The sequence below is a fragment of the Musca autumnalis genome, unplaced genomic scaffold, assembly GCF_047663935.1.
Source record: "Musca autumnalis isolate F117 unplaced genomic scaffold, ASM4766393v1 scaffold_1, whole genome shotgun sequence".
NCBI lineage: Eukaryota > Metazoa > Arthropoda > Insecta > Diptera > Muscidae > Musca > Musca autumnalis.
The window spans coordinates 116,762,988-116,835,076 of record NW_027411644.1 but is presented as its reverse complement, the minus strand read 5'-3'; the positions used below and the strand labels follow the sequence as shown (position 1 = coordinate 116,835,076).

Sequence of the window (72,089 nt, the reverse complement as noted above, 5' to 3'; positions counted from 1 at the left end):
TTAAATGGCGCCCAACTAATGAATTGCTACTGCCATAATACGATAATTATTCATTGATTAAGTGATTAATTTCACAATTAACATAGTGGTAAATAGCAGACTAAGGTTTACACGGTCGTAAGGTGGTGTTATCAGTCAGGATTACAATTCGCATATGTGTCGCTTGAGGTGCATGCATGGCAATAAACGTTGACAACTTGTAGACAGTTTGCCATAAATTAGCAATTATCAGCGACAAGTGGTGGGAGTGGTGGGGGTAGAATTTTCCACCACAAATCGGAGCAAATTATAAATTAAATTAAACAAACGCCATTTATTGCTAAATGAATTCAAGAAAGTTCCTTATATGTGTCGCGCCTATCCCATTTAAGATTGAACAAAAGCCGATCGCTACGTTTAGTCCGTTTAATGTAAACAAATATTTGTCGCTTTTGCGTATGAATGGCTGTCCACTCGCCTCGGGATGTAAGAGGTAAGCTAATTATAATCAATACTAATTAATTAACAACTTATCATAATTGAATAACAACGATACGACGACTAAGTGGCAAAATAGCTTAACCACTATTACCGTCACCCAGGCCACTACTGGCGGCAGTAACTGCATCGCCGCCATTATCACCACCCTGTACGCAGTTAACTAATTACACTAAACCCCGCAATTCGATCACAGCAAGTGAACTCAATCTGGCCGATAAGACGAACAACATGTTGCCCACTTCATTAATCATTTTTTTCTGTTTTGCAATTCTCTGTCAATTGGGGTGGTGGTGGTTGGGAGAAAGAGAGCAATTGGGGACGATCTATTGCAGTGTCCATTTAAAATACCAGTGACTTGAACATGATCTTGTTGGCTGCCTGTGACATTTCGATCACATCTATTGAGGGTCGTCACAGTGATTCGAAAGTGGACATTTCGTAGGGAACGAATTTTAGGCTAACCTATACAAATCCCTATTTATGATTTATCTTAGTACCGTCTTTAATAATGGTCCATAGATCTACAACTGTAAGTTCAGATCAGTTGTTATACATAACCTGGTTTGAAGATTCATAGAGTATTTCCAGATAGTTTAAAATCTTTCAAAAGAAGAAAGTTTAATTCCTAATGAGAACATCATAATTTCGGTCATGGAAAATGCACTCAGCGAAATGCCAGTTATTGGTGCGGACCATGTAGTCATTCGGACTTGCGATAGAAAAGTGTTTGTATATCTATGAGCAGAAAATTGAATCGGACTGCACTCATCGATATGAGAGAAATCTTCCCGTGGGAAGGACTGGCTCAATATAGTCCATATTCGAACAGGATCTACGTCTAGGCACATATCGTCGGTGTCATGCTTAAGTGTTCCATACGCCATTTTCCCGTTTTGAGATAATCGCATTTAAATGTTTTCGTCACAACTGCTTGGAGTTGACTGAAGAAAATATTTATATTTCTGACTAGATTTATTAGTAATAGTATATAGAACATCTTTGGCAAAAGTTAAAGGAACATCTCTTGGAACAAAATAGTTATATAGAATTTTTTAAAAATAGAACTTTTGTCGAGTTTTTCCATATCCACACTTATGACACAAATGCAAAATATTGTAAATCACATGGAACAAAGTTACAGAAATATTTTCCCATCTTTGCCTCAAAAAATTCAAACCTTCTAAATCGAAAATTAAAGTTCTGATTTTTGGAACGTGTTTTTAAATTCGTAGGTTATTAAAATATTAATTTCATACCTGAAGAGAACCTAAGATTTCGGGCCGAAACGTGGATATCTCTAAAGCTAGAGCAGATAGGAAAACCCGATCAAAAATTCAGATAGAGCATACGCGAAAACCTTAGAAACCACCTATATCTCAAAAAGTCAAAAATGGCGTGTGGAACACTTGAGCAGGACACCAACGATATTACGATGTGCAAAATTTGGACCAAATCGGTTACTCTCTTTGAGAGTTATGCGAGAGCATCATTTTAGCGAAAAAAGTAGAACTTTCGTGGGTGAGGTGCCTGAAGAAGTAAAACTACATATCGTCAAATGAAATGCCCTAAGACGTAACCCTCAACGTAACCCTTTGAGGGTTACGTCTTTGGGCATTTCAGGTGACGATATGTATGTATGTATATGGCCCATCCGTCTGTTGAAATCAAGATACAGCTGACAATTTTTAAGATGGAGCTTAACAATTTGGTATAGAAGCTTCTATAACTCCTTGGATCTTTGGTATTGAAAATGGGCTATATCGGTCAATGTCTTCATATAGTTCCCATACAACGGTACCTCCCAATTTTCGGTATTTTGAAGGTTCTAGCCTCAATATCCCCTCGAAATGGCTAAAATTTGGTATTTAGTTTTCGTTGGGAGTATAAACCTTTCGTATAGTCCCCATAGAAGGGTACCTTCCGATTTTCGGTATTTTGAAGGTTTTAGCCTTAATATGCCATCGAAATGGCTGAAATTTAGTATTTAGTCTTCGTTGGGGGTATAAAACTTTCCACATGAAATTTGTCGATATAGGTCAACGTCTTTATATTGCCCCCAGAGAACGGTACCTCCGGATTTTCGGTATTTTGAAGGTTTTAGCCTCAATATCCCACAGAAATTGCTAAAATTTTGGAATTAAGTCTTCGTGGGGGTATGAAACTTTCCACCTGAAATTTGTTGGTATAGGTCCACGTTGAGAATGTTGCTACATTTTTTTTTCTGAAGTAAATGGTATTTTGGAATCTGAATGGGTAGAAAACCTTCACACAGAAAATTACGATATCATTCTCCTCCAAGGAATTATACTTAACACAGAGAAAGAGCTTAGTACGAGTAGTTACTAATTGTTCATATTTACTTCAATACAGTGGTGGTGCTTGTTATACCCTCAGCCTTTAGGCTAAAGAGGGTATTTACACTTTGATACGACCAAAAATGTGCCTCATCGAAATAATGGTTTTAGACCCCAAGTATGTGTGTACGATATCCGTTTCAGACAATTTTAAGTAGATCTAGCAATGTCCGTCCGTCTGTCTGTCTGTCTGGCAGGCTGGTGCGCACGATAACTCTCGAACGGATCAATCGATTCGGTTTAAATTTTGGGTATCGAAATATTTTGTCCAGATTTGATTTAAGTTTGAAGATGGGCCATATAGGTCCACTCCTTCAGGTACCTCCCCCACAAATGTTCAAAACTTGTCGCAAAACTTGTGCGCATGATAACTCTCGCAGGGAGTAACCGATTTGATCCATACGTTGCACGTCATAAAATTTCTACCAGACTAAGATGTGGTTCCAATATGGACTCAATCGGTCCACTCCATCGGGTACCTCCCACACAAAATTTCGGATAAGTTCAGATTAGGACCTGCTCTCGAATCACTTTGATTTTTTTTTGCAGCAACTTGTATTTACTGCCCCCTATACGACAGTACAAGTTTCATCAGGGGCAAGTCCATACTTCCTGAGAAAATAGCCTGAAAGTTGCAAAAGGCCCCTATGACACCGTGTGTAGAGGTTGGAGTGCAAGATAACTCTCGAACGGATCTGCCGATTCGGTCCAAAATTTTGCCTTCGTAATATTTTGTCCAAACATAGTCATAGTTTAAATTCGAACATAAGCCATATCGGTCCACTCCTTCAGGTACCTCCCCCACAAAAGTTCAAAAATGTTCGGAAAAATTGTGCGCACGATAACTCATGAAGGGAGTGACGGATGTAATCCATACTTTGCACATCCTAATATATCTACCAGATATAGATCAGGTTCGAATATGGACTATATTTGCCTACTCCTTCTAGTACCTCTCACACAAAATTTCGGATAAGTTCTCTTTAAGACCTGCTCTCGAATCAATTTGATTTTTGTTGAAGCGATTTGCATTCGCTAACTCCATTACGACGGTAAAAGTTTTTTCAGGGGCAAGTCCATATTTCTTGGGAAAACAGCCCGAAAAGTGTAAAAAACCCCTATGTCACCATATGGGGCAATACCGGTCCACAACTTCCGGTACTTCTCCCCTATATTTAAAAAATGTCACTAAAATGCTAGGACTTGAATGTGGCAACCAGTTTGGTCCAAACTTTGGATCTCCAAATATTTTGTCAAAATTTATTTTAACTTTTAAAATGGCCCATATCGTTCCTCCCTAAGGGTACCTCCCCGACAAAGGTTCAACATTTGTGTCAGTTAATTCCTAATCCACATTTTTGTCGGCAAGTTAAAATGTCCAAAAAGGGCCACAAATTCTGAAGAGACCTTAAATACATTCGATCTGTCCGTAGGTGAAAATTTCACTTCACATTGGCTGAGGGTATATATCGGTCGGCAAAGCCGGCTGACACTTTTTACTTGTTTTTCTGTAACTTCTGACTGAAGTTGAACCACTGTGCACTTATTTAGCTGCTGTGCAATAAGCCAATGAAAACCCTGACTTAGACATTGACACTGCTGTGTTTATTTAATATGAACGACAAAGAACGCCAACAACAACAGCAATATTTACACCCCACCGACAACAACATCAACAGATACAGACAACAAATGCGACAGCAACATCGACCAAAAACAAGAGCGACAGCGACGCCGAACAATGACATTTTGACATTTGAAATTGCACCAGTCAGTGCAAACTCTTGTTGTCTGTCCGTTAAGCAATGCTACAGCTACCGCCTTCGCCGACTAGACAGAATCTCACGGCAAGTGGTCCTCCCTCCTACTTTAAATATATACGAACACACATACATACATTGCTGATGCTGACATACACTTAATGACGATGATTATAAATCTGTGGCGAAACGCTAATGAAAAATCTCCGCATGGGTATATTATTCTGTTGGATCTGTTGGACCGACCAACCGCTTTCGTGCACACTCGTAACTAAAGTGTCATTTTTATTTAGTTTCAACAACTCAAATCAAGTTGGATTAACTTACTATTGGCGCCAATTCAAATGTTTATCCCTTTGTCTGTCCATCCGGACGGTAAGTCCGCACGCTTGTTTTTGTTTGAGATACTAATGCGCCGCAATCGCCACCTTTCTTCATATTTTAGTTATAGTCATTTAGGCGATGCATAATCGAAATGGCATTGGCGATTTAAATAATTACTGAGCTTTTTCGCATTACAATGGGAATTAATTTCTCTTAATCAGGGGGCTTTGTCAGAATGTCATAGATGTGGAAGTAGCTTGTTTCATTTATGGGAAAATAGTCAGTGCAAGTGTAGGAATGTGTGACTGATATATGAATGGGATGAAGCCGTAATAGAATTTTTGGGAAGTATCAGCAGTGGATAGGGACATATGCCTGGTAATCTTTGGATGCGACGCGAATGTTCACCAATTGCACGAGGGGATCAGTGACACAAACGTCAGACTTGAGATAACACTCAAATTTATTCTAAAGTATAACTGTAGGCGTAACATACCAACTTTCGAAAGGGAAGGGAAGTAATTGATCTCTCACCAACATGTATGTTCCGTGAGGAAAACTGTCAACCGAGGTACACCACAGGTTGGTGGGATTGTCTCACATCTACTTTGGCTTCTGGTGATAAATTAAATTCTTGTTTGGTATGACAATGGGCTGGTAGTGAAGCCAGAGCATCGCCTGACATGTAAAATGAATATCGAAGTGGGGACGAAGAATGTTCCTATTTCAATCTACTCCCTCCTGGAAGAACTCCACTGGGAAATGTTGGAGACTCAAACCACAAGTCATACACCGGATGCCGGATGTATGTAACTGAAGGTAACTCTCCTCTGGGAGTCTGGCAATATACACAGACGGATCCAAGATGGAGGAAATCACTGACTCCGTCATCTTTTGCGAAAGTCCACTAATGAAACACTCGTTTAGCTTAATGATAGCTGTAGCGTTTTTTAAGTAGAAATTCTTGTTATTAGGAAAACGGCCAGTAAAGCTCTCAAATCATGGACAACAAAATCCTGATCTATCCTTGATTGCAGAAAGACTCTGTATCACTGACGATGCCAGGATGCAGATCGGGGGCCCCGTAGTGGCAATTTTTTAGACTGGTGAACTAGCTCATAGTGGTTCTAAGTCGTTCGATTTACCAATTGGTGGATCCGTTAGGCCACCGATGTGCTACTACATCGATAAACTAAGTGAGATCTACATAGAGATGATGGCTTATGGAACCTGGATGCAAGACATCCAAAACACTCTGGCCTGCGATCTCTCAACATAGAAAGTCTTGTTTCACTCGATACGGGTCATTATATTAAGTTTTTCGTGGCAAGTCCATGTTTCCTCACATAGTGACCAACTGAAATGACTGGAGGGTATATATCGAGAGGAATGAATCTCAATATAAGACCCACTTCCAAAATGGACTATGTCGGTCAATTCCTTTAAATACCTCCCTCGCAAAACTTTTGAGCTTTAATCCAAATCCATATTTATTCGGCAAGTTCATAGTCAAAAAATCTGAAAACCCCTTAAATACACAAGTTTTTGGGAAAAGGTGTATCAATTCAAACAGGCTGAGGGTGTATCTCTGTCGGCGAAGCCGACTGAAACTTTTTTAATTGTTTTTCTTTTTCGTTGCTTTTTCATAGTACGATGTTTGTTGTAGGGGTACGCTACTAGCCAAACGCCCGAACTAATTTGTTTGTTGTTCTTATGGGACATGACACATGTTAGCTCACTACCATTAACGGAGCTGCACATCTGATACCACGGGTAGGTTGTTGATAAGTCCTTAGCTTTGCCATTTTAATGCTGGTCAGGGCAGTTGCTTCATATCTTTCATCCTCTACATCACCCATACCCACCGAATAAGAACACAAATAATGAGAATTCGCTCTGAGCGGGAAAAATCAAATCTTCGACGCAAAGGCCAATTGAAAAGCAAATTTTCCCACCCATAATAATTTAATGAAAAATTCTCGTAATATACAAGGGAGCAAATGGATCACAGGATTTTTACAGTCGTATTTATGTGTGCAGCAGCTGAGAGCTCTTAAACAGGAGTGCAATAAATGTCTTAAAATTTAAATATTCCTAATAAGAAAATTATTGTCGTCTGTCATGAACCCTTTTCAAATTTACCAATGGCAAGAAGAGCGATTTGTTGTGTTTCATAAGGACACTGATGATTTGTTAAACTAATTAGTTATTGCCACATGGTCGTGGCAACTCAAGTCACAGCTCACAAACTGACACTTAAACTCCAACTCTTGCAACTGTTGCATACTAATGACTATATTCTGTCTGTCAACTAGGGAGGGCGATCATGAACTTGAACTTGAGATTTGGAGTAAAATCAAAATCCTCTTAGTGCGATTGCACACACATACATATGCATCGTTCGTTCTGACTTCATGACTGGGTGTAATTCAATATCATCAGTTCACTTAAGTGATCAAAGTGATAGCGATGTGTTGGCGATCATTAACATCATATAATACAACGAAAGAGTCCTAATTTGGAAATTATGAATTTTGTAAGACACTGGGGTCATTTCCTTTTTTGGTGGCACTTTGACTTAACTCATTTGTATTTGTTGCCTACCATGGGGGGTGAATTCAAAAGGGGGGAAATATCCATCACTCACTGCTGCTGATTGCTTTGGAACAGCTATTTTACTTTCCATTAACTTCAGCGAAATGATTCTAACCCCATTACTAACAAATGGAAACAGGGTTCCATTTATGTATTTCGTCATTGTCATGTCAATTTCAATTGGACTCAGTGTCAGTCTTAAATGTTCTTGTCTTGGGTGTAGCATGAAATTTGATCCTCCCTTGTCTCTTGAAAATGTATTCTTCAATACAAATTAAAACTAAAATTAGCTCTTAATAATCTGGAAAATGATAATTTGTTTTTAATTATGAGAACAAAAACGAATGATGAATAAATAATCTGATTAAAAAGATGGAACACGAAAGAACATTGAATATGTGTCTGAAGACTGATTTGTGAGAAATTAATAAAAGAATTGAATTTTACAAGGAACGAAGAGGAATTGTTATCGAAAAAGGGGATTTCAATTTTCCCCTTTTGCTGGCCTTTCCTTTTTGTTGGTTTTCTTGACGTAACTTATTATTTAGTTTCCAATATCTCAATACTTCTAATCAATATGCCCAGTATTTTTTACGACCAACAGTTTATTAGAAATTATTGTGATTTTTATATATATCGGGGTACAAATGATTTTGCGATTCTTCAGTTGTTTTAAACAGCGTACAGATCATCTGAATATTATTGTTTTCAAACAAATGTTGGTAGACGGTCAATTTAAGGGATGATCTTGTTCATGTACGTCAAATTATTGTCCAAAATGTTATCGTAATTTTTGGGCAAAACATAGATACAGTCTGAAAATGAAGTTCAATGACTGGTCTTAAAGAAAGTTAGAAAAGAAATAGAAAAATATCTATTAGATATTAAAACAAGATTACATCACTACCCCTGTGAATACGCATTTCACTGGTAAACATTTTTTAGATAGCTTTTATACCAAATGACTTAGGACTAACTGAACCAAAATAATTAATAATTTTATATTTGACTACTGTCGACAATGTCCTTGGTACTGATTGAAAGCTTTGCAGAAGAGAAAAAGGACAGAAGCAGAGTATTTGTCATTAAAAAAATACTTCAAAATATAACAATTGAGATAGCCCATGGGATAGCTTAGACCATTTTGCTACAACTCTGATATTTTACCATCAATGTCAACACAGATATCCGCATTGAAAATAAAATTCCACAAATTAGAAATAGGGATATCAGAGCGTCTTTGTCTATATCTCAAGTCTTTGACTACATTGGTAACACAATTGGGATCAATGAAACCTTAGAATGACGTGATTGTTCTTTTGTTGAGCTGCACCTAACCAAAGCTGGGATATTCGTCTTCACAATTCAGGTAAAACAAGTAAAAAAGTATCAGTCGGCTTTGCCGACAGAGATATGCCCTCAGCCTGTTCAATTTGAAACACTTTATTCCCAAAAATACTTATGTATTTAGGGGGTTTTCAAAATGTTGGGCGTATGAAAGACAAAAATGTGGATTAGGATTAAAGTTCAAAAGTATTGCGGAGGAGGTACTTAAAGGAATGGACCGACATAGTCCATTATGGAAGTGGATCTTATTTTGTCATATATTTTCGATAGATATCGCGCCCACTAGTCATTTCAGTGGGTCATCGTACAACTTCTGGACTAGTATTCTGGAAGCATGGACTTGTCCACGGAAAACATAATATCGCTGTAAACATGACCACAATGAACACCATCGGTATACATTTTCAAAAGATCTTCGAACAGACCCTAAACTGCACTTAGACACAAATGATGAACTTTCGTGGGGGAGGTACCCTAAGGAGAGGACCGATATGGGCCATTTTAGAATTTAAACTAAGTTTGGACAAAATATTAGGATATCCAAATTGGTTGCCCCGTTCAAGAGATATCATGCATACCACTTTAGTGAGCTTTTTTTAAAAAGTGGGGAAAGTACCGGAAGTTATGTACCGGTATTGCCCATCTTCTAACAGAAATTAATTTTGGACAATGTCTGACGGAGGCCAAATTTTGGATCAAATAGGTTGGTCAGTTCGAGAGTTATCGTGCTCTCCAGTCACTATATGGTGCCATAGGGGTTTTTTACACCTTTCGGGCTGTTTTCTCAAGAACTATGGACTTGCCCCTGAAAATACTTTTACCATCGTAATCGTGAACTTATCCGAAATTTTGTGTGGGAGGTACCCGAAGTAGTGGACAAATATAGTCCATATTCGAACCTGATCTATATCAGGTAGATATATTAGGATGTGTAAGGTATGGACCAAATCGATTACTCCCTTAAAAAGTTATCGTGCGCACAATTTTTCCGAACATTTTTTTAAATTTTGTGGGGGAGTGGACCGATAAGGCTTATCTTCGACCTTAAACTTTGTTTGGACAGAGTTTTACAAAAGCCAAATTTTGGACCGAATCTGCTGATCCGTTCGAGTGTTATCGTGCGCCCCAACCACTACACACGGTGTCATAGGTTTTTTTTTTTGCAACTTTCAGGCTATTTTCTGAGGAAGTATGGACTTTGCCCCTGATGAAACTTGTACCGTCGTATGGTGGATTTAACTCCAAATTGTCTGAAACGGATTTCGTCCAAAAATACTTGGATTCTAAAACCATTATTTCGATGAGGCACATTTTGCCCGTATGAAAGTGTATATACCCTCGTTAGCATAAATGGTGGGGGATAAAAATGGTACGCCAACCTACTTTGTATCTTCGTAAAGGTGAACTTTTATTCTTCCATTGACAGGCTTTGCTTTTGGAATAACCCTACTAGCAGCGGATATATTCGTATAAGAATAAAACGTTAACTTTAGCTCTACATTAGTTTTTGCCCATTTTGAACTCTGCATATTATGCAACTATCACCAAACTCTTCTTAACGACCAACATTTAGTGACGATCCCAACAAAATTGCGATCTGTAGCGCGATTACAAAAAAAATTAAAAATGGGATGTATTAACGACTATTGCTATATATCGGTTGTTTGACCTACCTACCTACTTTGCATCATTGTAAAGGTGAGATTTTCTACTTTCATAGGCATGCTTTGCTTTTTGAAGGCCACCAGCAAGGGATGTTATACTCGACATTACAATGGAAATCCCAAAATGAAAGCTTGAGTTGGATTAGCGACTCTTGCGATATCTCCATTGTTTGTCCACCTACGCCAACCCTCTTTGCATTTTTGTAAATGTTTCCACTTTCATTACACTGTGCAACAAAATTCAATTTTTTTTCAAAATGATGGGAAAAACCGAGTACATTATGAAAGTAAAGCTAAAAATATGAGACACATGTATCGGCGTTTTTAAAGTTTACGTCGGAAAGTAACCAAAATAGGCGGGGCAAATTCCGCCCATTTTAAAATTTTTCGAAATAGTCGAGTTTAGATATCTTGGAATCCTTGCATTTCAGGTATATAGTGTCTTTGGCAACTTTACTAAGGAGGCTGTGGGAAATATTTTTGTTAAAAATTTTAACCCTCATGCGGTTCAACAAAGGGGTCTTTTTTGTCCTTTTTTCGAAAATCTTTCAAAAACTCATTTAAAATGTGATCGTATCAAATCCAAATATTCTACAAAATTGTTCACCATAACATTTTACTATAGGTCTCAGAATACACCAAATCTGTAACTCTTGTCTTAAAATTCCGTAGTTAGGATAAGCCATTGGTTACTTATATTGCATGCGAAAATACATTAGAGGTCTACGGCTATGGTCCAGTGAAAATATAGGTGTCATATGGGCTCTCACATGCACAATTTGGTGTGGTCCAAAAAACTACAATGATGGGACTCACTCTTACTTTGGTGGTATATACGGAATAAACCTTAGAACTTGACATAAATGACTATATCATAACTGGGTTCATTATGGTCATTCATGATACAGCTATTTATGTCAATTGCTAGGGGTAATTCCAAAGTAGAAGTGAGTCCCATCATTGTAGTTTTTTGGACCACACCAAATTGTGCATGTGAGAGCCCATATGACACCTATATTTTCACTGGTTAACAGTCCAAAATTAAAACATATAATTTCATCCTAATATATATAAATTTGTAATTTTTTTAAGGAAATAGTGTACATAGATTTATGGTTTATTTTAAAACTCATAGTGAAATTTTGTGTAGAATTTTTCATCCTTTGACACTTTTCACCTATAACCAAGTTCGATAATACTTCCATGTATCAAGTAAAAAAAGAAGGAAAAATTTTTCATCCAAAAAATTGGGAAATATTTTCATGTTTTTTTCAGCAAAATTGATACTGATATTTTCATGCTATAGAATGTAAATAGACATTTCATTTCTTTGGTGACCTATAATGAAATTTGACGAAGAATAATTTTGTCTCTGACATCATGTCTCTAAAATTATGTTTTGTGGGACAATTTTGAATAAACTCAGATGAAGTCCGACTTTAACCCTAAAACGTGTTTTTCATTTTTAGAGATTCCTGGCGATTAGACAAGAGTTACAGATTTGGTGTATTCTGAGACCTATAGTAAAATGTTATGGTGAACAATTTTGTAGAATATTTGGATTTGATACGATCACATTTTAAATGAGTTTTTGAAAGATTTTCGAAAAAAGGACAAAAAAGACCCCTTTGTTGAACCGCATGAGGATTAAAATTTTTAACAAAAATATTTCCCACACCCTCCTTAGTAAAGTTGCCAAAGATACTATATACCTGAAATGCAAGGATTCCAAGATATATAAACTCGAATATTTCGAAAAATTTAAAAATGGGCGGAACTTGCCCCGCCTATTTTGGTTACTTTCCGACGTAAACTTTAAAAACGCCGATACACGTGTCTCATATTTTTAGCTCTACTTTCATAATCTACTCGATTTTCCTTGTCATTTTTTTTTGTTGTCGCACAGTGTTATCAGGCTTTGCTTTTGAAAAACTCGTAATAGAAGCGGAGATATTCGAATTATAATAAAATCTTGTCTGTTTCTCCACATAAGTTTTTTGCCCATTCTGACCCCTGAATTTGATCCTACCATCACCAAAATTGAGTGATGGACGGAGGGACGGACACATATAGATCGACTTAGCTCATTCATTTTAGTATATATAAGTATAGGTCTACGACCATTATTTCGATGCGTTAGAAACTTTTTGTCTAAAACCAACTTATAATACTTTCCCCACATAGTGGTGTGGGTGACTTGTTAGCCTGCGCATTTTCACCTTGCATAGTAGTAATATGTATGTTTTTAGTTGTATCCTCATTTTTTCCTATTGAGAGACACAGGATTTTGGTGCTAATTTTCATCCTGTAGTACACTTCCTAGTGTATATGCTAGTAGTGCGACTAGCAATCCGCCTAGCCTTCCAGATCTAGTACACAATGTTGATTTCCATTCAAGAGCACAGCAAAGTAATGATAATTCCACCCAAATAGTCTCAACAAAGGCAAAGACACAGCAGGTTTGTGATTCGATCTCCTCATGAAAACCGCATCTTTATTGCTGCGCTTCAAGAGACAACGCTGACCAGTAATTGCTCCATCTCGACTTCAGGGAATTATAACATCATCTGGCGAGATAGGCAAAGGGATTATGGAAAAGGTCTCGCATTAATTATCCAGCGGGACGTCAGATATAGTCTGATGCCACCACCTGTTACCACCCATTTCTGACAAACACGAATTTTATTGACGACTCCTTAGTCACTTGCCGATGTCCTCATGTGCAGAGAAAATATTCTGAGAAACAATGCTCAAGACGTTGCAGCAGGCAGAATCCATCTCATGAGACCATATTATTCATCCAAGGCATAACGATTGGCACAATAGTGGGACCAAATATGTTCTAAAGACCCAGATGAAGAAATAATTGTGCAAGTGTCTACAAAACCACTCTCGACCACTGCACATTAAGTCTTGGCAACTTTGACAATGAAAAGCCTATCTGGTTCCAATAAGAATAAAAATCTTCCTGCTATAGTCTTTAATGTCATTCTCTACTCAGATGCCAAAAAGTGTGCAACACAGTTCCGCAGACAGTTTATTGAGCAACCTTTTAGAACAGAACCAATCTTGATTTCAGGTGCTATATTTTGTGAGGACATCCAATATGTCATTCCATCAGAACTCAAAATCTCTGAACAACGTGTATCAACAGACCGTCTTCGAACCCATTAATGGTTAATGATACAACAAAATCTTAAACCAACATCATTTAGCAGTTTCGGATTGTGAAGGACTTCTTTCAAGGCAAACACGTTTTATATGGGGCAACTTATTTGCGGCTACTGTAGCATTGTCGAATTCTACAGGGCTATAAATCGCTGTCCGAATTTCGGGCAAACATACTTGGGACCTAAAGCCGCTATTTCGATGAGGCACATTTTTGGTATCAAAGTGTATATACCCTCTATAGCCTGATGTTATTATACCCTATATCATACTGTGGTAAGGGGTATTATGTCTTTGTGCATTTGTATGTAACATGCATAAGGAAACGAAATAGACCCATAGTTCCTTTTGGGGATGTATATAGAATCACTTTCTGAGTCGTCTGTCCATGTGTTTTTGTGATCAAAGTACAGGTCGCATTTATTATCTGATTCAGCTGAAAATTGAGGAAGAACGCTATTGCTTTTGGTGAAAATCGGTTCAGATTTAGATATAGCTCCCATATATAATTTCGGCCGATTTCTCGTATTTTCTGCACCAAACACGCTATATATGTCCGATTTCGATGAAATTTGGAATGTGTACTAAATTCGGTCAAGAAATAAATGTGCCAAATTATAACAAAATCGGTTCAGATTTGGATATAGCTTCTATATACATTTTCAAGCCGATTTCACGTATTTGCTACACCAAACACGCTATAAATGTCCGATTTCGATGAAATTCCGAATGTGTGGCTGAATTCGATCTAGAAATAAATGTGCCTAATTATATCAAATTCGGTTCAGATTTACATATAGCTCCCATATATATTTTACATATTAACTGTGGTGTAGGGTATCATATAGTCGGTCCCGCCTGACTATGATCCTTTCCTTACTGGGTTTTATACTGTATTATACAAAAACTATAGAATTATTTTCTATAATTTCACAAAAGAGACATGACTAAAATTTTGTAAACCTTTCAAAACTTAAAAAAAAAACTTTCACATGATTTTCATTATACGCTCACTGTTATTGGAAGTGTTGGAAGATTTCATAATTTTAACATTTTCATTTATTCGATTTATAATTTGAACTTTATTTTAGTGAATTATCTTACCAATATCAGATGTTTATCAAAGGCCCTTCGTGTTTTTCTTACGTTAACAACATTTTCCACATATAAACGTAGCCACCATTTCAGTTTTTTTTGAAGATTTTAGTCACATTTTTTCCCGAATTGATCGTTAATTGGATTTTTGTATTCCCAGAAGATAGAAAACTTACTCCCAAACAAACTGCATATATACATATTTATATCCAGGTTTAAGACTATCTGGTATTACCCAATTTTATGTATTTCGAGAGTTTTTTTGTGAAATTTTCGAACTGAGATTGCTGTTATTTAATATTGTGTGTTGCTAGGCGTTCGGAAAATTGTAAATATTGTTGCATGTTTTGGAAAGAACTACGATGACGCCCCCCCATATGAGCTCTTTTGAAGGGAGTATTATCTGTTGGGATATACTGATCCTGCTATAAGAGGAAGAGCTTAGTAAAATTTCGGCCGACCGAACTTAAAACCGTTCTCTCTTGTTAGTTTTCATTCTGGGATGGATCCAGTTGTAAGCGGAGCCGAATCGGCTCTTCTAGATAGGTTGCTTTACCTCAGAAGTGTTATAACGACATCTGCATAGCACAGTAGTTAAAATAAAAGTCTTCAATAGACTAAGCCTTTGGAGTGGTGTTGCGTTCCCTATCCAACTTTATCCCGTGTTGCTACAATATGTAGTCCGCAGCTTATCCACTCATTCTTTAGAATATCGCTTATCCAGTCCCTAAGGGCCCGGTGCACCTTGGGATTATCTAAAGGACACTATTTGGCATCCTGGTGGTCAGAGCGACTTATCCAGATTCTCTATATATATTATCTTTCCAAGTCGGCTCAACTTAAAGTGTATGCTTATCAAAAAGAGCGATCTTAGTTTAGAGTTTCCTTTACAAGGAATGAAAGAGTAACATTCCATTTACTTACAGTCTAATCCAAATACACGACTACATTTCTATGAAATATTAGATTTCAATCATTCCCCGCCAATGAATTTTGTATAGTTTACATTAATGAATGGCGGCAAGGCTCGCCTAGGCATTAAAATGAATTCCGGTTAATTTGTATTTGTCAGCTGATATCCATTTGGAAACAAATAACAAATAATTTTTGAAAGTAACACCTTAAATACACATTAAGGATTTGGGGGGAACTTCAATGACAAATCAAACAACGCTTCAACTAATTTAACAACAACGACAGAGAGGTTTCAAGGCGATGTTAGATGAGGCGTCTTTTCTTCTAAAACCAATTCTAATAATAGGAAGGTGTGTTTTGAACAAATACGCACCAGATTTTCTTTGCATTATGTCACTTGTTTGACATGTTACGACGTAACAAACATTAGGTGTGTCTTTTTACGTGATAATTTGTAATAATTATTACGAAATGTTACTAAATGCTGTCTTTTTACACAAAAGTTCAGTAAAAGAGAGCGAAGTGAGAGAACAAGTTTGACAGTTGTTTGCTGAGAAATTGCTAAAAGTTGCTGAAAGAATTTTTCCCAGCAACCTTTAGCAAGTTCGATCAGCTGTTTCTTATCATCTGCAAATGGTCAGCGGCTCAATGTTTATATTATTTTTTGTGGAAAAATACTATAAATATTACGACTCAGGTTTATTTATTAATTATTTTCTATTTATTTTGCTTAAAATTGAAGAACTTTTTCATTGCTTTGGAGTTATTTTTTCGTTCATGCATTGGCGCCAATGTTTTTGTTTTGGTTATCAACTGTTATCTTGCTAAAGTTTACTAAATGCTGTCTTTTTACTTTTTTCTCTATTTTCGTATCAAAGAGTAAAATCTCCCTTACTCTCTGAAAAGAAGTTACTGAATAATTATTACTGAAAAAGTAAAAAGACACAACTATTGTTTACAACAACTGAAGTCATCCCTCAATTTTCACTTTTACATGGCGCAAGTGTGTTTCCAATGGCACCCAACAACATCATCATCGTCGTCATCTTTACCACGTGAATGGCAGTCGCCTTTATTTCATGTCGCATGCAGGCATTCACCCATTCACCGTACTTGCGTAACGCCACCAGTGATTGCCATCATTATCATGCCGCAGATGCCGCAGTTACCTAAACGATTGCAATTGAACATTGGAGACGAGCGAGCAGCGATGTGAATAGGCTCATAATCCTCCACATTTAGGTGCTGCAATGCAGCATATCCAACATATTATCCCATTAACACCCCATAATAATACTTGGTATAAACAAAGCCGCCAACTTATGAACCGACAGGAAGGGTGCGAGTGATCTAAAAAGGAAATCACAGAAATGTTCATCAGTATGTACGAATGTTAGGTACATTGTAATGATGATTGCCAATGAAGCGTTTTAGGATGTCTTCACATAAATTTCGTTGTAAAATTCTAAGTAATCGACAGGGCATGAATTTTTCTTGAATGCCCTTCAGACGTGAAAGCCGCATGCGCCTGACTTGTTATGATTCCCAATATTCGTCTCTAGTGTTAGGCTGTGTAGTCATGAATGTGGTGTGAAACGCTGCTTGACGCTCGCTATTACCTATCGTTAGACGGCAAGTATTTATTGGCCAATGAAGTGATCCACAAATACCTTCCTAGTTGAACACTCACTGACATTTTATGGATGATGGGAGAAGTAACACATTATTGCTGTTGTTGTTGTTGCCTAGACAATGAATAACACTTTTCAAGCTCCATTTAATGAGAAGACTCTAAAGATCCAATTCAAACCTAATATACCCATCACATGGATGGTTAAAGATGTTTTATTTCCATGTTTTAAGATCATCGATGAATGCGTTATGAATGCTCACAACTTCTTAAAAGACTAGAATCATAAGAGGGAAGGGAAAGGGGAGAGAACAATTGAGTATTGCATTAATTGAATAGGGCATAAACTAGATTGGAAAAAATATCACTTAACTTCGGCTATAGTGGTGTAAAAGTTTATGTAGTTAATATGTGGGGATACTAGTAGGTTTATTTTAGAACACGGTTAACCTACACTATCGGGATTTATGTTAAATCCTTGAACAAGAGGAACAAGAGGACGAAACAAAATACGTATGGGTTGTTTTAGATATAGGCCAAACTTGCTCGAAATTAATTTAAAACGTATCAGTAGATTTTGTTAGCAGATATATTCACTGCCGACCTCTGATATCTTATCACATATTGTAAATAATTAAATTCAAAATAACTCTGATATCATTGCACATATCTCAACAAACTTTTAGTATTCTTCTATTCTTTTTGTGTAGAATCGCTCAGAAAATTTAAGGCTCTAAAAAGTCCCGTTCAAAGATAACTTCTTCTAATTTTAGTTCATGTTCGACACATTTTGTGAAAATGCAAGAAGAAGACCAATATGGATTGCTCGTTTTGTCACATACGCATCCACGACACTCAAACTGAGATGCAATAAATGTCTGGAATTGGTGCATCTCAGTGATTGTTCTGGACTCGTCCATGTGAGGGAATACAACAGAAACTATGTTGCTGCATTTTGCGTTAACGCAGCCCCAAGTGAGTCATCTCTGTAGTTATCAGAATACGAGACTCCCCTACAGCAGCCGCACGCACTTAACACTAGCCATTGTTGTTCCAATCCTTGAAAATACACCCATTCTGCTATTTAATTGCAATGAACTCCGAGAAGAAATAGAGGAAATAGTTGATTTTCGGAAGAACATTATCGTCGCGACGATGCAGGAAACCGAGCTCAACAACGTAGCGGAGAGAACGTTCCGAGACATAATAACTGCCGCAGCCACTCGCCATATGCCTGCTGGTCGAATACCCGAAGTCATGAGCTTTGTCGAGCCAACCCCAGTGATCCCAAAGTCAGCGAGGTGACACTGGAAGAGTTGCAACATTGGAGCCGGTATAGGTGAATTGTTGGCAGCGGTTAAGTCACTCACGAACCCTGGAAAGAAGGAAGATAGGACCTCAGTCACGTTTGGCGACGTTACGTTGACTGATAAGAATCGATAATCGATAACACTGTGAACCAAAATTTTGGGGGGTGGAAAATTCCTTGTGGGGGTGATAGCCCTTGATGAGTATATTCAGAACCCCAAAGGGCAGATCGGCCGTGAGTCGAACTTTTGAGTTATGGCGTGATGAATTTTTCACTGGATACTCTATAAGCCGTCAGAAACTAGCGGTATATCTTTGTTCGCAGTTATTCTAGCTTATTTTAAGATGACATGTCTGCAGTCAAATCTAATGAGGATCTTTTTCGTAGAACATTTCGACCTTCTAACTCGCTTCCTTCCATGTCCTTTTCGTCCTTTATTTTAAGAGCCGCTATAAAAGTACCACAAGATGATTTTTTTCAGCTTCGAAATGTTCTGCAAAAATGTCGGCCAGAAAATTTTAGGTGCGGTTCTCATTGACAACTAATCGATTTTGTCGCGTTTTCATAGTCATTTTTTAAATTTACCGCTGTTTGCTCAGAAAAAAACTGTGTTTTGTGTTTTTGTATGTTCTGCAACGAATATGCAAAAAAACAATATATAGTCTTTTTCTGAACAAAAACAGGGTAAATGCACAAAACGACCACGAAAACGCGACAAAATCGATTTGTTGTCAATGAGAGCCGTACCTAAAATTTTCTGGCCGACATTTTTGCAGAACATTTCGAAGCTGAAAAAAATCATCTTGTGGTACTTTTATAGCGGCTCTTAAAATAAAGGACGAAAAGGACATGGAAGGAAGCGAGTTAGAAGGTCGAAATGTTCTACGAAAAAGATCCTCATTAGATTTGACTGCAGACATGTCATCTTAAAATAAGCTAGAATAACTGCGAACAAAGATATACCGCTAGTTTCTGACGGCTTATAGAGTATCCAGTGAAAAATTCATCACGCCATAACTCAAAAGTTCGACTCACGGCGGATCTGCCCTTTGGGGTTCTGAATATACTCATCAAGGGCTTTCACCCCCACAAGGAATTTTCCACCCCCCAGACCTCGAGCTCCATTTTGTTGCACAGTGTAATTTATCGAGCACCCCGGCAGTGACAGGGCAAAGAGAATGTACTAGGTCGCATTAGATCTCTTCCTGTCGAGGATGAATCACCGCAGTTTACAATGGACGATGTTACAAATGCCATCCGGAACGCTAAATCATCCAAAGCGTTGGGCCCTGATGGAATCTCCATGGTAATGCTGAAACAGCTGCATAAGCCTGGAGTGGAGTATCTCACTAAAGTTCTCAATCTGTCGCTAGCCACCCTCATTGTTTCCGAAGACTGGAAAATGTGCAGGGTGGTACCGGTATCGTTATATGGGGGCTATACCAAAACATAGACCTATGTTGATGATTTTTAGTGAAGAATTTTCGTGAACACTGAGAACTTTAAATGTCAAATTACAGCTAGGTCGGTTAAAAAATTTTATATAAAATCCTCAAAATACCGAAAATCGGGAAGTACAGCTATATGGGGGCTATGTCGAATCATGGACCTATGTTCGCGATTTTTGGTGGAAAAGTTTCATGAACACTGAGAACTTCAAATGTCAAATTACAGCTAGTTCGGTTAAAAATTGTATCTAAAATTCGCAAAATACCGAAAATCGGGAAGTACCGCTATATGGGGGCTATTACCCATAATTTTTGGAATATAAGTTTGTTGATCACTAGGAACCCTCTATGTCAAATTAAAGCTAATTCGGTTTAAAAATATGATTAAAAACGTCAAAATAACAAAATAACTTAGAGTATTTTTAGGTCACTAGGACCCATTGATAAAAATTTCAGTTCGATATATTATAGAGAAACATGCCATTAATGTTTTTAGAAATGGAAAACCTAAAAACCTTACACATTTGTTTTCAAAATAATCTTCATATCCCACAAACTCGTTGTTGTGCGAAAAGGAAAAACAAAAAAGCATGCTCTATTACGGAATAATGAAAAAGAAAAGTGTTGCATGATCTGAAAATCGTGATATGCATTTAGAAGAAGAAAACAGCACTCAACCACTAACAACAACACCAACAGTAATAACAAGAAGAGAACATTTATTATGCGAGGACATAAATCTTAACTAAAGATTTCACATCAACGAACATTTATGGTAACATTAATAGAGGTGTGCAAAAAAAAAAAAAAAAAAAAAACAACAGCAAAAAGAACACACGATAAAAAATTGTAACAACTTTATAATGGCACGGCAAAGAAAAGGGCATATCACAAAAACTACAACATTTGCCTTCCAAACTTTGAAGGATCGTCGTCTGTATGGAAATTAAAATGTTCTTCCTAACAAGTGAAATCGATCGATGCTAAGATCGATCGGCTAAAACGCTTTATTGCCATAAAATTTGTTTATTATTTATGAGGCCACTATCAAACAAGAGCTGATTCCTTGGAAGAAGCCGGAGATGGAGGTGGACTATTGACTATTTGTGCTGGCTGCATGGCTGGCTGATTGGCTATGGTTTGTTTGGCAACTGCATGACATTATTAGGAAGTGTGGCTTCTAAAGAAAGGCGCCAAAGGTTGTTGGCGTTTTATTGAAAGTATATTTTTCTTCATAGTTAGCTGTTCACAGTAACACTACGCAGGCGCACATCCAACAACAAACAAGGCCAAAAGGTAAACATTATAATTCTTTGAACTGCATCACCACCAAAAGGTGTTGCAACACACTCGTAAACCACCTCCGGACAAGAGACGGCAGAGATGCTAACATTGAAATTTGGTTGTTTGTTTGTGGTGTTACCGAAAGACCAGCAAACCGAAAAGGAATCTGTTTGCGTAGGTCGAAATTGAAACCCTACGTGAGAATCTTGTATTATTTATGTACAAGCCCCTTCTTAGAATATCCAAGAACATATTCAATGTCATTAACTTCCATTTTATGTTGACATGTTAGTTATATGGTTCATTTTCCATTTATTAAAAATTTAACGACATTGAAAAATAATACTTGGAAAATTTGAGTGTTTTAAGGAAAACGTGTCACCACATTCAAAGAAATGTTTACTACTTACACGATAAGAAGGGACTTTCTCCGGCAAAAGTCAAAACTTTCCAATTTATTTATTTCTAAAACATTTCACACTGAATTATGAATGAATGCCGTCTTTCAGTTTATTTTGATATATAAATAAGTAGAGTTGTTTACCTCATAATTAATTCCACTCCCTTAGTTATTTTAGATTAATGTAATTTTGGTGGAATTGATGTCAAAGAAGAAAATGGAAACTGAAGAAAAAAGTGGTGTGTGTTACACGGCACCAACTAAAATGACTGATGAGCACGATATCCGATTTGGCCGAAACTGTGCAAATCGTAATATTTATTTCAAACTTATATTGAGTTCCAATAAGGTCTGTATCGGACATCCCCTCCGGGTATCACCATCGCTTAAGTGCTGTTCGAGGATAATTTTGTAATTTGTACCGGAGGTAATCCTTGTGGTCCTTATTACAACAATATACTACTTTTTTGTGGCATAGTTCCTACTTAATATCATAAAAAAACCACGATGACCAACTAACATGGCTGGTGGACACAATAACTTTTAAAAGTTGTGACACCATAAACGCTTCCTTATGTCCCCAGTTTAGCACAGCGGACTTCACCGTAGCAAGAGCGAAACTGGAGAATGGTAAGCAGTTCTTTATTGTTTCTTGCTACATGGCCCACTCGAGAGAAGCACCAACACTACTATGAGGGCAATTCATCCTTACAACACCATCATCATTACTTGCGATGCTATCGCAAGCCATGCCATGTGGGGCAACACTGAAACTAACGACAGAGGTGAGTCAGTCTAAGATTTCATAAATAGTATTTTCAGTCTCCTGAAAGAACAAACTGGGATAAGTTCAAGAGGCTTTTGATAAAATATAAACCTCACAACATTCTACACAAAGATGACACTATGGCTATATTCATTCTAGATAAATCCTTAGACAAAGTTTTTTTTTACATATCTGGTCCGTTCCAGAACTACAAGAATCTAGTAATTTTTACTATTTTTCAGATAACATAAAGGAAAAAATGTTATTGTAGTAAAAACTAGTAGCTTCTTGCAGGTTCTGGAACAGAGCAATCATGTCCACTGACGCGCTCGAAGAAACTCTATCCACCATGGTGGACGTTCTAGTCTGAAGGAGTACAAAAAATCAAAATAACCAAAGCAAAACAACCAATTCTGGATTGAATTCTGTGGATCGTTAGATAGCACCAACGATTCAGCCAGACTAAGTAAAGTTATGGCAAAGGGTCACTCAAATCCCACTATACCGAATCTCCTGAAATCCTTCCTACGACGCACTTTCCCGGTTGCACGGGTAGAACCATCGAAGAGCAAACCAATATTACTATAAATAAAAACGACATTGAAGTCGACAGGATAATTAGCCCAAGTAAAGTCACATGAACTATAAACAGCTTTTCTACAAATCTCAAAAAATGCTACAAACCACGGAGAGCATAATTAGTGCTTCGCTAGTTAAACACACGGCGGCGGATACCGGATTGTCCTGGAACCGAGCAACACCCGTGTTCCGTCCGGCAGCTGTCACTTCAGTGAACACGTTTTGTATTTGGGAGCAAAATATCCCAGAATGCCTGTTCCGGATTCTTCTGGTCCGTGCCGGGACGGAGAAAAACCGAAGACCAATATATTTGTGCTAGGTTTGTTACATCCACATCTTCACCCAAACCCAATCTTCGGTGAGATGCAATAGACGTCGGGAGTGGATGCATCTAATCAGTTCTTCTGGACTTGTAGCAGTCAAGTGTGGAACTGCAAAGGTAGAGTTGCTGAACGTATATATCCCGCCGATAAATAGCTGTACTTAAGGTTATAGGCCCAACATTTTGGGAGTTCATAACCGTCTGGTCTTGGAGGACCTTAATGCTCATCATGAGTTGTGGCATTCGGTCCTTAGAAACGACCAGAGGGGTATAGTGCTGGCGGAGGAAATGGATAGCTAACTCTACGTTTTGCACGGTCAATGAGGAGGCAGCTACCAGAATTAGCAAATAGTGTCTCACCAGACATAACCATCGTGTCACCTGGTCTAACAAATTATGTCTACTGGTAACCCGTCAATTCTCTTGGATCAGACCAGACCCCATAATTATCTCCACAAGCAGATCGCCCGATTTCATCACCTCAGAACGCCACACTTTCGTCAATCATGGGTAAGCTAATTGGTCTGGTTTCAGAGAGTTCATTAATCACCGCTTCAGAGTTCTGCCCAACCTTTCTGATATTCAGGTAGCAGAAAGACGTTCCGACACATCATCACTGCTACATCCGCACGCCATGTATCTGCTGGACGAATAACCGAAGTGAGACCAAACTTCCCAGCAGAGGCGACGATATTAGCAAATGAGCGTTAGGTGCTTCGTCTTGACAGTCCGAGTGAACCCAGAGTCAGGGAGCTGACACTAGAAGTTAAAATGTTTGTCGATGAACATAAGCGGAACCAGTGGTTAAATCATTTGAAGAGCTGCAACACTCTAGCCTGAATATGTGAATTGTGAATGTCTTATCACTTTTTTCCACTCGAGGAATATGCAAGTAACCGCCACTAAGTCTGCGGTCACTCTTTTAACCACATGGACGGCAGAGGTGAGAACAAACTACCCCAAATTTCTAGGGGTTACATTCGACACCATTTTAATATCGTCCACACATGCCATAGCTATCTGTGACAAGCTTAGATTTAGGAACAAGGTCCTCAAGTCCCTAGCCGGGAGCACTAGGCTTGTCGATAAAGAAACCTTATTGACCACATATAACGCGATAGGTCGGTCTGTTGTAAGCTGTGCGGCGCCAATACCTGTCAGAATTCCTCCTCATGTCTTCAGTGGACCGTCTACATGAGGCGACAAAGATTCTTCCAGTACAGCAAGACAATGACATGCTTTTGTTGCAGTACTTGCTCGGGTCTTACCGTAAGAGCCGTCCTAATCACCATATGTATAAGACTCTTCCACCCAGGCATGTCGGGAGGCATCTTCATGATCTAGAGAGAGAGAGAGGTCCAACGTTACAAGCAGGGTTTCGGAGTCGGAGTCTACGAGTCGGAGTCGAGCAATTTTGCTGGAGTCGGAGTCGGAGTCTGAGTCGAAAAAAATAACTCGACTCCGACTCCGAGCAAAATTTTTTCCACGTTATATAACATTAAATTTGAAACAATAGCATTTTTTTTAAATTATTATTTTTTTAAAAGGAAGGTATAAGAAAACATATATGCAAACGGTGTATTATACTAAGTTGAAGGAAAATTCACAGGACCCTCGGAAGTGTAGTCTATTCATCCCTATTTTGTTGATCCAATTGATTTTTTACATTTTTGCAAACAAAAGTAAAGTTCTATGACAATCGAATTAAGATTGGACCTTTAAATTCTTTCATCAGAAGTCTTACTGGTATTCTCACAAAGTTCTATTGGTATTCTCATCTTGTTTTTATGAGAAGTTATCCTTGTCTTCTATTAAAGATATTGTGGTCTCTATGGGAAATCTTACTGAATACCCTGTGACACAAAATGGAAGTCAAGATCTGGGGGTGGAAAAATTCCTTTTCGGGATGAAAACCACAAATGAAAATCCCAAAGGATCCCATAGCTGAAATTTCTGAGTTATGACATAATGAATTTTTTGATTGAGCCCCATCAATCATTGAGAAATAGCTTTTTATCTCTGTTTCGAGATATTGTAAACAAAATGAAATTTTTGACAAAAATGTTCCATCGAAAATTATATGTATGTTTCCCATATCCAAGAAATCCATATTGTCACGTTTTCATTGTCCTTTACCAGTTTTACCCATTACTTTCTGAAAAAATCGTATGTTTATGTATTTCGGTAAAGTTCGCATAATCTATTAACTATATATGAAATTCGGAGGGTTACGCTTTTGAATCAGGGCATCATAAATTCGTTGTTGGTCAACGATAGATTCATCCCGCCATAACTCAGATGTCTGGCAAGCGGCGAATCTTTCTTCTAGGATTCATTATATACTCAATGAGGGCTTTAGATGTAGACATTCAAATAACCGGATCCATCCGCCAGGAACAGATATAGTTCATGTGTATCCGAGTTTTCTACGCAATCAATAGCTTATACGAAAGACAATAAAATACATAATCATATAGTTTTTCATGAAAAAAGGATCGGGTAAAAGTGATAAAGGACAATGAAAATATGACAATATCGGTTACTTGTCCTAGTGGACCGACCATATGCTAATTTTTCAGTTCCAGAAGACATCCATCTGCCTACGTGGTGTCCACAATATATCTCAAATATTTCAATAAAATTATCCACTCCACACCAAAGTTCAAAATGTGAGCGCTGAACTTTAGTTTAAGTGGTGACCCCTATTTATAAATTTCAGAAAAAAAGTAGAAAGTATAAATAGCTATTCTATGCTATTGTGGTCAAATTTTTAAGTCGATAGGAACAATATTGCCTCAGTATGAGAGTTGGATGGGAACAATTTATTTTATTTTGTATGCAGCATATAAACTGTGTTTTTTCTCGAAATCGGCCACAAAAATATATGAAAATTGGTTTATTAGTCTTAGAGCTAGAGTTGGCACCGCAAAATGCTTTAATAAAATCTGGGTTTCGTAGACTGCCTCAAAACTTCGTAATATTTTTCTCTTTCAGATGGAGAAAAAAATCTTCCAAAAAGTTACGTAGTGTTCTCGGAAAAAGCATAAAAAATTGTTTTTATTAAGCTTTACAACTGGGGTTCTCCTTTTAAGACTAAGCACACTAAAATGTTGGTTTACATCCAGTTTGAAACTTGGTCATGAATTGCTTATAATTTTTGTTGCATGTACACAGTTCTATAATTTGTAATGCGCCTACATTTTCACATATTTTGAAAGCTTTAAGATTTTCTCACGCGGAAGAATTCCGTCCAGAATTTACTCGTCCAAAAAAAGGAAAACCGACAGAAACTTTCGTAAGATTCGGCCGAAACGATATTGATATGATCGAATGTATTCGAACGAATGTCCTTTCTAATGAATATGTAAGGAAAAACTAGCACATTAGCCTAAATAGGCCAAAATATATTTTTAGTGGTACAGGAATTCACTCTCGGAGTCGACCCGGAGTCGGAGTCGGAGCCGGAGTCGTGAAAAAAATTCGTCTGGAGTCGGAGTCGGAGTCGAGCCAAAAATACCTCGACTCCGAAACCCTGGTTACAAGAGAGAACTCCTAGATCAAAAAGCCTATTAAGCGAGTTTAAATAGCATAAACCGATAGCCGTAGTCGCTAGTGCTTTTAACTATAAGTTTATTTTAATTTCGTATTGTAATAAATATTTAAATAAAAAAATAGCACTCACACGGATGCAGTGGCAGGTGCCATTAACAACTATAGTGTGAATGTGGTCCACGGAGAACATCCCCATCTCTCGCAGCTGAGGAGTGTCAGCTGCCACGATGAAGCAGATTAGTTTTGGCCCAACTATAGGGCAAGGATCGATGACACCGTGCAAAACATCTGCCCAAAATGTGGAACGTGCCCGCATGATACACTGCACCTGTTCAATTGCCCTGCCAAACCTACTCAACTAACTCTAGTAGATCTGTGGTTACATCCCACTGAAGCAGCCACTTTCCTAGAACTGGAGATAGACCCAGAGTAGAAAATGAACTTATATAATTGTTCCACAAACAACACAAGGGAGAGAGAAAATGAACTTACCAACATAAAATAAAACCACTGTTACAACAACAGCAGTCCTTGGCTAGTGGACATCCACAGTAGATGTCCATCCCTTAACTACGTAGCAATGAGTTGGAAAGGAGGAGGTAAAAGTTGTCTTCATACCCAATGTAGGAAAACGTAGTCCCGATAACACTAAAAACTTTAGGCCCATATGCCTTACATGGTTTCTGCTTAAAACGCTCGAAAGACTCTACGTGTATATTCGAGAAAAGATGTAGAACTCAAAAAAAAATATATTTATGTCAACAGGCTTACCTTTAAGGACGCTAGACATGCACAGCCCTACACTATGTCGTAAGGACTATTGGGAAGTAACCACCATTCTGTAGAGTAGAGTAATTAACGGGGTGACAGGGACAATGCGGACATGTCCGACTGAAGCCCCAACATAAAGATGCATAATCTGCCAATGGATATACACATCAAAGAGAGTTCGGCTTGTAATGCTGCAATGCTACGTGCTCGGGAAATGTGGAAAGATAGATAGAGAGAGATAGGAGTTAATACCGATTACTGCACTTCTGCAATGACTGTCTATTGAAGTCAAATTTCCACCATCAAGGTGCACACGGACGGCCTTAAGATGAATTGTGGAGTCGGCTCGGGCTTTTCTCGAAAGAAACAAACATATCTGCATCCACAAAGCTAACTGAGGACTGTAATGTTTTTTAGGCGGAGATACTTGCCATAAAAGAAGCTTCTACAACATCACACATCATAGTATAGTATTAAAACCAAACACTGTCACTTCAAAGCTAAAGAAGAACTCGCTTAGTACGATTTACTAGAGTAGTTCTCACATGCATCTCAAGACATAAGAAACTTGTTGGTAACGAAAAAACAGACGAAGTAGCAGTATACTCTTCTAACGAACTCCGATAGGCTTCAATTGCAACGCCAATGGCAGTAGTTAAAGAAGATATCTTCAAGTACTATATATCTGAAGCAGAGAACAGATGGAACAAGGCTGTTAAATAGCCATATCTACATAGCCAAAAATCGACGGAACCTGTCAAGACTTATTGCGGTGTTAGCTGGTCACTGGGCTATTGGTAGCTATGCGTGTGTGGTGTGGTTTTCAAAACGGTATATTAAATATTCTATTCTGAAGGTTATAGCCAACACATAAACAAACAAACCAACCAGACTTTGTTGATTGGATCCGCCAGACCCATTTTTATGATACCTAACCCATAAACAAAACTTTGTCAAACAAACGGACAGTTAGACAGATTAATGGATCGGCTTCAAATTATCTGATACGGTTTTTATTCTTAACCTATGTATGTGGAGTTTTAAACTTTTATTTCGACGAAGTTTCCTCCTTCTAAACATAAATATTTCCCTGAACACTTGCTTTGTTTGCTGGGTTATTCGGGTAATGATGATAAAGAGCTAAATGGTCTTCATTCACACTTATCCATTAGATGCTTTGATAGATGTGAGGCTAAAATGCTTTATGATGGCTTGAAACCGACATGAAAAATAAAAGTTGCTGGAACACAAAATAACAACAGACATGCATCATAATCGGCAGTCTGCAACATGAATATTGTTTGGAAACATAAAGGTCGGTTTACGCATCGCGTAAATTACGCACATCGTTTTTGGGATGTATGAAAGGAGTCAAATGCAATGAACTTTCCGAATTCCGAATTCCTATAGAGAATGATGCCTGTCGGCCGTTAATAAATTTACCACAAAAATGATGGCATTTTTCATTAGAAAAACAAACTGAAAGTTCATGATCGGAATATGAATTTCATCGCCAAAGAGTAAAAAAAGAAAAAATCAATCGCCACAATTTCTTGGGTAAACATCAAATGCTAATTTCGCACAACATTTAGTTCAACAGGTTAAAACCACCTGGCAAATATTTTATACTCTGGTTATATTCGGGGGGTGTGTGTGTCCCTGTTGCATTGACTATTCACGGTTCTGTTTATTTTGAAAAGCAAAAATGTTGTGAATGCCAAGACTTTGCTGCCTGCTGCTGCATGCAGCCTGCCTGCCTATCCGGTTACTGGTTTTGGTAGTTTATATAGTTTTTTAACTCACAGATAACATGCGGGACGAGGCATTGCAGCGAAAAGGTGAAGCACTTTCATTAGGAATTCATATGCTGTTGTCCCAATGATGTTCCAGTATTTGCTTTAATACTACTTCCTGTTCTATTACTATGTCTATCGTTTTCGTGGTACTTGTTTTACCGGCCAACTTGCGTCAGACGTCGTCGTCCGCCGCTGTAGACTCACAATTTGCATTGGCTGTGGAAGTCCAACAGCAGACACAAACGAAATTCATGGAATCTGAGACAGCGGCAAGGTAAACTCCTGCAAAAAATAAATTAGTTTTTCATGTTTGTATTGTCACTTATCACCGCAAAATGCTTGTTTTCTATCAAAGAATTCTTCATGTTCTGTAACTGTATTCGATGGTGTCTGTGGGAAGTATGCCAAAATGGTATGACCTGGCCAGAAATTGTAAGATTTATAATAATTTGTAATGGAAATGTTTTATTTGTAAATAGACTGTAGATCTTGGATATCCATACTCTGGTATCCATCAAAGATATCTCAGAGATGATAGTCCTGACACGACAATACCTCAGAGATAGCGTTCCTCAGTGGACAAAACCTCAATGATGTAGGTGCACATCGCACATTATCTCAGATATAGTGTCTTTATTACTATTATTATAGAGGCAGCGATCCTGACTTCACATTTTCTAAGAGTTATGGTCCTGACCAGGCAGTATCTCAGATATAACATCCCTTAAGGGACACAATGATGGAGAATGCCTGCCCCACAGAGAAAAACCCAGGACCGATATGGATGTGTACGGTTTGTCACATACGCATCCACCTCACTCAAATTTCTGTGAGATGCAGTAGATACAGGGAGTGGGTGCATCTTAGAGGAAGCTCTGGACTCGTCCATGTGAGAAGGAGAGAGGGACTGTGTTGCTGCATGCTGGGTGAACACAGCCCCCAATGTGTCGTCGTCATCTCAGAACACAAGACTCTACCTCAATCCCCCAAACAACAGCCGTCCACGCAGCACTTAATACCAACCATTGCTGCTCCAATCCCTGGAAATGCAGCCCTTTTTGCAATTTAATTGGATTTTATCAGGTGTGGAACTGTCGAAGTAGAGTTGCTGAACGTATACATCCCGCCAATAAATAGCTGAACTTCAGATTACAACAACATTAGTTCGCAATAGCCCGCTTTTGGAAGGTCATAACGACTGGTCTTGCGAGACTTTAATGCTCATCATGAGTTGTGGCTACGGAGCATTGGCTGAGCAGATTGATAACTCTACGTCTTGCGCGCTCGATGTCGATGCTCCTACCAGAATTAGTGGAGAGTGTCACAGTTCGCCAGATATAATCATCGTGTCAACTGGCCTGACGAATAACATCACCTGGCAACCTGTCGTTTCTCTGGGACCTGACCATCTCCCCGTAATTGTTTCCTTCAGCAGACCGCTCGATTTCCTCACCTCTGAACGCCACACTTTAGCCAATCATGGGAAAGTTAATTGGCCGAGTTTTAGAGAGTTAAATAATAACCGCTTCATAGATCTGCCCAATCCTTCTGATGTCCGAGTAGCGGAAAAAAAATACCGAGACATCATCACTGCTGCAGCCGCTCGTCATATACCTACTGGTAGAATACCCGAAGTTTGACCAAACTTCCCAGCAGAGGCGGCGGGACTAGGAAATGCGCGTTATGATCTTCGTCGTGCCAGAAGGGATTAAATGATCTGAAAAGTTGCAACATTGGAGCCGGAATAAGATAGTTGTGGACACTGGTTAAGTCTCTTTCGAATCCTGGTAAGAAGGATAGAAGATAGGACTCCAATCGAGTTCGGCGCCATTACGATAAAGAATCCAAAGCGTTGTGATCCGATGAAATCTCCATTGTCATGATGAAACAGCTGTATAAGCCGGGACCCAAGTATCTCACCAAAGTTCTTAACATGTTGCTAGCCGCCCACATGGTTTCCGATGTCTGGAAAACGCGCAGAGTGGTCCCTCTACTGAAGTCAGGCAAGAATGCCAGCAAAGGTGAATCGTAAAGACCGATTTCGGTTTTGTCGCATAGCTACGCAGTTGGCGATCATCAGCATGGGTTCCGTAAGCTGGACAGCACGACAACAGCGCTGCACGCCATCTCCACACATATTAGTCGATGAAGCAACCAAAGCAAGTCGTGCGATAGGACTGTGCTGGGGGCGCTCAACTTATCAAAAGCCTTTGATACGTCAAGCACTCCACGCTGTTTGAGGTCATTGAGTAGACTACCCTCTAGCCAAATTTGGAACATTGGATAATCACTTATATGTGTGGACGCCAGTCGTACGTGGAATTCAGTAGCAAGAATTCCAAGCGCCGTAGAGTGAAACGGGAAGTTCCTCAAAGTGGGGTGATATCTCCGGAACCATTGAGATCGTCCGCCATTGAGATCGTAACGTATGCGAACGATTGTACGATCTTGGCGTTATGTATCTTCCCTGATGTCATTTGTGAAAGGCTGAACTACTATTTGACCGATCTTACGACTATTTCTACGCGAGGAATATGCAAATATTTGAAACTAAATCACCTCCTGGACGGCACAGGTGAGAAGAGAGTTGAATGTCATGGTCGATGGTTAATGAATTCCGACCACAAACTACCCTAAAATTATAGGGGTCACATTCCAAAGCCTTTTCATGTCGACCGCGCATGCCACAACTATGTACGACAAACTGAAATGTAATAACCATGTCCTAGAAACATTATTGACTACATATAACGCGATAGGTCGGTCTGTGGTATGCTATGCGGCGCCGGTTTGATGCGCGAATGTAAGTGCAACGCGATGGAAAGATATTGAAAATTGTCAGAATGTCGCCCTAAGAACAGCAACAGGGTGTCTCCCCATGTCTTCAGTGTGGTTGCAGTACTTGCTCGGGTGTTACCGTTAGAGCTATCCCAGTCACCATTTGGAGGCCCCGCCCACTCTGGCAGGTCAAGAGGGATCTTCATGATCTAGGGGAGGGGCCCAGCGTTACAAGAGAACCCCTAGATCAATAATACCTATATTCACACAAATATTTCAGAATTGGATGCTGATGGTGAGCTACACCGGGACAAAAAGGTGTTCTCAATTCGCCAACTTACACCTCGGTGTCATAGTGTTGGGAATTGTTTTTGAGAGCAACACATTAAGTTATGGTGGCTACTACGTAAACAAGGCGTTCGGGTCAGAAGTTCCACAGGACCTTCTGATCAGCTGTTAAACTGAGCCTTCGGGTCAGCAGTTCCACAGGAAATTTGAAAATCAGTAGTGCATGGTAGATATAGACCATAACCCTAGACTAACAGCCGAATACCTCGTGTTGGCGAACATCTAACCCCAAACGCCGAGCAATTCGTGTTCCCGATTACTTACATCCGAACAAGGAATACATCTTTCCCCCTATCATATACCCTCGAACGTCGATCTCACCATCGCCAGCGATACATCACGTTGACGATTATCAGCAAACCGTTATTGTGATTATCTACGAAACTTCTTCGACCAATCAGGTTCCCGATTACATCTTAAAGTTCCCGATCATCTAAACATCTTTCAGAAACCACATATCTTCCGGAGCCTCTGGATCAAACCAAACCTCCGACAACAGCAGAACTGCTGAGTCGTCACGAGCTCACCAGCTGACAAACATCCATCCAGTCTGCCTGAAATATCTTTGCCGCACATTACCTGTGAAATAATGATCCTGACCATACAATACCTCAGAGAAAATGGTCTTCACCGAACATAATCTTGCACGTTACCTCTGAGAGGAGAATGGTTTTAATCAACATTTTCTCAGAGATAACGATCCTGACCTAATATTTTTTTAATTAAGGTCCTAACCAGATAATATATCAGATATAATAAGTAACATAAGATATAACATTGATCAATGACCTCAATTGACAAAAATTCCCTTGTTTAAAAAAAGGAAATCTTCAGTCCCGATGTAGGGACAACTTCTCACCTCATAAAACCTACAACAGTACCTTGTAAAACAAACATCCGTACACATTTGTTGTACATGTGACATTTATTTACAGAGCATGGAAAAATAATGAACGGCATGTGTAGGTACCGACAGGTATACACGGATACCTTGGGCAGCAGACGCCCGGCCAGCGACTGCATTGCACCGTTCATCGTCTTCTGTTGTCTGGCTGTTGTTGTTGGTTATTCCCAAATATATTAGATATGTTATGTACTCCTGCAATTTCTGTTATTGGATGACAGTTGTTGGCGTTTGTATAGGCGCGTATGGATCAACGGATGTTTTTGTTTTTAAAGAAGTCTGCTTGTGGTCAGGTTATTTATCACTTCATTTCGGTTTGGCTCACGTGCGTGCTTTTCGTAATTTGCAATCAATTTGGCAAAGTAATTGCCCCAGCTGCAATGATCTATTTTTATGTGGTTTATTATTGCGACGAGGGTGGGCGATGGAAAGGTGGTAAATTCAGGGACTTGAATAGATATTGAGAAAAGTTTTCAGGTTGCAGAATATGTTATTGATTACATTTAAAATCATGAACATTACTGGAGTAGGGTTTCTGGTGGACCCATATTGTCCTTTTATGAAGATAAATCAGTGTAAGAACGTAGGCTCAGTGTTGTGTTTATGAAGTCAACCATAATTGTGCATTGCATTTGATCACTAGCCCTCGTATCGAAAACATTGTTGGTCATTATATGTATCAAACCCAAGACGGTTACATTAGACAAATTCAATTTACTTATGGGAATTTCACTATCAGATTAAAAACACGAAAAGGGAAATTTATTTATTCCGTTGTCATACTTAGCTCGTCGTCCGTCGTCGTTGGGACTATTTACAGCCTTCAGATATGATCAATTATTTTTTGAAAATAATTACAAATACCAAGATAGAAATGCGCTTATGACCATATAAAATCTGTACATATGTGTAGCTGTGTGAGTGATATTTTGTTTTCATTGAAAGGGGGAACTCTGAGTGTGGTTGCCATTAAAATCTTACACTTTGGCGGCTAGATAATCAATCATGCGAATCAAAACTGATTTCAGATTTAAGGACACCACCACCACTTACGATGCTCACTTTTTTACTGAATGGAGGACAGACAAATATCCGATGTGATGGGCTGTAATCATATCCTGATGTTGATTAAATGAATGAAACAAATCTGTCCTAATCGTCTTAGCACTAATGGCGTGATCTTATGGTCTGTGGCATGAAAATGCATTCGACTTGAGGGTCGGTTTTGTTTTTGTTTGCTTTCTAACAAAATCATCTTGTTGTGACTTTGTTGTGTGTGCGGTTATGGTATGGCAAACTGCATCAGAATTATTTCATCTTCTTGCTTCTTTTTGTGAACATCCTGCATGAAGAACACCAATAATATTTTTAGATGAGAATTAGTGATATGTCACAGATCAATCGAAGATAAAATTAATAATATTAAAGGGAATCTATACATATGGAATGTATATGGGTAAATATATTTTAGAGAGAGGTATGAAAATTTTACTATCGAAATTGACTAGGGACGAACTGTTACAAAAAATTTAAAAATAAATACCAACAACACACTCACAGGTAACTGTGTTGATGTTTTTAAACTTACAGAAATCGATGCTTTCTTAGTTGAATCGTGTTTACACATTGCAAATATTTTGTTCTGGTGTTTTTTTTTTGGGAAAACCGAAAAGTGAGCATCATTGTCATTAACATGAGAATACTCGATGCTTAAAAAGTTCGATTTTCACTAGAAAAGGCGTCATTGCAAAAACTGAAAAGCCAATTGATAATTCCCTTCGCCGCACAGTGGTTCTGCCCGGGGACAAAAATCGAAAAATCGATGGCGACAAATTTTATTGCGATTGAAATAAATATTCTCTAAACATATCAAATTGTTAACATCCAGCCTTAGTTTTGTAAATTTACAGTGGTTATACGCCAAGTTAAGTCGAAGAAGTTGTGATTTGTATGTCAGGGCTTAAAAACGAAAAATACATCCGCAACGCATTCGTAGGTTATGAGTAAAATTATAAAAAATTGGAAAGGTAAATGTGCAATTTTCAAAATGAAACTTATAGGTGATGGCATTGGCAAATTCATAATTCGTTTTCTAACTTCATTAAAAGTAAATTCTTAATAAATGACTTTTTCTGATATTTTTAATATAATTATTATTAACTTATGTTGAGTTTTACTAATGATGTGAGCATTTGTGAGTCTCGAGTTTTTTTAGAATGCAGCGCTAAGTTATTCCTCTTACACCAAGCCCCTAAAATCGTCGAAATTCCGAAAATCGGTAGGTACGTTTATATTGGAGCTATACCTAAACTTGGACCTGTACTGAACATTTTTGGCAAGGAGGTATTTTGCTCATTCAGAACTCAAAATGCAAAATTACAGCCAAATCGGTTGTGGGTAAAATCGTCACAATTTCGAAAATCGGGAGGTACGTTTATATAGGAGCTATACCTAAACGTAGACCGATATTGACCATTTTTTGCATGGAGGTATTTGGTTCACTGAGAACTCAAAATGCCAAATTTCGCTAAAATTGTCAAAATACCGAAAAATTGAGGTACATTTATATGGCGGCTATTTGGTCAAAATCGTCAAAATACCACAAATCGGGCGGCGCCTTTCTATGGGAGCTATACCCAAATATGGACCTACATCCACTAAAAACGATTTTCTATCTTTTTGGCTTGTTATAAACCTACGTTTAAAATTTGGAGGCGGTAGCTCGACTAGAACTATTTTTGACACTCTTTTCCATACAAGTGGGTATGAAATCATGATATTGGTGGCGATCAGTAGATTTTGCAAGGCTTGTCAGTGCGTTTTGTAAACATAACTCTCAATAATAGAGAGTAATGATGAAGTTAATCCAATGGGGAAATACTCCAGACTTAAAGCAATAATTTTTCCGTACTTAGCTGGCCCATATAGAACATTTGTTCAATACCGCGCCTTTTCATTTCTTCATCCACTTGTGTGCTCCATTTATACGCCTTTTTAGCGGCTTCATCATCGCTCGTTCTTATGATATGGCCTAGCCAACGCAATCGTTGCAACTCGATACGTTTATCTATAGTCATGTCGTTGTATAGCAGATACAGCTCGTGGTTCATACGACGTCTATATTCACCGTCGACGCAGATTGGTCCATAGATCTTTCGAAGAATTTTTCTCTCAAACCTTTTCAGTACCCAGGCTTCGGAAACATACATCATACAAAACACAGATACAGGTAGTATCTACCTGTATCTGTGTTTTGTAAAGCGTTGTTTTTGTTTGACGAGATGTGGCTTAGGGATACGCAGTGAAATGCTATAATCGGTTTTTTGATCATTCGGTTTTTGTGAAAAACTTAAAACTCGATTTTCGGTTAGTCGATTATTTAAGAGTGTTAAAAAAGTACCATCGATTACGCGGTTTTAGGACGCTCAATAGTCAACTACGACTAATAGTCGACCACAATTAATAGTCGACTACGAATAATAATAGAATACGACTAAAGCTGAAAACACATCCAACGTTTGGGTAAAGTTTTGTGTCGTTTTGGCCGTTTTTAGACTGTTGGGCATGATGCCGAAAAATTCAAATTCATTTGAAATATATGCCGGTAAACAGATCAACGCTGGGCTTTGGTGTCGGCGTCGCCCTGTTGTTGTTGTTTTTTTTTCAACGCCCAACACAAAACTTTACTCAAACATTGGATGTGTTTTCAGCTTAATCGTTGACTGCGAACAATAGTAGACTCCGTCTTTCGAAAGCCGATTAGGAATAATCGATTATCCGGTTTTCGAACATCCAACATCGTCTACGACTTTTAGGAATTTTACGGCTAATAACCGATTAATCGATTAACCGAAATCGATTTTACGTATCCCTAATGTGGCTTTATTCCTAAACTGCTTACTCAGTCCGAAGTAGCATCTGTTGGCCAATACTATTCTTCTTCATATTTCACAACTGATGTTGTTGGTTGTGTTTACGATGGTGCCGAGGTAGACGAAGTCCTTCACTACCTCAAAATTATAGGAACCCACCTCAACAGTTGGCCCGATCTCTATGGATACATTGCGCGTCGACACCATCAACTTGGTCTTCTAGCCGTTTACCGCCAGACCCACTTTAGCAGATTCTCTTTCGACTTTTGCAAAGGTATCAGTTATCGCCTTTACCGATCGACCCATGATGTCAGTGTCATCGGCATAAGCAAGTAACACATGGCTATTTGTATATATTGTGCCACTTCTTTTGACCTTCGCATCTCGTATAACCAGCAGAATGTTGAAAAGGTCACACAAGAGGCATTAACTTTGTTTGAAACCTCTTTTGGTTCTAAACTCTTTGGAGAGGTTTTTTTATTTTAACTGAGGACCGAGTATCAGTTAATGTCATTCTACAAAGCCGAATGAGCTTTGCAGTGATACCAAATTCAGACATGGCTTGGAATACCTTTGAACGTAGGGGGCTGTAGAAGGCTGCTTTGTAATCTACAAAAAGGTGGTAAGTGTCGATCTGCATCTTTTGGGTCTTCTCCAGGATTTGTCGCAGGATAAATATCTGGTCAATGGTGGAGTCTGCCCGTTCACCATAGGCTTGAGTCGTTCGCACATTATCCCTGACACTATCTTGTATGCAATAGGGAGAAGACTTATGCCCCTATAGTTAGAGCATACAGTCTTATCTCCCTTCTTGTGGACGGGGCACAGGATACTCAGGTTCCAATCGTCGGGTACTCGTTCTTCCTGCCAGATGGTGCTAACTAGCTGATGAATACACCTTATCAGCGTGTCGCCACCGGTCTTGAACAGCTCGGCTGGTAGGCCATCTGCTCCTGCCGCCTTATTATTCTTCAGCCGGTTTATTGCTGTCCTTACCTCATCTTGGCTGGGCGGTATACATTCAATACCATCTTCTGGGATTGGATCTGTGGTATCTTCGCCGTCTTCACTGCTATCGGATACCAACAGTTTGGAAAAATGTTCTTTCCATATCCTAAGCACACTACCTGTATCAGTTACCAAATTACCTTGTTGGTCTCTACAGGAGGATATGCCTGTACCAAAGCCATCAGTTTGATGCTTCACTCTTTAGTAGAATTTTCGGACTTCGTTCTGTCTCCTGTACATCTCTATTTGTTCACACTCCCTCTTTTCCATCTCTCTCTTTTTCCTGCGGAAAAGACGTTTCTCCTCTCTCCTTTTCTCCCGATACCTCTCTCGTGCGCTACGCGTTGCTACTGATTGTAAAGTAGCCCTATACAGTCGACTCCGCTTTACTGGAACGGACAAAAATCAGCATATTTGTTTCAGTTATCCGAAGTTTGCGCATAAGCGGAGTTCGGATAACTGTAATTTTTTCCAGTTATCCGAACATCGCATAAGCGAAAAGTTTTCAGTTATCCGAACTTTGAATAAAAGTAAAAAATCGGGAATCCAATCATATACAGTTTTTAACAGTTAAAAAATAAAAAATCACATTTGACACGTACATTACCATAATTTACATAAATATTGAAACTGGAATATCGAATATGTTGACCATAGGTAATTCTCCGGAACATCACGTCGCCACTCTACTATAATTGTTACCTCTAGAGTCGTTATTTTAATCCAATTAAAATAATACAAAAATCTAAATGACTGACTTCCTTGTGGTCTGTTTAGGTTGCATTTCTGAACAAAATTTTCATCGTTTTTAAGTGATCCTGATCTATGTCCTTCCATCAACACATTTCTTTTTGGATTCACTACAATTGTTTCTTTATTTTTAAAGTTCGAGATATTGACGTCGTACTTCATTTCTAATGTTCATAAGTTTCTTTTCTTGATCTGTAGTGGGATTCTGTAACTCATTTTTGCTGTTACCGACAAAAAGCGGTAAAATTAAATCGCAAAATTATGACTATAAACATAAAGAAAAGTTGGCATCATTGCTTGTGTCGGTAGAGGGTAGCTACTACTCTTTTTTCATCGTTAACTTACCGAAAAATTTCGTTAATTATCGAAATTATAAGCATTTTAATTTTACCGACAATTATCGATAACAGCAAAAATGAGTTACAGAGTCCCACTACTGATTTCACTTTTACTCTATTCTTTAAACTTTTTTTATCCCACATATATAACTAAAAAGAAATTAGAAGAATCAAGTTATAGAAATGTTTAACTTATTTTAATAATATAAATCAATACTAAACGTTACGTTATTTTCGTCTCTTCTTATGAGTTTATCTAGTTCAAGATCTATTTACCAGATCATGTAAGTAGCACACCAACAACTGTATTTTGACCAAAAATTCATCAAGATATCAAAATATTTGTTTACGTTTTCATAAAATTTATTCACAACAAAAAAATTGACAGATTGAAACCACGACGCTGGAGTTTTACGACACCTTATAATTTCATCATGATCTAGTTATTGAAAAAAGATGGCGATAATTTTTTTCAGTAAAGCGGAGTGATTTCAATGGAAAGTCCAAAATTTTGTCAAAACACAATTGCAGTTATCCGATATTTTCAGTTATGCGGAGTTTCACTAAAGCGGAGTAAATAGTGAGAAATTGACCTAAAAATGTAATGGTGCAGAAATACGATTTCAGTTATCCGATATTTTTCAGTAAACCGACTTACAGTAAAGCGGAGTCGACTGTATGCCGCATTTTTTCTTCGGTAGCAGCACGGCACTCCTGGTCATACCATGGATTCTTTGGTGGAGGTCTCTGGTATCCAAGTACTGATTTTGCGGCTGTTTGCATGGTGTGGGCAATATTTTGCCATTGTGCTGATATGTTATCGGGACGAGAAGCGCTTTCATTAAGCAATTGGGTCAGTTGAGTGGAATATGTTGTGGCTATCTGTTGTGTTTGCAGCTTAGCGATGTCAAACTTTCGAGTTGTGTCTGTCCGTGCTTTATTTGCAACGTTTAGACGGGTACGTACCTTTGCTGCAACGAGGTAATGGTCCGAATCTATGTTTGCTCCTCGGAACGATCGTACATCCAACACGCTCGATGAATGTCTTCCATCTATCACAACGTGATCAATTTGATTTATTGGTCTTTGGTCTGGAGACAGCCAAGTGCCCTTATGAATATCGAGATGCTTAAATCTGGTACTGCTAACTACCATGTTTTTTGCCGCTGCGAAGTCTATCAGCATCATACCATTGTCAGATGTTTCACTGTGGAGACTGAATTTTCCGACTGTTGGGCCAAAGATATTTTCCTTTCCAATTTTGGCAATTAAATCGCCTACAATAATTTCAATGTCATGGGCAGGACAACGGTCATATGTTTCTTCTTGGCGCTCATAAAATATATCTTTGGTCAGTTCGTCCTTGTTTTCAGTGGGAGCATAAGCTTATTTGCGCTGATGTTGAAAAATTTGGCTTTTATTCGAATTGTCTTTCATTCACTGGTGTGAAGACCAGGTGTTTCAACCTCCGACCAACTACAAATCCGCAACCAAACTCATGCTTTATATCATGGCAGCTATAATACAGTGCGTCACCTTTAGGTGTTGTTGTGACGCCTTTCCCATTCCATCGTATTTCCTGTATGGCAGTAATGTCGGCCTTGTACTTTTCAAGTACATCTGCCAATGCGTAAACTGCACCTTCTCTATAAAAAGTGCGAACCTTCCGAGTGCAGCTTCGCAAATTGGTCATGGTTTGCGGGGGTCGTCAACTTTAGAGGGGTTTGTTTTTCTTTTCTTTCGTTTTTTCATAGTAGGATGTTTTTTCTAGGGGAGGGTTACTAACCCGACCCCCAAACCCAAGTTTTTAAAGTTCTTATGGGTGAACGCGCGGCACATGTTAGCTCACTACCTTTAACGGGTGTTAAAGGCAGTTCCCCAGGTGACACCACGGGGACGTCAGTGTACACTTGAGATGAAAGAGGGACCAAGATAAATTCCTTGGCATCTTTCATCCCCTACGTCACTCATTTCCAAAATCATTTCCGATAAACCAACTCAACATTAATTACTGACATAGGTGATTCACCACACCCAGATATTTAGTGAATTCTTCAGAACAACAAACAATTTTTTGTTTTGCCTTTAGTTTATCAACCAAAATTGTGATTGCAGTTGGGTATCACTGTCAAATGATAAGAACTTTCAATTTAGCTTCCAAAATACCTTAACGATAAGCATTTATTCTCACACACTTATAAAACTAAAAGAATAATTATGGCTAATATTTAAAATAAATACTTAAAAATAGAAAATAAAATATTGGCACTTGCAGTACTCCACTTAGCAACCTATAGCTGTAAACGATTAAAAGATGTCTTCGGGACTACCCAATGTTTTCCCAATGCCATATCTCGTGCTTTATCCCTTAGCACTTTACCACTACCAGTCTTTGGTAATTCATCGAGGAAGAACACTCCACAATGCAACTGTTTGTGTGCAACGACCAAACGTTTTGCCACATACTCTACTACGTCCTGTTCACTGAGTCTGCTACCAGGCACTTTGACTACTGCTGCTGCTGCAGCATCACCATCAACTTCATTCCACAGACCAAATACACAAACTTCTAAGACATCGGGTAGCTCGGATACGCACTGTTCCAATTCCAAAGGCCAATACTGCATGCCGTGAAAACGCAGCGAGTTACATTTGCGATCGACAACATACAAATAATTGTCTCTGTCAAAGTAACCCAAATCGCCGGTGTGAAACCAACCTTGATAGTCTTGCATGCGTTTGGACTCCGATGGATTTCCATAATAACCATTCCATTCTTTACCGGTGTGTACCATTATTTCTCCCAATTCTCCATGTCCAAGGTTACGATCATTTTCATCCACAATTTTCACATGGACCCCCGGTACAATTTTACCCACACTATTCGGGTGACTCACACCCATATTGCCAGCAATACCTCCACACTCGGTTAATGCGTAACCGTATGAAATGATTCCATTCGTAAGATAATCCTGAAGTTTTAACAATGTCATAACGGGAACATTGCCACCTGTTATGTTTATAAATCGTACACTGCTTAATTTGTCTTTGGTCAAAATATTGCATTTCGTGAGAGCAGCAACACAGCTGGGCGAGAGGGTGAGTAAAGTGATTTTGTATTTATTTATTAGCTCCAATAGATATTCGGCACTTTGTGGTTTGTCAGTAATAATCCTAGTGGAGCCATGGCCACAGCTAAATAGGACATTGAACATGCCTGAGGACATATCAACAGTTCCGAAAGAGAAAAGCACATCATCGCCCGTTAAAAATCTGTGTGAGAAATGTGAAATGTTATTTAATGTTTTTAAAAAAATTGAATTCGTCATTTAACTTACCCATAATCGAAAATGCACGCAGAATTTGATATGCAGACATTTTTGGGCATTCCCGTTGTGCCAGCTGTACAAACAATGGCCACAGTTTGATCGCCTCCCTGTTTAAGAGTTTCTGGCCTGGAATAAAGAAGAATACTAGTTAATCATTCAGCTGGAGTAGGTGAGTAAGAATAATTTGAAAACTACGACCTGAAATTATATTGGATGATGTGGCTGAAACTTTAAAAATATCTAAATTAAGGCGTTACCGTAAAGCTGTATCCCTAATTCTCTACAGAAACATTTTACATCCCCAACGAAGACAAATATTAAATTTTAGCCATTTCGTTGGGATAATGCGACTAAAACCTTCAAAATTTCGAAAATCATGATGTACCGTTCTATGGTGGGCCATATCACAACATGGACCGTTAAGCCCATTTTCAATACAAAGCATCCTAGGAGTATTAGAAACTTCTGTAGCTGTATTTTGATTTCAACTGACAGACGGACGGGCAGGCGGAAGTCGTTAGAATTTTATGATGATAAAAAATGTATGTATGTTATATAGATTTAAGTGGAGGTTCCGAGGATTTGAATGACCGACATCTAGCTAGCATCTCCCTCTCGTGTCTGCGCAAGCCAGCATGGGAACTCTGAGCCAGGAGCGGATAGCTTGCAAATTAAGTCAGCAGTGGAAACAATTCTGATACACTTCATCAGCAAAACACTAAAAGAGCACCGACTCTGTTTGTCCCGAAAAATGGATAAATTACGAATGTTAACAAAAAATAAAAGTCCGTTAGACATATAGTCCGGTCAAAATAGACATTGAAATAGAAAAAATTCCCACAGAGCTGAATTTTGGTGGAGAGCTAGGGTTTGCCATTAGAAGCAACGTCCTAAAAGTCCCAATCGATCCCATGTGTACAAAAAAAAAAAAAATTATTTTAAAGTGGATATGAAATTGATTAGTTGCGGGCGAAGGGTAGGGAATACTATAGTTTATAGGGAATACTGTTTATCGATACAGAGTCGGCGAAAAAGGGAACTGATGAAGTTGTTTGGTGACAACTGAAACTATAGTATTCCCTACCCTTCGCCCGCAACTAATCAATTTCATATCCACTTTAAAATATTTTGTTGTTATTCAAACAATTGAATTACAACAAAATATGGACTAAAGCTGAAATAAACACAAAGATGTAAAATTCTGCAGTCCAACAATAAAAAAATGCCAACAAAAAAAAAAATTATTCGGGGTCAAAGGTCAAATTTTAAGGGTTTTTCGGTTTTCAGATTTATTTTTTGAAAACAGTTGATCTAATCAAAAAGTGATTAAAGTACAGTATATTGTACACAGAAAAATTATCTAAAAGTTTGACCTTTATAATTTTTTTTCCTATAAAGAACCATTCTTGAGATATAGCTGTTCTAAAAAACACATGATTTTTATGCACTTATAAGGGAAATATGCACATATTCAGACGAACCGGCTAAAATAAGCGAAGTTATCGGGTCTGTCCCCCCAAAAAATATATATTTTCTTGAAGAGCGAAATTATAGCTATCTTCTAAAAAAAATTCCAACAAACTCGGAGCGTGTTTAGTAGAGTTATTCAATGTTAGAGTCATTTTATGCAAAAATAGCCCATTTAACCCACATGTATAATCGAAAGCCCAACGGGAACGACCCCAACGAAAACTCTCCGATTTTTTTCAAGTTTTGTCCGAAGGTAGGGTTTGTTGCGCTGATTACGGAAATGTATAATTTTCAACGGTTGCGGATCCGGTTCGCCGGTTATTCGACCCGAAAGGCCAAATTTAAAAACCAGGTTAGACCCGGTTCTACTGAACCGATTACTGCAAAGTGGATATCGTTTGAAAGCTTACGAAAGTATTTAACACATAGTGTCGTTACTTTAACCGCTTCGCCTTATAATGTACTTACGCGGCTAATTTTTTATTTGACCTTTAGATCGCGATATCTCGAAAATGGTAAGTCTTTTTTAAGTCTTTTTCATATAGACCTCTCTTGTAGACAATTATTGAATCTACAACTTTTACTTTAGCCGGCTTTTGCTAGGTCTTACCATTTTTGAGAAAAATTAAAAAAACTGAATAATGCCTCCAAAAATGACCTTTGACCCCGAATAACTTGTTTTGCACACATGGGATCGATGGGGACTTTTAGGACGTTGCTTCTAATGGCCAATCCTAGCTCTCCACCAAAATTCAGCTTTGTGGAAATTTTTGCTATTTCCCCCTTATACACATGTCTATTTTGACCGGACTAATACGAAAAGCCCAAGAATGCTGCCAACGCGTTGCAACGGTACAGTGCACGAAGGGAATGAGGCGTACGTATTAGGGTTATGACTTTTTTACAACCTCATGTATCATAGCGTAATGAGTTTTGCCATAACATTACATAAAATCATAATTATAAGGTGATTCGGTGAAAAAACCTCACGCACAAAATGATTTTAAAATTTGAATTTATCAAAATTATGGACAATTTTTTGAAGTCACTATAAGCAGATATACAATTGAAAATAAACTTTAGAGTCACATGAGATAATTAAACTGACATAACGTTTATTTCTCACCAATTTTCTTCTATTCTGAGAATCGTAAAAATGTCGTAAACGCTTTTATTTAAAGATATAATTTGTTAACAAAAAACAAAAATCTAAAATTTTTTCAAAGTGGTTTGTGCATGACCTTTTTCAATATTTGAATGAAATAAACATTATTATAGTTATTACCCAGCAAAAATACTCATTACAAATTGGCCTACTTTCTCATTATTTTAACACGGGCATGTCATAGGGAGTAAGTACTTATTTTTTGGCCACTAAAAAGTAGATAAATAAGTAGTTACTCCCTGGTTACTTCAAGTCGTAACTACTTATTTATTTACTTTTAAGTGCCAAAAAATAATTACTTACTCCCTATGGCATGCCCGTGTTAAAATAATAAGAAAGTAGGCCAATTTGTAATGAGTATTTTTGCTGGGTAGTAGGCTTATATTTATTCATTCGTGCAACAAAAAATAATTTTTGAAATTTTTTTTTTTCGTTTTATACATTTTTTCAAAAAATTATATTTTTAAAATCGTTTTGTGCGTGAACTTTTTTTATAATTCAATGGAATAAACGATAGCGTAGTGATTATTAGACAAAAGTTCATTCATCCCTGCTACAGGAAATCATTTTTGAGAAAAAATGTCAATAAGTTATAACCCTAGTACGTATACTTGATTGCCGGAGATGTCTCAAATCGAAGATCGCCCTTCTAAGCGATAACGTATCCGGACAGGGGACATAACGCCCGATAAGAGGAAGAAGCTAAGTCACAATACCAAGGTCTTTTCAACAATAAAACAACCCTTCAACGAACCTGATAGTTTCGGTGGCCAACAACATGAACGGAAAACTGTCGTTCTCACCACTGGGGAATGGGGTAAAGAAGAAACTGAGTTGTCTGAACAAATTCTGGAATATGTTTTTAAAAACGAAAATTCTCCTGTACCTCATTTCGACTATCGCGATGTGCATCGTGCTTACAGGTTAATCAAATGTATTGACGAGTTCTCCAATGGATTCCGTAAAAACCATGGCTAATATTAGCGATCTTTGGGACGACATCAGGCTGATTTTGGCCCAGGAAATCCAAATGAGACCATCTGCCAGAGTTTGGTTGCCCATTGGACACTATCAATCGCGACATGCTGATCAAATTCTGGAGAAGATGAACAAGGATGTTCCAATGGACGAGTGGTCGGTAATCGTCACTGAGCTACCCAACAATAACAGCATGAGACTAGTTCTATCGATTATTTGAGAGATTGGGAAACTAGGTGTTACTTTTTATAAGGAAGGCCAAAGTTAAAGTCCAACCTGACGTCGACGAAGCCGAAATGCTACTGGATAACATGCCACTAGAGGGGCCAACCATATTATCGCAAAAAAGTGATGCTTAAGGTAGTGCGGATTAATGTAAAGCATCCCAGAATCGCTATAGATAGCCTTCGAATCCTTTTGGTTTATGAGGATATAAACATAGACATCACACAATAAGCCTATACGAAAACAAAGTAAAGGATTGGTTAACAGAGGCTACGAAACCGTATATGTACATGAAGAAGAATAATGGAGTCGGCTCTGGTGTCTTCCCGGAAGAAGCAAACATATCTACATCCACAAAGCTACCTGAGGACTGAGGTATTTTTCTGTCTGAGAAACTGGCCATTAAGGAAGCTTCTACAGCATCACACATCAAACTCAATTCATATATAATATAATAATTCACATAATAACATAACTGCAAATAGATTATAATGGAATAGGGATCGTTAAACGAGTGGTGTGGTCTTCAAAACGATATATTAAAAATATGAATTGAGTCTAGGAAGTTTAAAGCCACCACGGATGGAATCATGGACTTGCGCACGAAAAACATAATATCGCTTTAGACAGGACCACAAGGAGTAGCATCTGTATCATTTTCTAAAGAATCTTCTAACAGATGCCAAACAGATGCACTTAAACAAAAATGTTGAACTTTTGTGGGAGAGGTACCCCAAAAGTGGAGTCGCAGTCGAGCAATTTTGGTGGAGTCAGAGTATGAGTCGAAAAAAATAAATCGACTCCGACTCCGGTCGAAATTTTTTCCACGTTATAGAAATATAACATTAAATTTAGAACAGGAACAATTTTTTAAAAATCATTATTTATTTTAAAAGAAAGGTATAAGAAAACATATCGCTCATTTACTCAAAGAGTGACATAACTCGAAAAATACGTTTTCTGAGTTAGCAATTTCTATTTTTTCTAAAACTTCTACTTTATCTTGTGTCAAATTTTCATACTGATATCTCTAATACTCGACGAGTTACAGCTCATTTACTACGAGCTTCGCGTAATTTAACACAAAAGTTTTTTAAGCTGGGGAAACGTTAAAAATAATTTAATTTTCTGGGGGGCATAACCGCGAAAGTTGAAGTGACAGGGAAAAACGCCGGGACACGTGTCTTCTTATTTTTGGTCTTCTATCTCGCTGCGGTGTCAGAATATGGTTAATAATTTTCGTGTCGCACAGTGTATTGTAACGTTTTCATTGTCCTTTATCAGTTTTATCCGTTACTTTCTCAAAAAACCGTATGCTTATGTATTTCGGTAAATTTCGCATAATCTATTAACTATATATGAAATTCGGATGGTTACGCTTCCGAATTAGGGCATCAGAATTCTGACAAACTGCGAATCTTTCTTCTAGGATTCATTATTATATTATATCATTATATACTCAATGAGGGCTTTAGATGTAGACATTCAAATAACCAAACCTGCCCGCCAGGAACAGATATAGTTCATGTGTATCCGAGTTTTCTACACAATCAGTAGCTCATACGAAATTTTATGAAATACATAATCATTGAGTTTTCATGAGAAAGGATCGGATAAAAGTGATAAAGGACAATAAAAACATGACAATATCGATTTCTTGTCCTAGTGGACAGACCCTACATAAAATATTCTTAGCAACAATTTTGTAGAACATTTTCATGCATGAAATCTTCGTGTGCTAGTTTTTCAGTTATAGAAAACATCCATCTGCCTACGTGCTGAGTGGTGTACACAATATACCTCAAATATTTCAATAAAATTATCCACTCCACACCAAAGATCAAAATATGAGCGTTGAATTTTAGTTCAAGGGATGATCCCTACTTAAAAATTTCAGAAAAAAAGTAGAAAGAATAAATAGCATAGAATATGTGGTCAAATTTTTTAGTGGATCGGAACAATATTGCCTTAGTATGAACGTTGGATGGGTACAATGTGTTTTATTTTGTATGCAGCATATAAACTGTGTTTTTTCTCGAAATCGATCTCAAAAATATATGACAATTGGTTTATTAGTTTTCGAGCTAGAGCTGGCACCCCAAAATGCTTTAATAAAAACAGGGTTTCGTAGACGGCCTCAAAATTTCGTAATATTTTTCTCTTTCAGATGAAGAAAAAAATCTGCCAAAATGTTACGTAGTTTTCTCGGAAAAAAATCATGAAAAATGGCTTTTATTGAGCTTTACAACTGGAGGTCCCATTTTAAGGCTAAGCACACTAAAATGTTGGCTTACATCCATTATGAAACTTGGTCATGAATTGCTCATAATTTTTATTGCATGTAGTCCTTATAATTTGTGTTGCCCCTTCATTTTCACATATGTTTTTTGACTTTGCTATTTTTTAATTTAAGATTCGGCAGAAACAACATTCATACGTTCGAATGTATTCGAACGAATGCCCTTTCTAATGAATATGAAAGGAAAAACTATGACATTAGCCTATATAGGCCAAAATATAGGAAAAAGTTATAAAATTGTGCATATTTTATTCATTTTTATAGGTATAGGAATTCACTCTCGGAGTCGACCTGGGGTCGGAGTCGGAGTCGTGAAAAAAACTCGTCTGGAGTCGAGCCGAAAATACCTCGACTCCGAAACCCTGGTATGGACCATTTTCGGATTTAAACTGCATGACCCATCTTCGAACTTAAACTAAGTTTGGACCAAATATTACGAAAGCAAAATTTTGGACCGAATCGGTTGATCCGTTCGAGAGTTATCGTGCGCTCCAGCAAGCCAGACCGACGCACTGTGGGCGAAATCCAAATCTAGCGGGGAAAAATTAATAACTCCTAAACTAATTGAGGTAAGCGGCTATAATTTGGTAAAGATGTTACTTATTTGTATAGATATGCTTACACTGAGTATGGCGAATATAGCTCACCGTTAAAGCATATCGTCCTCGTAACGGTACCTCCGCATATAAGGTACTTTGGGTATGTGGACCCCATTTCACTGTTAATTTTGCTGTATTTTGGTACTTAGGATCCTCAGGGGGTATATAACATTAGTTCTATTGATGGGGGTTTAGGTCCACGGTTCGGTCTATCCCCGAGATTTTCGTTATTTTGAATGTACTCTTCATATTTTCCAATCAAATTGACTGTACTTTGGTATTTCGGGTTCTAAGTACACACAAAACCTCCGTACCAAAAATGTTCGACCTAGATCAACGTTTTGATATAGTGCCCATATATAGGTATCTCCCGATATCCAGAATTATGAAGGTTTTAGCAACATTTTCCAACGGAAATGGCTGCAAATTTTGTTTTCGGTTTTTTAATAGACAAAACATCTACACACCAAACATTATTCACTAAGGTTCACGTTTTGGTATATCCCACATACCAATGTCCTACTTTCTATTAGGTATTTTCATGTAAAAATGGATTTAGAAAATTGTTGATAACATGAAAAAAGGCAAACAAAGGCAGACGAAATTTTGGGAGTAGATACCTCGGGGTATGTAATTTAATATTAAAAAAGTCCTGTAGTGTTTCCGTGTGTTTCCCATAAGTTGCACTTTACTCAAAATTCTCCAAGTAGAAAAAATCTTATATAAATGTTTAAAGATTTTTTAAGAATATTTACAACATCAAATAATGCTACAATTATTTTTTTAATAAGCACTACTTCGCAACTATCTGAAAAAATTAAGCGGTTATTATCAACTACGTATACGTATAAGGAACAAAGCTATTTCCTCCAATGTCATATTCATAAGTTTTCTTATACACAAAAAACCGCTGAACACGATCACGGTAGTAAGTAAAAAAATTTTGACCCAGCGAGTAGATTTTCATACAAATTTCATTATAATTTTGTATATTTTTGAAATATACCTTAATTAAGAAGAGTTTAGTACTACAATGCAATGATTATTATTAGACATCGGATTTTAGCATGTTTTTTATTTCTTATCCGATTGGACTCAAATTGTGGATCTAGGCGTTTTGAGGGTTAATTTTTCGATATATGGGGTCATATCAAAAATATGCAAAAAATATGCAAAATATATGCAAAAAATATGCAAAATATATGCAAAAACTATGCAAAATATGCAAAAAATATGCTAAATATGCAAGTGTTTTTTTTGATAAAAGCGCAATTTTTTCTACTTTGGTAAAAGGGTTCATTTTTTAGCGCAAAATGGGAAAAAGTACTAAAGTACCATTTACGATTCCAGGTTCTGGAATATAACTATAATTAGAAGTATACGTTTTGAATATCCACATATTAGATTTTAATATATTTTATAGTGTTTAGTCCTTTATTCAGTATATACAGACATAAATTGGCAAATTTGGTTCTTTATGGTCAAAAAGCTTCTTTGGGAAAATGCTCTAACTGCCGCTTTAATATTGATGACATGGTTTTAGTTTAATGCACTAAAAATACATATTTTATAATATCGCTTAATGCAGAATTGGAAAATGTTCACTCCTCGGCGAAAAGTAATGCATTATGTATTGTAATACCCATCCACGATGAATAATAAGAAAAATTAAGAACGTCCAATGATTAGTGCAAAATGACATCACTTAGAAAAACCACACAATAGAGTGGTCGTGGTAAAATAAGTCAAAAACCTTGGAATTGTCTTTAAAATGGCAAAACCACTCACATATTTCTGCTAGAAAAGTATTTGGAATGCTAAAAAATATAGTTCATTCATTCCTGCTACAGGAAAACAATTTTGGTAACACAGTCGAAAAGTCATAACCCTTTTGTAAACACAATTGTTTAATTTATACCTGTCCGTGTACTCGATAATTTGTACTAATTATTACCAATGCTTCGAATTTTGACAGTTGTTTAATGGAGAAGTTGGTAAAAAAATTGTTTCAGCAACATTTAGTAAAAATTATCGAGTACAAGGACAAACCTTTCATGACACATTAGTCTTGTTGTATAGGATATAAATAAATATATTAAGAAAAATATTCGCCGCAATATTGTCATTAAAGTTGCCAAATGCACTTCACACCTAAAATATTAATTTACAAAAGGATGAAATTCCACATCTGTCTCTAGGTTTGCTTACATCCTGATGTAAACTTTAAAAACGCCATATTTCTAGCACTACTTTCACAATCTGATTGGCTTTTTCTTTTTCCGGATTGTCGAGTAGAAAAATGTCACTAGTTTTTACACGTAGAGCACTTTTATTTAAGTGTTCGTTATTAGCAATTACAATTTAAAAAAGTATTATATAACTTCCACGAGTGATTTAATCATATAAAATAATTTATTTTCCTTACAATTCGTTAATCCGAACAATTTGATAATTCGGACACCGCCGAAACCTGTGGTGTAGGGATTATTGCGAATGTACTGTATATATGGGAGCAATATCCAAATCTGAATCAATTCTTACCGAAATAGGGATCGCCCTAGGGCCAAAAGATCCCCAATTTTTATGCGAAGTGGTCTATAAATGTGACCTGTGCTTTGTTTTCAAAAAGACATGGCGAGATGGATAAGTGCGAATCTATGCAGATCATCAAAATGAACTGTGGGTCTATTTCGTTTCATTTTGCATGTTGCAAACTCATTCACTAAGACATAATACCCTTACGGTATTAAAATATAGTTGTCAGTGCAATCATGAATAACAATTCCGTGCAGAATTTGTTTCCTTTCCCCAATTTCACAATTTTTTATTTCCGTATTTATGCTCAAAAAGGGAATATTTTTGCCGATTCGACTAGAATACGCCATAATGAAGCGATTTTAGTAGTTTTCATCTTTTAACAAATATTGATTTTAAAAGAATTTCACTTTTAAAAATTATTTTCCGTGTGGAAAATCCAGAGGGAAATATTCATGATGGCACCGTATATATTTGTTATACGTTTTTAATAAAATATGAAAGATTTTGTGTAATATTCAATATTTTCTTAGTCTTAATTTCTAGCTCATATGTTATTCTGTCAGACAATTTTGGCCGAGCAGAAACTATCAACATATTTGGATACATACATTTTGACATTTCTGATTGAGTTTTTAAACAAATTTGTATTAGAAAGCAACTTACGTTGTAATAAGAAGGCTGGGTTATAAGAAATTTTCTAAGTCTTTTAGTCCAGATTTATTGCTGTGGCGGAATAATAATTAATAACATGATAATCTGCTAAGAAATCGACGTTTAACGGCAATAAACTTAATTTAGAACACTTTTTGATGACTTTCCAAATTTAATTTGATGATTTTTGTCAAAAAAATTACTTGCATATTTTGCATATTTTTTGCATATTTTTGGCATATTTTGCATATTTTTTGCATATTTTGTGCATATGCAAATATGCAAAAAAAAAATAATAAAAAATATGAGCCTGTCATTGCATTTAGTTTTCTTCAAAACGAATTTTGGTCCAATCAGAATTTTCGTATCTTTATAAATAAAAAATATGCAAATATGCAAAATCCGATGTCTAATTATTATGTAAAAGAGAGATAAAATAAAGCTTACTACAGGCGAACCGTTTAAAAGAAAACCAAGGATATAACGAACAATTTGTTACCATTACTTACTTTACTTGCAATGAAATTGTAAACATAAATAATTTTTTATTTATTTATTTCATCAATCCAAAATTCGACAATTTTACGAAGTAATCGGGTTTTGAAACCTATTAATATCAATGCATAACACTTTCAGTAATGTGTTTTAGGTGGCAAAATCACGGCCAAACACGGTCAATTTAGTAAAAGTCTATATGAGTGAGTTTAAGAAAAATTAAATACTTTTTGGCTTTTTGTGTTTTTTTGGTCGCTACTAATGATTTTGAAAAAAGTTGTTCCTGTTTCCTATTGGAAATAATATGTAATACAATGGTGGCCAATACATTTGCAACAAAATTGCACGTTTTAGGAAATTTTACTTAAAATATTTTTTTTGAAATTAAAATTAAGTATTTATTTGCAATTATTTATAGTTCATTCATTTCGTTTTTCTGGAAGTGTCTATATACTCAATTTTGGTGTTTAGTTATCTTTTGATGAGCTTTCTAAAACTTTTTAAGTTTATAGAATCCAACATTTCCAATGGTACCGCCCGTTATAACTTCAATACATCAGTATCCATCATTCTGATATGGACCAAATCCCTACGATCCCTCGAAGAAGTACGTATGACTGATATCAGTTTCAAAATTGTATTCACTTTTAATGTTCCCAAAACAAATAAAAATTACTTGAATCAAACAAAAAAAATATATTTTACAAAATATTGAAGATTTTTGCATCGGAATTGGTTCAGTTGCATATGTTTTGACCATTAAATTTTTAGGCGTGTTATGTATTTTCAGATTTTTTCAAATTTTTTGTTGTATAACGTGTCAAAACCTTTTATATTCTTATATTTGAGACAATGAAATATAAATAATTGCAAAAAAATTTACTTACCACTGTAAATCAATATATATAAAGTAGAAAAATGTTTGTACGTTTGTTTGTTTGGAGTTTATCAGCCTGAAATTCCGATTAAACGCTTAAACAACACCTTAAAACTTAACAAGAACTATGCATAAAATTGCTCAAAAAACCTAACTTGTTCATTATTTTTATATTTTCAAATATGTTGGACAATAAGTTTACCAATGTAGTTAAATAATTCTCTGTAATGCTTCCAATTACTTTACATATTTCTTTAACAATTTAAAACAGTTTAAAATTTTACTCAAAAATTAAAAAATGTGTAACATAAGCTAATATCCTATGGGAACTAAAATCATTTCGGGGGGGGGCCCGGGCCCCCCGGGCCCCCCCCCTGGCTACGTCGGTGCCGCGGTTTTAAACACCTTAAAATAACCCTTATAATTCATATTTTTTAGTTTTTCATCAAAATTCTCACTTTGAATGCAATTTAAACCGTGTTGATGGAGCTATTTTGAAAAAAGTTATTCATATTCATAAATTGTGACCTGTTCTTTTTTCAATGTCAACTAAAATTCTTATTATTAATAATTGCAAAATCGTTTTTTTGCTTCAACAACTGGCCAAATTACCTATAGTGCAATGGCTTGATTGAGACACCTCCAAAACATGAATTTTGAACGCCTTTACAGCATCTTCTGGCGATTGCTGCTTTATACGTATAGTGCCATGAAACGGCACCTGAATCCATCTTATAAACGTCTGTTGAGACACCGCAATAGTATTTTTTTCGAAATTTCTTTCACCTATCAAAACGGGATCCAACGAGAAAACCCCAGTTTTTGCCGCCAGGTGTTCATGCAATATCAAATGTTAGCTGGTGGAATAAATGCCCAAGATTGGCTCTAACTCACATGGCGATCTTGCATTATCCGTTCACGCACGGCTTAATTTTTTTGGACACAACTGACGTTTTTGGACGTGCCTTACGATCTTCGTTTTAGCGGGTGTCGGCTACGATTGAATTCACTAAACCAGTTTTTCATAGATGGTCCTTTATCGACATACAAATGTTTAATTCTGATCGAGACATTCTTGTCGTGATTATCAACGAAGATAGTTGTGAAAAATTATCGGACGAAACCGTTCATAAGTAAATTCCATTTTTTTGCAAAGTATTTTTTTCAAGTCGCTGTAAACACAACACATTATCGTATGTCAAACTTTCCGGAGTACGTTTAGTCTAAAAATTGTCAAACTTTCTAAAACTATTGGTCTGTTCCAGTACTGCACGAATCTACTAATTTTTACTATTTTTTCCGATAACATAAAGGAAAAAAATTTTATCGTAGTAAAAAATAATAGCTTCTTGCAGGTTCTGGAACAGAGCAAATGTCAAAAGGCGTTTGGTAACACTGTGTGTTGCCTAGGCCAGAAACTTTTTAGCGTTAGCATAAATGCTGAGGGTATAAAAATGGTGATAAACACCGAAATAGGTTCGACATCCCCATTTTTTGCATTTTGGCTACATCCCTGGGGCATTAGATATCAATATATTCCATTTTTATAGTGCCTTCTAAAATTAGTCGCTTCATCTCCGTATGTACGACTGTAATCCAATCGAAACCCTGATAAGACGACACACATACATATTTGAGGTATTGCTGACCGTTAAATTAATAGTAGATAAACTGATGGCTTATTATTTTTAAAAGTTAAAAATGAGTTAAATTTGATAATATTTCTGCATACTAGCAGTGGACAGTGTTGAAAACAGTAACTGTTTTCTTATCACCACGTTCTTATGTTTCAAAATTGAAGCCCATAGAAACAATTGCACGATAACAAATGCCCTCCAATTGTTTATTAAACCGAAATGACGCCAAAGACGCCAAATTGTTTAACGACATCCCAAAACAGTACACAATCCACCTGTAGTTATTTATTGTTGTTACTACAATTGAGGTTGGGTTCGTGGCTTTGGAGTCATTTATTTGTAATTCGATAAATGGAAAACAATCGGTCCAGAAGGGGTACTCTCGAGTAACTGAACAGATAGGTTCTGCCAAATAATAAAATTACATATCCCAGATTTAAACTGTCAGTTGGATCTAGAATTTTTGTATATCCGCTGATATGTAAAATTATATCGCATGATATATACATATATATTTTACCCTATCAACTATTAGAATAATCTTCTACTTACACATAGAACAATTCTGCATTTGTTGGCTCCAGAAGATCTTCAATTTTTCCCACATCCACCCGATGTTGTCTCAAAGTGAACATTTTCGCTTTTAATATTTTGCCAATAACAGCTACATTAGGGTAAATAGCGCCATCACAAAAAATCACCTTCGGTCTCGTGCTTTGAAATAAATGTTTTATGGTGGCTGGAATAAAACAATTGAAGATAAAAGTGGTTTATCATGCCATGCCTCTTATATTTCGACAATCCAAAAAATACCTTCATCATTCTGGTGATTAATCGCATGGAAGGGAGTACAATTGAATAAACAACCCAAGATCACAGGCATAAGATAGGTGGTGTTGGACGCAACAATACCAACAACATCATCTTGTCGTAAGCCAATAGTTTTAAAATATTGGGCAATGCGTATACCAAATGTCAGGGCTTCATTGTTGGTCAAAGCTGTACCTTCAGTATCGGATATCTAGAAAATTATCGAATTTTTGAATCAATCAACCCACACACGTATTCACTCACATTGAAATCTTACCTGGCATATATTTTTTGGATTATTTCTCATAAAGGCATACAAAATTTTGCCTATTGAACAATCAACATTAAAGAAATTCGTAGCCTTCGGACCCATCCATATTTTGGTGTATTTATCAAATTGGGCATGAAAATGTTCCATAACGTTTGGCTAGTTGCTGTGTATTTCTTATCCACTGTGAAATGCCGTTAATATGTTTCGAATGTCTCTCTCTTCCTCTAGACATAAGCCAACTAAGTATTGTTTACTGGCCAGTTTACCTTCGCTAGTTCAACAAATATCTAAGATAAGGACGTTATCGACGTTAAAAAGAGAACTGAATATTCAGCAGCTGATATTTGAGTGGATAGAGTTGATATTTTTCTATGCTCTCTTCGTTGTAGTACAGGTGCTTGTGAATATGCTTTAACTATTTATTTGATAAGCTTTAATGGGGATAGTGCCAAAATTATGTTATCATTCCATAATGAGAATACCGATTTGAAGTGTCAATAAATTTAATTATGAATTTATTAATTTGTTTCAGCATTTTTAAATTGACTAACACTTGCCGTTGATGCACCACAGTAATATTCGTTTAAAATACAATCAGGCCAATAACGAATAACAAATTATGTGTGAATTTTTGCTCGTTTCTTTTTCTTTCATTACGAACGAAAACTATTAAAACTATTTCTTACGAACATCCCTGAGCGAACAAGGGGTGAAGCCCGATTCACTATTCAGCTCAATGATATGGAACCTCCGCAACTCGTGTAATGATTGCTAATCCGTTATAATCTACTGGCAGTTATATCCAGCCTGATGAATTGAGAAATCTCAGAAGGTCTCCCGGACATAGTTCGGTAGTCTCAGCGAGATGGTGAAGGACGGGTGTCCTAGAGCTTTAAATATCTGTTGCATTTGAATAGGACATGAACAGCGGAGATGTTTGATGTTGTAATGTGGTCATGTTGATGTTGATATTTGACATGTTTTAATCTTGTCCCATCTGTTCTCTTCTTGTGATAGATAGTTTCTGAAGATATCACTTTTAACTACTCCCATTGGGTTTGCGACTGGCGCCTTTGAGAGTACGTTGGAGGAGGATCCTGCTCTGGCTAGTTCGTATGTCATTTCGTTACCAAGTTCGTTCATTCGAATCTTTGTATACTCTATAGTTTTTGCTACATTGTTACACCCTCAGCCTTTAGGGTAAATAGGGTATATATTAGAGCTGGCAAACTATGAATATTCCCAAGATTAGATATTATCTATATTTCATTTCAAAAAATCGATAGCTATCGATATTACGTTAATTTGTCATCATGATTAATTTGGAAATAAAAATGGCGGAAATGTCTATGCTTTTGTTGACATTTTGCACAAGCACTTCACAGATATTTAAAGGAGAAAAAACAATTGCTTTTATTTAATAAGAAATACATAAAAATATAATTTACATTTCATTTCAATAGATTTAAGGTTAGAAGTTTTTATCCGATAATATCGATAGACAAAACTATCTATCGATGTTGTACTTTTCAAAAATAATCGATACTATCGGTAGTGCCATGGATTTGTTGCCAGCTCTAGTATATACACTAGCGATCATCTGAATAGGTTTGAATTTTTTTCTTTTTATATGTTAAGGTATCTTCTGATGTGTTTGTATTGCTGATCCATACTATTTACTTTTTGAGTGTCCTATACTATGCCAACATTCCCAAGAAAAAACTTGACGGTGTTGCCATATTTTCGGAAAATATCGCAATTATAATAAAAAATGTACAAAACAGTGTCCAATTTTTGCGATCATCAGAATAGGTTTGAATCAAGTAAAATTGAAAAATTGTGCTCAGAAGAGATCTAACGAAATCAAAAAGCCATTTAAAGCAAGTTTATAAAACGTTTTTGTTTGAATATTTCTTGATTTTATCTGAAAGTTCTTGGTAACTTTTCCATGTTGAGAATTGAACCCACGTTCCAAATAAAGCGGGTCAAATTTGTTGTAGGATTTATCAGAATGTTCCATTTTACTAAACTAAACCAAAAAACTGCGCAATATTTGCATGGGTAGTACAATTTGTCAATTTTATTTGATTCAAACCTATTCTGATGATCGCAAAAATTGCACACTTTCTTGTACATTTTTTATTATAATTGGGATATTTTCCGAAAATATGGCAACACCGTCAAGTTTTTTCTTGGGAAAGTTGACATAGTATAGAACTCTCAAAAAGTAAATAGAAGATACCTTAACATATAAAAAGAAAAAAATTCAAACCTATTCAGATGATCGCTAGTGTATGTACACTTTGATACTACCAAATTGAAATAATGATTTTAGACCCAAAGTATTTTTGGACGAAATTAGTTTCAGACAATTTGGAGTCGAGTAAGCCATGTCCGTCCGTCTGTCTCTATGGCTGGAGCGCATGATAACTCTCGAACGGCCGATCACGGCATGCCCTATACCACTACAAGCAAATAACAGTTATGATCCAGCAAAATGTTTGTAGTCAAAGGAGTAGTTGAATCATGAGTGCAAGTGATTTCGGACTACATCTTTTTACGTGAAAGAAGTCATGATATTTACAAGGGCTTGGTGCAGTGAGGATACTGTCCAATTTGCATCTTAAGCATACTTTTTGCATTAGTTCTTTGAAGTGAATATACATTTCATGGAATGTATTTTGAATCGATTTTTCGGTTCATTTAAAAATTGATTCGCAAGCAAGCATTTTGACGATATGGAAGAAGGAGGATTTTTACTGATTTGAAGACATCAGGGTCATTTGAAAAATTATTTAAAAGAGTTCTTGTAACTTTAAATTAATATTTATGGCCTGTTTCTGTGCTGCCAGTTTTTTGACGATTTTTTTTTACCAAATGGCCTCTAGTTTTCTCTTTTTATCGCTTGTGTTTGTATATAAATCCAACCCATGCTATCACTTTCTTTTGCAAATTACTGGCAACCGTAGTCTGTTTCTCTAGGATGATTCGAATTAAAATTCGTTGAAAAACTCATGTTTTTGTAGTACATTTTTGTTTGTCCCAATTTACATTGGGCGAGTTTCTCTGCGGCAATTTTTCTTGTTCCCTTTTAAAATTGCCTCCTGCGTCTACACACGGAATTCTTTTCCGGCAAGTCTTGTTTTCAATACAATATGCCTGTCTGCGTACTCGATAATTTGTAATAATTATTACAAATGTTTTTAAAACTGACAGTTGTATAAAGAAAAAGTTGCGGAAAAATGTGTTTCAGCTACATTTAGTAAGTACGGGGACAAACCTAATGTAAGTAAAGTCAAATATGAAAAATATAAAAGGAATTGCCTGAAAATTGCCAGTACGATCAAATTTTTTCCAATTCCATTCCCCTAAGTCCCAATCTACATTGGGCAAGTTTACTTGCGGCAAGTCTCTGTTCGCTGGAGAGACACGTAAGGGAAGGAAATTGAAAAAAATGGTGATTAAGATCTAAAATTGACTTCATCCTAGCAGCACCATGCCCTTATAAAAATTATGCCTGTCTGCGTACTCGATAATTTGTAATAATTATTACAAATGTTTCAAATTTTGACAGTTATATAAAGAAAAATGTTCACGTTCGTGAAGCGCCGTTGGTAGTTTTTGGCCTGGCGGCTAAGACGAAGTGGCAATGCCTTAGATGATTACCATTTTGATGTGGCAACTCTGTGAAAAAGGTTATTTTTGGATATGGCAACCCCCTTGGAAGCTGTCACTCGCTGTATAATATTGAGCGAATATTAGTTTTTTGTTGTAAATCTAGTTACAAATATTATAGTTGATTTTCGTGATTCGAGCGCGCAGTCGTATTTGGCGCAATTGCTTAAATAATTAATTAAAAAGTTTTTATAATTAAAAATAACTTGAATTTGTTTGAACTTTCAAAACCTAATAAAAGGAAATTGTTTTCATTTACACCGATATCGTTCGGAAATAAAAAGTGTTTTTTTATTCTCTTTGTTTTATTTGCAAGTGTTGTGCCTTTTTTCCTCTCTTCGTTGGCTCCAGCTTTGCTCCCCAGCTGCCGCTATTTTTTGTTGTTGGGATTTTGCCCAAATAGTTTCGAGAAGAAACATTGTCCTTCGAGCCGGATACGGAGCAAGAAGAGCAAAATTACCTTATTTTGGAGAAAAGGTATTTATTTGCATTAATTTTAATATAAATTTCATTTGTTTTATTGAAATTTTATTAAAATTAAAATTTATTAAATTTGCATTAAAATTGCATTGTTGGCCGACCACCTAATACTTCTGATACATGGTTGGTAACGCGGTTCAACTGATCGTCATTGTAATAGAAAAGCACTAACAACTATCACTGTTGTGCTTCTTCTTCCCTGTTCGCTCTTTGTTTAGTTTGTTTTGGTTTTTTATTCCATCGGGAATTTAAGTGGTTAAAATATTTTTTATCCCAATTAATTAATTAAACAAGTGGAATAAGTATAAAAACTTGATAAATATTGTATTTTAAGAAATATTGTTGTGGTCGCTGTTGTGGTATAGTGGAAATAAATTTGTGGAAAGCTTAGTGCTAGTGCTGCTACATACTTGATGTTATTGTGTTGGACAGACGGACTGTCATTGAATAAAATTTTTATATTTTTTTGTATAAAAAATCCACAATTTCGCTAGCGTGAAAGTGCAACTTAAAAAAAATATATTTTTGAGAAATAATTTGTGGCTGCCGCGTTTTGTTACGTTTGGTGATAAATTTATGCCGAATTCTTTTCCTCTATTTATAAGTCAAATAGGAGACTTGTAATAAGAAGATCAGTCACATTGCTTCTACGGATAATAACTTTTTGTATTGCAATTTTCTTTCTGATTTATTTGCGTGTAGCAATTATCAGTTTAAATTGTGCATTGGAATTTTTGTGCTCAGGATTTTGGTGAAAATTGTTTTTAAGTGATTTTTTTGGATCTTTGTTACCAATTGCGTTTTAACTGTTCACAGTAAACACTAACAACTAACCGTGGATTCCTAGTTGGTCTTCTTCTTGTTAGTTTTGTTGTGTGTTTGTTATTTTTCTCATTTTTTCCTAATTTTTCTTTTGCAAACCATTTTTATTATTTTATTAAATTAAAATATTTTTAAAAAAGTGAAAAAGCAAAATTGGGAAATAACGCAAATAAAAATAACTTGTGACAGTGATCCCAATTCATATTTTTCATCGAATAGAAATTGCAGGTTTTTTGTATTTTTTTCATCCAAATTTGTCTGGGTTTTTTGTTGTTGCCCTTTGTTATTGATAGTCGCAATATAAGCACAAAGAAGACTTATCACAACAAGGTGACTCTTGCTTCACATTTAAGTATAAAATTATTGGTTGTTGAATAATCCAAAATTTGTGAAATTTTCTGTCTTTAATTCGTTTTTGAGTTTGGTGAAGACATTGTTGCCTATTATAACTATTTCAAATAATTTTTTTATCTTTTGTTGATATTTTAATTTTTTTGGCGTAAAAATGGCAGAATCCAAGTTTTTGCTTAAATTTAGAGCACTTGGGTCATTGTTACTGGATTTTCAGGCTGAATATAATGCCATGACTAACGTTACCATGTATGATGTTGAGCCTCGAAAAGATGAACTTGAAAGGCTTTGGGTTAGGATCAACACAGTGTATGAAGATGTATGTGTTGAGTGCAGTTTGGCTCAAGAAAAGAAAGAGGCAACGGGTCTTTATAGACAGTGCCGAGAAGCATACATGAATTGCGCAGCGAAAATGAGTGAGGTTTCTCAATCCTTTTTGGATCGATCTGCTTTGTCGTCCACAATGGCCAGTCCTAACCAAGGAACAAGATTGTCGGAAAGTAATGCGGGCGATCATCGTTTGCGTTTGCCCCCGTGTACTACTGAAATCTTTTATGGTGATTATCTGTCTTGGCCGTCCTTCAGGGACTTGTTTACCGCAGTGTATATCGACTGCAAGTCAATTACTCCAGTGGAGAAGTTGTTTTATTTGCGTCAGAGTACACAAGGGGAAGCTTTGGAAATAGTCAAAAAATCTCCTTTGACAAATAATGGTTTCGAAAATGCTTGGTCTAATCTCAAAGAAAGATATGAGAATAAGCGAATTTTGGTAAATAGCCAATTGAAGATTCTTTTCAATCTTGTTACTGTTAAGACTGAATCTGCCGGTGAAATTAAAAGACTTCAAAGGGACGTCAATAATTGCATTACATCCCTTAAGTTGCACCAAATTGTTATTGATAGTTGGGACCCAATATTTGTGTTTTTGTGCTCCACCAAACTGCCTCTTACTACTTTGTCGTTGTGGGAGCAAACGGTCAGTAATAAGACTGAGATTTCCAAATGGTCAGATCTGGACAATTGTTTGACTGCTCGGTTTCAATCGTTGGAAACTGTTTATGATCTGAAAAATTCGTTTGATTTTAATAGTTCCGAGGCATTCAAAGCTCAAAAGTTGAATTCTTCTAGTGAAGGAATGAAATACTCGCGAAAGGTTAGCAAAAGTTCGTGCATTGTATGTTCAGATGAACATAGTTTGAAATATTGCACATCATTTTTAAAAATGGACACGAAGCATAGATTCTTAGTTGTTAAAAAGAACAATCTTTGCATAAGGTGTTTTGGTAGTAACCATTTACTAAAGGAGTGTCGTAGTAGCTCCAGTTGTTCCATATGTCATGGAAAACATCATACTTTGTTGCATAGGGAATCACATCTGTCGAATTCGGATTCCAACGCTGAGGTGGATATCAGGCCTAGCACTAGTCAACAAGCTCGACATAATTCGACTAGCGAGGTTAATATACAAAATTGTTTTGCTGACACCAGAAATCAAATTTTATTGGGTACAGCAATCGTTAACATTGATGTTAATGGAAATATTTATACTGCCAGGGCACTTATCGACTCAGGATCCCAGGCTACGTTCATAACAGAAAAATTGCAGAGGCGTCTCAATTTGGCAGTTAGAAGAGTCAATACCAGGGTTTCAGGACTGAATGATGCCATTGCCGGATCTTCAGTGAAACAATGTAACTTTGTTTTGAAATCTCCCCATAGTGAGGAATGCGAAAACGTCTCTGCTTATGTTTTGCCCAGGTTAACGGGGAATTTGCCCAGTTATACAATAGATATACCTAATTATATTTCGTTGGGAATTGCACCGTTGGCTGATCCCAAATTTGGTAGAAGTAGCCAAGTTGATATTCTGATTGGAGGAGATATTTATCCTCAGATTTTGCTGGATGGTGTAAGAAGAAATATTTTGGGCTCTCTTGTGGGCCAAGAAACTATTTTTGGTTGGGTCCTTACGGGACCGATTTCTGAGACAAGTTCTCTGGTCTCATGTTGTACTTTGGTAGATAGTGAACTACCTCATGTTATGAAATACAGTCCACAAATTCGACGTCGGGAACAGGAAAACTTTATAGATGTACGATCAGTTGACATAATGCCGCCTTTAAAGGGAAAGGGACCCAGTTCGTCCGTATCCCAATCAATGAAAGGACCCAGTTCGTCCTATTCATCTAGCAGGCAAGGACCTCGTTCGTCCAAGGCCCTTAAAAATAATGGACCTCGTTCGTCCAAAGTTCAGTTGAATTATTATTCGAAAGTTGTTTCTCAAAACGGACCTAGTTCGTCCAAGGAGAAAAATAAAAATGGACCTCGTTCGTCCAAGGAGAAAACCAAAAGTGGACCTAGTTCGTCCAATGATATTAGCAGAGGCGTGACTGGAATGGAACCTAGATGCCCTGAGGTCGTAAATACTAGTATACCAGCCTTTTACAGAAGAAGACTTTTACCGATGGAGACAGTCAGAATCTAATGATGCCAATCGATGCACCATTTGCCAAAGGACAAACGGTTGTGAGCAAATCTAGAAGATTGCTTTGAAGCCGAGTTCGGGATCGTGTCGTGTTTTGTGTGGTCGCTGGATGTAATGATTGGTAATTGTGGCAGAGCCACATTCTTTATTTTAATTTTTTGTTTGTTTTTTGGTTCGAGTCTTTTCAGAAATCGTGATTCCCAAAGACTGAACGGAGGCCGGGATGTTCACGTTCGTGAAGCGCCGTTGGTAGTTTTTGGCCTGGCGGCTAAGACGAAGTGGCAATGCCTTAGATGATTACCATTTTGATGTGGCAACTCTGTGAAAAAGGTTATTTTTGGATATGGCAACCCCCTTGGAAGCTGTCACTCGCTGTATAATATTGAGCGAATATTAGTTTTTTGTTGTAAATCTAGTTACAAATATTATAGTTGATTTTCGTGATTCGAGCGCGCAGTCGTATTTGGCGCAATTGCTTAAATAATTAATTAAAAAGTTTTTATAATTAAAAATAACTTGAATTTGTTTGAACTTTCAAAACCTAATAATAAAAGGAAATTGTTTTCATTTACACCGATATCGTTCGGAAATAAAAAGTGTTTTTTTATTCTCTTTGTTTTATTTGCAAGTGTTGTGCCTTTTTTCCTCTCTTCGTTGGCTCCAGCTTTGCTCCCCAGCTGCCGCTATTTTTTGTTGTTGGGATTTTGCCCAAATAGTTTCGAGAAGAAACAAAAAAGTTGATGAAAAAAGTGTTTCAGCAACTTTTAGTAAGTAAAAAGACACACCTATTATGACTTCTTTCACGTAAAAAGACATAGTAACTTGCACTCATGGTTTAACTACTTTTTTGGCTACAAAGACGTAGTCCGACATTTCTTGCTCTCATGATTATCTTTTTGGATTCAAACATTTTGCTGAGTAATTAAAATAACATGAAATAAATTGTTTTTTGTGTTCTTAAGAATTTTATATGGAAAAAGTTATTATGCATGTAAACATTGCTAAAATGTGAAAATTTTTATGAAATGGATTCAAATCGGACATTGTCAAAATGTGAAGAACGGAATGTATTTTCATGACTCTGCATGGACTGCTTCTAAAAAAGCTATTCAATCACTACTTCACATAGAACAACTTCAAATAAATTTTGCTGGGGAATATTTACTTGCTACTGACTTAAAGCTCTACAAGTATTCTTTGGTTAGCAGGTACGGTGCTCTTGAACCAACTTCAAATGAAAGGAGCTTACCCCCGGACAATTTTTGCGGATTCTGTAACTACAATGTACATAGATGAGAAACATAAAAAAAACAAAAAATCGCCGGAGCACTTGTTAAGTTCACAGTTTTAGGGTTTTTAGGTTTTCACGATTTTGCTGGAAAACCGCAAGCCCTACCAAAATGGAATTAAGGAAAATGTAGTAGCTGTGAAAATTCTCTACAAGGTTGGGAATTTATATATTTGCGTAGGTTTTACCATTTTTGAGATATAGAAGTTCAAATTGAGACAATGTACTGACTGTATCACCTCCTTATAAAACAATGTCATGCACTATGCGCCTTAACGAACTTTAAATGAAAACCGCTTACACCGATATTCCTGTGAAGTTTTTGCGTATTTTGAAATAGCAATGTTCATAGATGAGAAAATTGAAAAACAAGAAAAAATCGCTGAATGGATTTTTAAATAAATCGCGGTCAAAGTTCATATTTTTAGGTTTTCGCGATTTTGATTGGAAACCACAAGTCCTATCGAAATTGGGCTAAAGAAAATATTGTAGCTGTGAAAATTCTCTAGAGGATTGACTTTTATGATTTGTTCCTAGGTTTTACCATTTTTGATATATAGAAGTTCAGGTTACATTTTTAGGGTTTTTTGTAAGGTTTTCACGATTTGCTTGAAAACAATAAGCCCTTTTGAATTGGGACTAGAGAAAATCTTATAGCTTTGAAAATTCTCTACAGGATTGGCTTTTGTAATGTTTTCGTAGGTTGTACCATTTTTGAGATATATAAGTTTAAGTTGGGAAAATGCAGTCATGACATTGTTTTATAAGAAGACGATATAGTCAGAGCAATTGTCCCAATTTGACCTTCTGTATCTCAAAAATGGTAAAACATCATAAGGGAGAATTTTATAGAGAATTTTCACCGATACAACATTTTTTTAGTTCCATTTTGATAGGGCTTGCGGTTTCCCAGCAAAATCGTGAAAAGGTACCAGCTGTAAGCTCATTTTTTTTTAAATTTGGTTCAAGAGCACCGTGGGTGTGAACGATAACTCTCGAAGGGAGTAATCGATTTGTCCAAACTTTACACATCGTATTATTCCTTCCAGATATAGACCAGGTTCGAATATGGACTATATCGGTCAACTCCTTCGGGTACCTCCCAAAAGTTTAACAGCCCCTCTCGGATCGTTTTGAATTTTTTTCGTCACGTTGCCACGCAAGATTACTCTCGTTAGGAGTATCTGATTGGTTCAAAAATTGCACATCGTATTATTTCATCGGGTTGGAATATACCCTATATCGGTTCGGTCCTTCGGGTTCCTCCCACGCAAAATTTGGGAAAAGTTCAGTTTGAGGACTCGCCTCGGATCTGTTTGAAATTTTTTGCAGAAGGTCGTTTTCAGGGTCCATATTAAAATGGTAAAATTTTTTCCGGAGTGACTCCATACTTCCTGGGATAATGGTCCAAAGGCTCCAAAAACCCTGCCGGCAAATACAAAAGTGGTAAGTGTGCAAATTAACTCTCAAACTTGTTCAAAAATTTTTTTTCCAAATTTAGTTTAACATAATTTAATATTTTGAGTTTTCTATGTATCAGAGGTTTACTTACAAAAATGTTTGACATAGACCCACATTACGGTATGTGAAGATTCCTCGTATTTTGAAGCAAACTCCCTATACAATGTCGTTATATTTTTTATACGGCATAATTATTGTGTTTGCTTCTTTTTTGGTCAGAAGCTGAGGGTATATAGCACAGCTGACTGATACTGTCTTACTTGTTTTCTTTTCCATTGTTGGCCACCATATCCATATCATGTTTTCATGACAGTTTTAAGTATAGGATAACACCTAGGTATTTGGCGATCTCTGATGGGGATATTTTTAGTAATCATGGTAGATTGGAGATTGCAAATTTGTTTTTTTTTTAATGAACAACAGCATCCCAGTTTTCCCTCGGTACACCTTCAGGACACAGCTTGTAGTCCAAGTATCTAGGGATTTCAGCGCTCCTTTCATGATATCACTCAGCACGGACGGAAACAAACTAGATACTAGATACCACATCCGTTAAGCAACAACCGCAACCACCTAAATCCCCATGTGTTCATGTCCGTTTAGTATTTCTGTAATAACAAGGTGAAGCAGTGGCGAAAAAACTTCATTGTGTGGAGTTCCTCGATTTACATGCTTTGACAACATGCTATTTTTTCTATTGTTGAGGTACTTACATTGTTCAATTCGCCTTCTATATGCAGGGTTTCGGAGTCGGAGTCTACGAGTGTGTAACTCGACTCCGACTCCGGGAACTTTTTCTACAATATAAAAATATAATATTAAATACGGGACACCAATTTTTTTTTTTACAAAAATCAATATTTATTTTAAATGAGAGCTAAAAAAACATATAAGCAAATTCAGAGAACGATTCACAGGATATTTACTGTCATTTGAAGTCTAGTTTTTTCATATACATTTTGATTACAAATTGCATGTCCAGAATATTTTTGGTCCAGTTGATCCTTTATTTTTGTTGCAAGCAAAAGTTATGTTCTATGACAATCGAATTATAATTGGACATTTAACGTCTTTTATATAAGTCTTCTGTCAGAAGATCTTTTGGTCTTCTCACAAAAGTCTACTGATCTTCTGATCTTGTCTTTTGTTAGATGTCATCCTTGTCTTTTATTAAAGGACCTATAGGACTCCTATGATGGACATTGTGGTCGCTATGGGAAATCTTACTGATTACACTATTACATAAAATGGAAGTCAATGTCTGGGATAGAAAATGTTGGGAATGAAAGCCCCTATTGAATGTATTAAGAATTCCAAAGGACCCATATAAGAAGTTTCTGAGTTATGACGTAAAGATTGTTTTATTGACCCCCAAAAATGCTTGAGTAAGTAGCATTATATCTTTGTTTGGCGATATTGTTTCACAATTTTGAGATGAAATATTTTCAAATAAATGGAATGAAGAATCCTTTAGTAGATTAATTGATTGATTGAAAAATAAAAACAAGATCAGATTTTCTACATGAAAAAAATCTACAGAAATCTTCCTCCGAAAATGTTGGTAAGGACATCAAAATCGATCGATTTTAAGGGGTTATATCCACTTACAAATTTTACAAAATCGAATATATTTTTATTTGTTTATTTTAAAGAACAGGTAGAATAGGCTATGTTGCAAAAAATTGAGTCGATCGGAAATTAGCTGAGATATGAGCGTTAGAAAGAGAAAGTTCATTCTGATTTGTATGTAACATCGAAGTTTGAAACGCGGTTTTCTCAAAATGACATTTTGGAATGTAGTGCCCAATGTAGCTCGAAAACGGATGATCCGATCTTCATATATTTTTGTGGGATTATTATACATATAAAAAGTTTGTAGTTAAGCGAGAGACTTTAAAAAAATATGGTGTAAAAACTATCCATTTTTTAGTTAAAATCGAAATGCTGATATTGACAGTTCACAATTTTGTCAAGAATGGATATTTTTTAATTCCGTTTCGTTTATTAAATTCTTCATGATTCCACAAAAATATATGCGGATCGGTTTATTCGTTTTCGAGCTACAGTGGGCACCGCAAAACGCTTTAATAAAAACAGGTTTCGTAGACGGCCATTTGCATAAAGCTTTTTAATATTTTTCAACAAATTTTCAGAAAGTAGATTAAGTTTATCTGAAGATAAAGGGAAAAATCTATCACAAAAATTTCGTAGCTTTTAGGAAAAAGAATTATGAAAAAGGTTTTTATTGGGCTTTTTAACTGGGAATCACCTGTTAAGCCTCTCGAAGAATTCTAAACTGTTGGCTTATATCAATTTTAAAACCTGGCCATGAATTGCTTATAATGTTTACTGCATGTAGTCCTTATGATTTGTATTGTCCCTTTATTTTCACATAGGCTTGTGCCAGACTATGAACATTTCCATGAAAATGTTTTGAGCTTATTGGTAAGAAGGGAGAAAGCTATCTCCTTCAACTCCTCTCTCTCTCTCTCTCTCCTAAAAGTTAAAAAATTTTCATGTTATATTTTCAATGTCTGGCGCAAGAGTTATTTCCTCACAAAGAAAAGTTCCTCCCAGAATATGCTCGTGCTTGTACTTTGTTGCTATTTTTATACCCTCAGCCTTTAGGCTAAAGAGGGTATTTACACTTTGATACGACCAAAAATGTGCCTCATCGAAATAATGGTTTTAGACCCCAAGTATGTTTGTACGATATCCCTTTCAGACAATTTTGAGAAGATCTAGCAATGTCCGTCCGTCTGTCTGTCTGGCAGGCTGGTGCGCACGATAACTCTCGAACGGATCAATCGATTCGGTTCAAATTTTGGGTATCGAAATATTTTGTCCAGATTCGGTTTAAGTTCGAAGATGGGCCATATAGGTCCACTCCTTCAGGTACCTCCCCCACAAATGTTCAAAAATTGTCGCAAAACTTGTGCGCACGATAACTCTTATAGGGAATAACCGATTTGGTCCATACTTTGCACATCGTGTAATTTCTACCAAACTTAGATTAGGTTCCAATATGGACTCAATCGGTCAACTCCTTCGGGTACCTCCCACACAAAATTTCGGAAAAGTTCAGTTTAGTATATTGAGAAGCTTATATTTCAAACCACCCTTTGAACTGCTGCCAGTTCTTTCATTAAGGCATATAAGAAAGCGTTTATGGTGTTTTTAACATAGACAAGATCTAGACTTACCATTAGGCTTCTGTTGTCTAGACCCTTTACTTCATTTTCGTAAGCATATCCTTCATAAGTAGAAGCCTCTGCAGGTTATCTGTAGCGATTCTGGTTTGCTGTTGTGCATCAGTTTATCGGCATCGTGGACTTCATTTAACTTGTTTTCTACATTCGTATTTGGCCTCCTTTATGCCAAAGGACAGCTCTCCAGTGCCTCTACTCCGACCTCGGTTATTTAGAGAACTAAATATTGATGTTGTGCGGATCAATGGGTCACTCGTTCATTGAAACATCCTTCGTCGTCGTTGGCCAAGGCAACCATCTGGTTACCCTTAACAACTTTCTGGTAGCTACGTTTTGTTGTTCATAAAACCGTGGTATAGGTTTAGACAGAGTCGTTGATTTTTTATATTTTGTTATGAAGTGAGTCAGAACTGTTTTCAGTGCTTGATGCCATCTCATGGCTAGAGGTTAAGAATTAATTATCGGAAGATTTGTAGACTGCTACTGAAGGGTTTTGTTTTGGGGATTTGTTTGTTGTATTTGCCTCCATATGTTTTTCCTACGAGACTAGGTTAATATATAAGGGTGGGAGTTCTAAACGTCCAAAGACATTACGCATATGGGTATTTTTGCATCTGCTGGAAATGTTCACACAGTGTGAATTAGTGTAGCCATAGTCGGAATGTTCTTAGCTTGTTCCGTTTTTGTCTCACACGTGGTTGTACTGTATTGCAAACTTACCTAGAATTCACCTCCATTCTAGGTAATTTTGCAATGCAGGCCGCTGAAATTATTAGTGAAATTTCAAAGTTTTTCATTCTCACTTGTACCAGTTGTTGTGAGATTTGTGTAAATGTGAATTAACAAATAAACCAAATTTATCTATTTTTGTTGTTGTTTCACAGGAAGTTATCAATTAGGCTATGTTATATTGGACCATAAAATAAACAGCTTCATAGCTCAAATCAACTCTAACTAATCCAACTGGAATGCAACGAAAAAAAAAAATAATCACATCACAATTCAATCTGAGAATGTGATGAATGGATGGATATGGGAATCTTAACAAGCGAAGAATTTTCTATCTTCGGGCGCAAATAGTTTATGGCGAAAATGTAACAACAATAATTTTAATGTGATGACAAATTAAGTGTTGTTGTTGTGGCTTTAGTTGGCAAGACAAGATAAATAGTTGTGGCAAAACAAGCGGTAATAGAGAAGCAATGACCAGAAGAATGAGGTGGTTAATCCGCCATACAATTTGGTCCAATTAATCAGTTAATCAGTGAAAATAACGTGTTATTAAACGACAACCAACACATGTTAACCCAAATCAGGTGCGACTTGAAGTAACCAGCCAGCCAGTCAACCAGCCAATCGCCCGATGTCCGACTGATGTCCAAATGAGTGCACAGACAGACCGACAGACGGACTTTGT

At 36.9% G+C, this 72,089-nt stretch overlaps 1 protein-coding gene across 1 annotated transcript; it reads right to left on the bottom strand.

The window, feature by feature from the left end:
* Positions 1-41,706: 41,706 nt before the first annotated feature.
* Positions 41,707-57,142, bottom strand: LOC141390775 (uncharacterized). The gene is made up of 5 exons (XM_073963741.1): positions 56,908-57,142; positions 56,634-56,841; positions 56,373-56,559; positions 42,896-43,012; positions 41,707-42,830 (listed from the first exon to the last, which is right to left on the bottom strand). The coding sequence occupies exons 1-5, from the start codon at positions 57,046-57,048 to the stop codon at positions 41,849-41,851; spliced, it is 1,635 nt and encodes a 544-aa protein (XP_073819842.1). The 5' UTR covers positions 57,049-57,142; the 3' UTR covers positions 41,707-41,848.
* Positions 57,143-72,089: the final 14,947 nt, after the last annotated feature.

Coding starts and splice junctions, on each gene's coding strand:
- LOC141390775 (XM_073963741.1), bottom strand. CDS start 57,048: ATGGAACATTTTCATGCCCAATTTGATAAATACACCAAAATATGGATG. Junction 56,842..56,907: donor ATCCAAAAAATATATGCCAG/GTAAGATTTCAA, acceptor ATAATTTTCTAG/ATATCCGATACTGAAGGTAC. Junction 42,831..42,895: donor GCGTGCATTTTCGATTATGG/GTAAGTTAAATG, acceptor TTTCTCACACAG/ATTTTTAACGGGCGATGATG.